General features: G+C 41.7%; 1 protein-coding gene across 8 annotated transcripts; it reads left to right on the plus strand.

The window, feature by feature from the left end:
• The first annotated feature begins 31,539 nt into the window (after nucleotides 1-31,539).
• Nucleotides 31,540-51,647, plus strand: slc14a2 (solute carrier family 14 member 2). Of its 8 annotated transcripts, none has more exons than XM_060906998.1 (10): nucleotides 31,540-31,625; nucleotides 31,730-31,786; nucleotides 32,860-33,046; nucleotides 46,353-46,542; nucleotides 46,630-46,758; nucleotides 47,171-47,363; nucleotides 47,719-47,866; nucleotides 50,812-50,946; nucleotides 51,063-51,112; nucleotides 51,222-51,647. In XM_060906998.1, the coding sequence occupies exons 1-10, from the start codon at nucleotides 31,602-31,604 to the stop codon at nucleotides 51,498-51,500; spliced, it is 1,392 nt and encodes a 463-aa protein (XP_060762981.1). In that variant the 5' UTR covers nucleotides 31,540-31,601; the 3' UTR covers nucleotides 51,501-51,647. The 8 variants fall into 8 exon arrangements, with proteins under 8 accessions (XP_060762981.1, XP_060762983.1, XP_060762982.1 ...); XM_060907000.1 differs by having other exon boundaries at nucleotides 46,630-46,706; nucleotides 47,269-47,363; XM_060906999.1 differs by having other exon boundaries at nucleotides 32,896-33,046.
• Nucleotides 51,648-60,948: the final 9,301 nt, after the last annotated feature.

Raw genomic sequence — 60,948 nt, forward strand, 5'->3', positions numbered from 1 at the left:
CACTTCACTTATCACTCATGAGATCCCTTTGTTAGACGATGCCCCTGTTCGCCAACCGTACTGACGCATTCCGCCCTCCCAGTACGAGATGGTGAAGGCACATATTCAACAGCTCCTGGACAGCCAAGTAATTAGGGGAAGCTCAAGCCCCTACTCTTCCCCCATTGTCCTTGTGACCAAGAAGGACGGGAGTCTTAGGCTTTGCGTTGCTTATCGCCAGTTAAACTCCAAGACTCGCCGTGATGCTTACCCCCTCCCGAGGATAGAGGAGTCGCTGGATGCATTGTCAGGGGCCAAGTGGTTTTCCACATTAGACCTTGCGAGTGGTTACCATCAGGTTCCAGTGGCAGAGAAGGACAAGTATAAAACTGCTTTCTGCACACCATTTGGCCTTTTTGAATTTAATAGAATGGCGTTTGGCCTCTGCAATGCACCCAGTACCTTCCAACGCCTCATGGAGCATATATTCGGAGATTGTCGCTACCAATCTGTTCTCCTGTATCTAGATGACGTTATCATTTTCTCCACCACTGTCGAACAACACCTCGAACGACTGGAGGAAGTGTTCCGGAGGCTGGAGAAGCAAGGATTGAAGGCTAAGCTGTCAAAATGCAAATTCTTTCAATGTGAGGTGAGCTATCTTGGGCACGTGGTCTCTGCTGAGGGGGTGTCCACTGATCCATCAAAAATTGAAGTTGTGAAGGAGTGGAGGCGTCCAGGCCAACTTGCCGAGCTCCGGTCCTTCCTGGGCTTTGCGAGTTATTATCGCCGTTTTGTGGAAGGCTTTTCCAAGGTTGCAGCCCCCCTACACCAACTGGTGGGAAAGCTCAGTGGGCCTCGGCGGAAAGGAAAGACTCCGCCCATCCCTCTAGGCGAGGCGTGGGATGAGTCTTGTGAGGATGCCTTTCAGTCCCTGAAGAGGAAACTTACCTCTGCCCCTGTGTTGGCCTATGCTGACTTCCAGAAGCCTTTCATCCTGGAGGTGGATGCTAGCCATGGGGGGCTTGGGGCCATCTTGTCGCAGGAGCATGGTGGAAAGGTCCGACCAGTGGCGTTTGCCAGCCATGGGCTTAAGCCGACAGAAAGGAACATGGAAAACTACAGCTCCATGAAGCTGGAGCTCCTGGCAGTAAAGTGGGCAGTTACAGAGAAGTTCCGAGAATACCTGCTCGGGAACCAGTTCACCATCTTAACTGATAACAACCTGCTTAGCCATCTGCAGACGGCGAAGCTGGGTGCACTCAAGCAACGATGGGCCTCACAGCTTGCCTCTTTTAATTTCGTCATCTAGTACCGCCCCGGCAGGAATAATCAGAATGCTGACGCCCTATCCAGGCAGTACTTGGAGCGGTTTGGTTTTGGCACTGCGGTGCCAGGACTGGTTGCCTTGGCTGCAAGATGTCAGCCTTCGGCTCTGGGGGGCCACTGTGAAGAGGTGACTGCCTTGCCAGGGCGTATGCCCCAAGATCTTCAGAACCTGCAGGAGGCTGATTCTGTTATTGGGCCTGTTCGTTGGCACCATCAACGGGGGCAGTGGCCGTGTGCGGAAGAGCGTGAGTCGCTGCCACAGGCCAGCCAGATTCTTCTCCGTCAGTGGGACCGGCTGGTGGAACGTGAGGGAGTGATGTACCGCCTTGTTCAAGCCTCGAGTGGTGGTCCTGAAGTGCTCCAACTGCTGCTGCCCCAATGCCTAAAGGAGGAAGTGCTGTGGGGTGTGCATGATGATCAGGGCCATCAAGGAGCCGAAAGGACCCTTCAACTCCTGCGAGCCTGCTGTTTTTGGCCAAACATGGCCTGAGATGTGGAGCAGTGGTGCCAGAGGTGTCAGAGGTGTGTGCTGGGAAAGGCGGTACTACCAAAGGTGCGGGCCTACTGGGGCACACTGCAAGTGAGTCGGCCAAATGAAACTCTGGCCATGGACTTCACATCCCTAGACCCTGCAAGCAATGGCAGAGAGAATGTGCTTGTCCTCACTGACATTTTCACAAAGTATGCCCAGGCCATCCCGACCCAAGATCAGAGAGCGACCACCGTAGCCCGTATCCTAGTGCAACAGTGGTTCCATAGATTTGGCCCACCAGCGCGGATACACTCTGACCAAGGGTGGAATTTTGAGAGCCTGGTGATCAAACAGCTCTGTCAGATGTACGGAATTCAGAAAAGCAGAACAACACCCTACCACCCACAGGGAAACGGTCAGTGCGAAAGGTTCAACAGGACATTACATGACCTGTTACGCACATTACCAGTAGCCGAGAAGCGCCGATGGCCCCATCACCTGCCCCAGCTCACCTACACCTACAACACCACCCCTCACCAGACAACGGGCCACTCACCGTATTTCTTAATGTTTGGGCAGCACCCCAGGCTGCCCGTGGACTTTCTCCTCGGCAACAATGGCACACCTCATGAGCTTGACAGCTTGGAGGAGTGGATTCAAAAGCACCAGCAGAGCATAAACATGACCCAAGAACATGTCAGGCAGCGGGCTGCTGACCAGGCATGGAGGCGGAATCAAGGGCACAACGACCAAGTGAAGGATGCCGGGTTTTGGGAGGGCCAGCTGGTACTGCTGCGTAATCATGCCCCGGGTCAGAACAAGATCCAAGACCATTGGCATGCCAACACATTCCAGGTACTACGTAGTGTAGGTACTGTCTATACAGTGGCTCCCTTGGGCAGGGGACCCTGCCGGCAAGTTCATCGGACTGAGCTAAGGGCAGTGCCAGAGGGGTGGCAGCCAGAGACAACTGGGGGCTTCCACCCTGCGATGCAGACAAATGGAGAATGTGTGGAAATAAACCCTACTCCCACAGACTTGGACCCAGCTGATGGCATGGTGGTGATGTATGGTGGGGGGAGGCCCCAAGAGGACCCAGTTCCGGTCAGACACCCGGCCCTGGGAGTGGGGGAACCCCTGTCTGAAGATCTGGCATCCCATGAGCCCATGCCTCGAACTGGAGCGGACCACGAAGAAACCTGACCATCTGAAACCCTGCTGCCACCTAGAGCCCCATCCGCAGATGAGATGCCTGGTCCACTGGAAGACGCGCCCTTGTCTTTGCGGCATACTACCCGAGCCACAGCAGGCTGCCATTCTAATCCCCACCATCTCCCACAAAGCACTGTCATAGCCAGTGGGGAGGGTGGCCCACAAGAGGAGGGCCACCATGAAGAAGTATAAGCTGCGATCGTCGGGCCACCGATTCAATTGGAGTGGGTGATTGTAGCATGTAGGAATGAGAACAGAATAGTTCTGTCATTCATTTCCCTTTTTCTATTTTTTCCCCTCCTCCTATGTATGTGCTGTCTTTAGGACGGACGTGATTGGTCCGTAATTAGGCATTGGCATCTGTATAGACACCCGGGGTCCTTGTCAGCTAGTTTTCCTCTTACATTAGCTCTGAGCTGTGTGGCTGGCAGCGTTTTAGCTCTGAGTTGTGTTGGCTCTGAGCTGAGTTAGCTGTGGCGTTTGGGTGGCGTTTTCACAAGTAAGGTATGCTTGTAGTTTTCTTTTCTTTTATCGGGGGTAGCCTGTGTTGGGTACATTTATTGAGCACTAAATTTACACTGTTTGGTCAGTCTAGGGAGGAGTATCCGGGAGCCTTCTCCCCACGCTTGCGGCATTATCCACTACCTGGTGCAGGAATGTTGTTTGTGCTCAATAAGGTATGCTAACGTTGTATGCCGCAGTATAGATCTGTTTTACATTTACCTTTTGTGTGGTAATATTCAGTATCTCTCTACATAGTCAACGTTTGCCTGAGTAGTGCGATTGTCGAGGGAGGCACGACTGCCTACGCGTGTTTATGGTGTGCAACAAGGTAAGCTACCGTTTTGGTTGCTGCAATACCTCTTTTGTATGTGTGTACATTCAGTGATGTAGTGTCCTGTCTCTCTCTCTCTTTCTCTCTCTCTCTGCGTAACCAGTGGCGGCCTGAGTAGTGGGGTTGTCTCCGGAGCCTTTTAGACTGTGTGTGTGTGTAACGTAATATAGTCACAGGTATGTTGCAAATCACGTGAGAAACAGTGTCGTTTTAATACAGCCTCTTTTATGCATTGTCTATGACTACCTCTGGGGGGGTATTAGTAGTTATTTACATGGGGCATGAACCAACTTTATGGCGAAGTTGCACTAACACTTGGCATGGATGTTTTAAATGGGTGTTTCAAACACTGACTATGTGCAATAACTGACTGTGTACAATAACTGTTAATGTTTGGTTTGGTATTTTTTTTTTCTTTTTGCTTTTCTGTTCAGATTCCTTTGCTGCACTGCTCAGCTGCTGTTCTCTTTTAAGTTATTTTTTACTGAATGTATGAAGGGTGTGTGAGTGTATGGTGCTAGCTGCTGCTGCTGCTGCATTTTGATTTTCTGTCTCTGTAGTGGTCCCCCCCTCTGTCCTGGTGGCCAGAGGGATGAGTAACTGATTTGAACAGTGATCCACAGGCTGAGGGGGGGTATTTCTTTTCTTGTTTGTTTTTGTTTGTTTGTTCTCTTTATTTGTCTGTTTCCCCCTTACCATATCTCCTTAGCACCCGGTTCTGGCCCAGCCCTGTTAATCAAATCAAATCAAATCAAGTTTATTTGTATAGCGCTTTTAACAATAAACATTGTCGCAAAGCAGCTTTACAGAATTTGAACGACTTAAAACATGAGCTAATTTTATCCCTAATCTATCCCCAATGAGCAAGCCTGTGGCGACAGTGGCAAGGAAAAACTCCCTCAGACGACATGAGGAAGAAACCTCGAGAGGAACCAGACTCAAAAGGGAACCCATCCTTATTTGGGCAACAACAGACAGCCTGACTATAATATTAACAGTTTTAACAGGTATAGCCCTCAACTGTCCTCATGGGGCTGTCCTTCACAGGAGCGGTGCGATAAAACTCCGACCAGACACAGGGCACCAGGATGGATCAAGCAGGTCCGAGGGGCAGAAGAGGCCAGCATCTCAATCCCAGGATCAACATGTAACTCAGAGGGACAGATTGGGGGGGAGAGAGAGAGAGAGAAAGAAAACAGGTTGTTAGGTATGCCCTAAAAATGACAAGTATTAAATCTGTGTGGTAGGCTCGCAGAGACAAGAGTCTTTACATCAGGCATAACACACAACAATGGCATGTTAATATGGTAAAAAATATATCATGACCTGCTCTGGCTGGATGCTTGATTGGGTGATGGGAGCACACTCCTCAGCAATGATGAGATGCAGATGGGACCCTTAGGGCTGGCCAAGACAATTCAGTTACATTTCACCGGGTCTGGGACATGCGACAGAATGTCTGACGGCCGATTCCCTGCAGGCTACGATAGCCAGTCAAGGTCTCCACCCTCTCCACCAAAAGATTTCCTGTTGACTCCATGTAACTCAGAGGGACAGATTTGGGGTGGGGGGAGGGAAAGAAAACACAGGTTGTTAGGTATGCCCAATGTCACCTGAATAAGTAGGAGCAGTATACATATTGCACCGAGTACAAGCAGGGACTCCGGCAACTAACTATGACAGCATAACTAAAAGGAGAGAGCCAGAAGGTAACACAGGCATGAGGGAGCCCCGGGACATAAAGCAGCAGCCACTACACCGTCAACAAACTCGAGCGAGCAAGCAAGTGGGGACTGACAGCATCCATACATCCCAGTTTACCAAAACACTCTATGTCTGAGGACCCTCCAGATCTACTCCTTTACCTCATAAACACCATTAACAAAAGGTTTGACTAAACAGATATGTTTTCAGCCTAGACTTAAATGCTGAGACTGTGTGCTATTAGCATTTGTATATGGGCATGCAGTCTCCTCTTGCTACCAGTCACTTGAGTGTTACAGTGTGAGTGTGTGAGCTCTATCTGATTAAGTGTGCTTAACTCTTCACTGTGTGCTACCTTAAGGGTTTGTTTCCCCCTCTCGTGTGTAACAGGGGTTGTAGTGTGTGAATACTCTGGACTATTTGTGTGCTGCTCTAGGGGTTTGTTTCCCTTCACGTGTGTATATGGAGACTGGCCCTTAGTATGGCCACCGTTCTGTTAAGTAGGCTGGTAACCTGGCCGGGTAGTGTAGGAGTTCTCCCCCCCCCCAGCATATTTGTTTATTTGTTTTTTAACCTCTTGCAACACTTCACATGAGTTTTAATGTATATTTAATAAAAATTGTATTTTTTATACTTTTTCTAAACTTATTGTCTTGTGGATTCTTGGGACAGAGTTCCCCTTGCTCTAAGGGTGTAAAGTCAAGGGGTGGCGTAGTCTACTGTGGGGGGGGGGGGGGGGGGGGCGCTACATATAGATTTAGGCACTGCCTAAAAGCGGAGCTCCCATCTGTTTCTGGGTTGTAGAATTTTCTTATATCCTAGCCAGTCTCTTTTGTTTTATTTCTTTACTGGCTAGCACTGGCCACTAGGCGGTGTGTATGACTGGTAATAACACTGGCCACTAGGCGGTGTGTCTCATCTCATTATCTCTAGCCGCTTTATCCTGTTCTACAGGGTCGCAGGCAAGCTGGAGCCTATCCCAGCGAAAGGTGGGGTACACCCTGGACAAGTCGCCAGGTCATCACAGGACTGACACATAGACAACCATTCACACTCACATTCACACCTACGGTCAATTTAGAGTCACCAGTTAACCTAAACTGCATGTCTTTGGACTGTGGGGGAAACCGGAGCACCCGGAGGAAACCCACACGGACACGGGGAGAACATGCAAACTCCGCACAGAAAGGCCCTCGTCGGCCACGGGGCTCGAACCCGGACCTTCTTGCTGTGAGGCAACAGCGCTAACCACTACACCACCGTGCTGCCCTAGGCAGTGTGTAGGACTGGTAATTACTAACACTGGCCACTAGGCGATGTGTATGACTGGTAATTACTAACACTGGCCACTAGGCGGTGTGTATGACTGGTAATTACTAACACTGGCCACTAGGCGGTGTGTATGACTGGTAATTACTAACACTGGCCACTAGGCGGTGTGTATGACTGGTAATTACTAACACTGGCCACTAGGCAGTGTGCATGACTGGTAATTACTAACACTGGCCACTAGGCGGTGTGTATGACTGGTAATTACTAACACTGGCCACTAGGCAGTGTGCATGACTGGTAATTACTAACACTGACCACTAGGTGGTGTGTATGACTGGTGGTACACGTACACGGACAAACCACAAAAAATCGACTCGATGGGTTTACCATTTTTTCTTAGGTATGGTGCTCCGCTGGAGCTCCACTATTAGTGTGTGTGTGTGTGTGTGTGTGTGTGTGTGTGTGTGTTGTCAGAGGGAGAGAGAGAGAAAGTGTGTGTGTGAAAGAGAGTGTGCTCATAGATGTTGCGTGTGCATATGAGTGCATACTTGTGAGAGAGTGTATGTGTGTATGCATAAATATGCATATGACTGTGTGTGTATGAGTGTGCACAGAATTATATATGTTACTCGTATATCATCAGACTCATGATATCCAATATTTTGTAAAGTTTTAGATCAATCCATCAATGAATTGAACATTTTTCCCCATTTCCTGCTTGGCCAGATGGTGGCGCTGTGCTAGGCATCTGAATTACACATGTGAATATCATCACAATCATAATACACAATATTTTGTAAAGTGTCAGATCAATCAGTTAAGGCATTGCCAATTTCTGGCACATTTCCTGCTTGGCCAGGTGGTGGTGCTATAACAGGCAGGCCCATTGGGTGTCAGGTTATCATAATAATCATAATATCTATTGAAGTAAGAAGTGTCCGACTATACAGTCAATGCACTGTGGCTTTCTGACACATTTCCTGTTTATGTGGCAAGATATTAAAATCATAAGGCCATTTCAACATATTACAAGATATCAAAAATCCCTTCGCAATTTAATATCAGTGACATTTTGGCATCATGTATAACAAATTTCACATGAATCTCATGAACCGTCTAGGAGGAGCATGTTAAAATTCATCATGTGTCAACACACATATTCAAAACCCTATTCTTTCCTTGGCCAGTTGGTGGCGCTATACCAGACAGGCCCATAATGGATAAAGAGTATCAGAATCATATTACAAGATATCAAGTTCAACATTCAGCAATATCTTGGCATATTATCTCATCTCATTATCTCTAGCCGCTTTATCCTTCTACAGGGTCGCAGGCAAGCTGGAGCCTATCCCAGCTGACTACGGGCGAAAGGCGGGGTACACCCTGGACAAGTCGCCAGGTCATCACAGGGCTGACACATAGACACAGACAACCATTCACACTCACACCTACGGTCAATTTAGAGTCACCAGTTAACCTAACCTGCATGTCTTTGGACTGTGGGGGAAACTGGAGCACCCGGAGGAAACCCACGCGGACACGGGGAGAACATGCAAACTCCACACAGAAGGGCCCTCGCCGGCCCCGGGGCTCGAACCCAGGACCTTCTTGCTGTGAGGCGACAGCGCTAACCACTACACCACCGTGCCGCCTCTTGGCATATTATATGTTATAATATTTCAACATACAGTATTACAACATATCAAAAATCCCTTAGCAATTCAACATCAGCAATATCTTGGCATCATGTTTGTCAAGTTTGACATGAATTTGATGAACCATCTAGGAGGAGTACGTTAAAAATGACCATGTGTAATTTCACTCCAAATGGCCTTATGACATCATCATTCCAAAGTTCTACCCATTAATTTCAATGGGAAATGGAAAAAGGGGTGCTATAAAGTCCCTGGGCCATGCCTGGGGCCAAATGTCTGTGGCTGAGTAGTGATGACAATGACAGATGTGTGTATCAAATTTCATGAGTTTTCGTGCATGGGAAATGCCTCAAATAAGGCCAAACATGGCAGAAGAAGAAGAAGAGGAATCCTTTGAAAACAATAGGGTCTTCGCACCGAACGGTGCTCGGGCCCTAATAATAATAATAATAATAATAATAATAATAATCCTTCGAAAAACAATAGGGTCTCGCAATGAATGGTGCTCGGGCCCTAATAATAATAATGACAATAATAATAATCCTTCGAAAAACAATAGGGTCTTCACACCGAACGGTGCTCGGGCCCTAATAATAATAATAATAATAATAATAATAATAATAATCCTTCGAAAAACAATAGGGTCTCGCAATGAATGGTGCTCGGGCCCTAATAATAATAATAACAATAATAATAATCCTTCGAAAAACAATAGGGTCTCGCACCGAACGGTGTGTGGGCCCTAATAATCCTTCGAAAAACAATAGGGTCTCGCAATGAACGGTGCTCGGGCCCTAATAATAATAATAACAACAATAATCCTTTGAAAAACAATAGGGTCTCGCACCGAACGGTGCTCAGGCCCTAATAATAATAATATTAATAATAATAATAATCCTTCGAAAAACAATAGGGTCTCTTCGAAAAAAAATAGGGTTTAAAAATGTATTTTTACTTTACCCGGAAGTGAAGTGTGTGTTGTGTCCTGTGTTGCGGAGGGAGTTTTGAAAAACGGTTTTAATTTTCTTTACATCAGATTTCATCTTGAATAAACTGCGCGTAGTGTTTTATATCGCAGTAGCGAAGCAAAAGAGAAAGAGTTACAGTACTGAAATGGCCAAGCAAGAAGCACCCACAGCGGCTAGGAGACGGCGCAGAAGACTGAATTGGACTGATGACATGAATAGCACGCTTCTACAGTGTAAAAGGAATGCTCAGGAGTTAGTTGCTTCAAGTGATCCGCCGCGACATTCAAACGGTCGAAAGAAGGGCTACATGAGAATCATGAAGGAGTTGTTTGATGAAACCGACTACACGGATCTAGATCTCACGGCTCAAAACCTTAGAGATCAAACCGCTCATTTGGAAGAGACACTGGAAGATGCTACAGTCACGATTAATAATAGCATGGGAAGAACAGATGACAGGGAGTCGCGGGAACAGAATTTATTCTCGGAAACGCAAGAATCCGAGCTTGAAAATCAAAGTTCAAATACTGATTTTGAGTTGATGGAATCGCATTATGCTAATACATCAATTACAAGTATTCAAGATTTGCATACAATCATTGCTGTGCAGCAAATCCCAGGAGATAGTCCCGAACAGACGATACAACAACAGAGCCAAACAATACAGCAAAGCGAGGATAATTGTCCAGCATATGGCTGCATTCCTGAATTCATTGGCGCCTATAAACCAACAACAATCAGATGGGGGAAACGGAGTAATGGAAGCGAGATTGTTTTACAAACCTCAGTCATAACTGATGCTTATAATGAAATTGTGACCTGGAGGAAAAATGTGTTTCTTGTCCCCTACGGTAGAATAGGGAGAGACTTTATAGATCAAATTACGTCGCATATTAATGACTGGAATAATGGTTCTGATTGTCAGCATATCTCGTTAAAAACCGCATTTGTACTCCTTTCTGTAGGCCTTCAAAAGCCTAGCCCTAAATCGAAAGCCAAAGAACATCAAGATCTGTTGTCAAAGCGTCTCATGCAGTGGAAGGACGGTGAAATTAACAAATTGGTGCGAGAAGGTCGAATTATTCAAGGTCGAATAGGAAAGCTAAAATCCTCAGATCCTCCTGATAAATCTAAAGTGTTCGCCAAACTCGTGCTCAAGGGTCAAATTAACTCAGCACTGCGCTTCTTGAGCGGAAGTAGCAGTGGTGGTGTACTACCGCTGACCGATGAAGTAATGGCGCAATTACAGACAAAACACCCTAGTCCTCAACCAGCTAAATTGGGCTCACTCATGTTTGGGCCGATTGATGATGAGCTTCCTGAATCATTGTACTCAGGAATTAATGGCGAAATGGTCAGACAAGCAGCGCTAAGAACGAAGGGTTCAGGGGGTCCCTGTGGTGTGGATGCAAATGGATTCAGACGAATGCTCGCCTGCAAATCATTCAAACAATCATCGACAAAGTTATGTGAGGCGATCGCTACAATGATTAAGACTCTATGCACTCAATATATCGATCCTGTGACAATAGAGCCCTTAATGGCAAGTCGACTCATCCCTCTGGATAAAGGGGAGGGTGCTGTACGACCGATAGGAGTGGGTGAGGTGATAAGGAGGATATGCGGGAAGTGTGTCATGAATATAGCCAAGAAGGACGTTGTCGAGGCAAGTGGTTCATTACAGTTATGTGCTGGACAGAAATCAGGGAGCGAAGCTGCAATACACGCCATGCATAGGATTTTTGAAGCAGACGACACCGATGCAGTTCTATTGATAGATGCGTCCAATGCATTTAATTCCCTCAATAGGGCTGCAGCTCTACACAACATTCGTGTTCTCTGCCCTATCATTGCAGTGTACTCTATCAACACCTATCGGCAGTCGGCCAGGCTATTTGTCACTGGCGGCAAAGAGATCATATCAGCTGAAGGAACTACTCAAGGCAACCCCCTTTCCATGGCGTTATACGCTCTCAGCATCCAACCATTGATCACAAGTCTACAAGCCATGTCTGGTGCAAAACAATGCTGGTTTGCAGACGATGCAGGCGGAGCTGGCACTACCTCTGAGATCAAACAATGGTGGGATGCTTTGAACTCACTTGGTCCCGATTTCGGATATTTTCCGAATGCCAAAAAGTGTTGGATTATAGTAAAACCAGAAAAGGAGGTACTCGTTAGGGAAGTTTTCAAAGACACAGTCATCAACGTGACAGTTGAAGGACAGAAGCATCTTGGAGTTGTGATAGGATCACGAGAATTTCTCGAGAGCTATGTATGCGAGAAAGTTGATAACTGGGTCAGTGAAGTGGCTCAGTTGGCTGAGTTTGCGCGAGCTCAACCGCAGGCCAGCTATGCCGCCTATACGTTCGGCTTGAAACATCGCTGGACTTATTTTCTCAGAACTCTTCCCGATATTCAAGACCTTCTTGAGCCACTTGAAGAGGCCATTGCTCACGTACTTATACCAGCAATCGTAGAGCACAAGTGTAGCCAACTGGATAGGGACATTATAGCATTACCAGTTCGATTAGGGGGCCTAGGCATGGCTAACCCTTGTTGCGAAGCAGCATGTGAACATGCCTTGTCTAACAAAGTGACCTCTCCTCTCGTAGAGCAGATCACGAATCAGTTGCACCAGCTGCCAGAGGAATCTCTTGTGAATTCACTCCATCATGCCGTTAAGAGCGAGAAAACAAAGGAACTTGCAGATACTGCAGAGAGCCTAAAACATAATGCGCCACGGAAGACCCAACGAGCTTTAGAACTTGCGCAAGAAAAAGGTTCCTCGTTATGGCTTACTGTCCTTCCTCTTCAAGAATTAGGCTTTGATCTCAACAAGAGAGAGTTTCGTGATGCCATTAAGCTGCGTTACGATTGGCCATTTGACGATATTCCATCAACCTGTGTGTGCAGCGAAACCTTTACAGTAGACCACGTGATGATCTGCAAACGGGGAGGCTTTGTCATTCAACGTCACAATGAGCTAAGAGATCTAGAAGCTGATCTTCTGAGCATGGTGTGTAGTGACGTTGAAATCAAACCAGTTCTTCAGGATATCTCTGGGGAACAGCTTAACAGAGGATCTAATAAAGCTCAAGATGCAAGGCTGGATATTCACGCGCGCGGTTTCTGGGGTCCCCAAAGCTCGGCATTTTTTGATGTGAGGGTTTGCCACCCTAATGCCGAGTCCTATAGAGACAAGGAAATATAGCAAGTCTATTGCATCCATGAAACCGACAAGAAGCGACTGTATTCAAGGAGAGTGTTAGATGTCGAGCACGGTTCATTTACGCCACTTATATTTGCAACGACAGGAGGAATGGGGGACGAATGCCATAGGTATCACTGTCGATTGGCTGAACTGATAGCAGCAAAGAAAGGGGAACAATATGCGCAGACAATTTCATGGATAAGGGCAAAAACATCTTTTGCACTCCTCCGATCAGCCTTGGTCTGTCTGAGAGGCACGAGAGTCAAATGACGAGCCCCACTCGATCTCATCAGCCATGAATTTGATGTTGCAGTCGCAGAGGGAGCTCTTTAGATAGACTTTTGATTTTTAGAGTATATATACCGAACTTTTATTCTTTTTGTAATACAAATCAATATTTATTATTTATGAGTATTTCTGTAAATTCAATAGGCAAAGTTTTACTATTATTATTCTTGTAAATAGGGTCTCGCACTGAATGGTGCTCGGGCCATAATAATAATAATAATAATAATCCTTCAAAAAACAATAGGGTCTCGCACCGAACGGTGCTCGGGCCATAATAATAATAATAATAATAATAATAATCCTTCGAAAAACAATAGGGTCTCGCACTGAATGGTGCTTGGGCCCTAATAATAATAATAATAATAATAATAATCCTTCAAAAAACAATAGGGTCTCGCACCGAACGGTGCTCGGGCCCTAATAATAATAATAATAATAATAATAATCCTTCGAAAAACAATAGGGTCTTGCACTGAACGGTGCTCGGGCCCTAATAATAATAATTTCAATTTATATAGCACCTTTCACATACCCAAGGACACTTTACACAGGAGTCTCTCACACACACACACACACACACACACACACACACACACACACACACACACACACACACAAAAAAAAAAAAACACTAGGAAGAGTAGTATGAGGTAAAGAGGAAAATTTTTAGGTTAGCTTTGAAGGAAGAGAGAGTGGAACAGTCACAAAGTGATTGTGGTAGTGAATTCCAGAGCTTAGGAGTGGCAACACTGAATGATCTGCCATCCAGAGATACCAGTTTAAAACGTGGGACAGTCAAAAGTCCAGAGACAGAAGATCTGAGGGATCAGGAGGGACAGTACAAATGAATTATCTTACAGAGATAGGAAGGGGCGAAACCATGAAGAGCTTTATAAGTTAGTAGCAGGATTTTGGATTTAATCCAACAGATAACTGGCAGCCAGTGCAGTTGCTGTAAAACAGGAGTGATGTGAGCAGTGCGCTTGGTGAGTATGAGGACTCTAGCTGCTGAGTTTTGGATGTACTGCAGGCGGTTGAGCAATGTGGCAGGGAGACCATAAAAGAGAGAATTGCAGTAGTCAAGACCAGAAAAGATAAGTGCATTGACCAACATTTTGGCATCAGTTTCAAAGAGAAGAGAGTGGAGACGTGCAATATTTGCAGAGGTGAAAGAATGCATTCTTAGTAATGAGTTTAAAATGGGGTTCAAACGTAAGGGTGGAGTCAAAGAGAACTCCAAGGTTTTTTATAACTTGGGAAGGACTTATAGACACGCCATCAATGTCAATAGTGAAATTGGAGAAGTTCAAAACCTGTGTTTTGGTACCTACTAAAAGAACTTCCATTTTACTAGCATTAAGTTTAAGGCAGTTCTTATGCAGCCATTGCTTGAGGTCAGTGATGCAAGTCCTTAGCAGCTGAACAGAGGCTATGGAAGGGGTGATAGTGATGTAGATTTGAATGTCATCAGCATAGCAATGAAAGTTAAGGCCATGGTTGCGAATAATCTGGCCTATAGGAGAAACATATAATATAAAAACAAGAGGACCAAGGATAGAACCCTGAGGCACACCTTGAGCTATGGTAACAGTGGATGATTTACGAACACCAGTAGAGATGAACTGTTGCCTGTTTGATGTTGTTTGGGTTTGGTGGTACAAACTTCAATATTAGGGAACTAGGAATAACTTTTTGACAAATGTCTTGCAATCAATCAATCAATCAATCAATCAATCAATCAATCAATCAATCAATCAATAAGAGGGTTCAAGAGCCAAACATTTTCATGTTTTTTTTTTCAGATTTATTTTTCAAATCCCAGGTGCACTTAATTTGTCTCATTTTTCTCCTGCTCACATTCTTTCAGTTATAGCCTCCACATTTGATGAATAGCCAATGTTTATAAAATGTCACATACACATTTCCTCTGTACCATTTCTTTATTAATTACATTGCTATCCATAGACTCACACTGCTTTTTTTTTTGGCCATTTCTCTTGATTTAGTTGTAACACAAGTTATTGAGAGCAACCATGGGTTTGTGGATGCAATGGCACCTCATCTGAAAGGATCTTCAAATGAGTTGAAGGATAAAGAGTCACAATAAACCCTCAGGCCTCACCTTCCTTATTTCTCACTTTGCATTTGTGCTCGCAGAGGAGGAGCTTGGATTTCACTAGCACAATATAAAGCCTGATCAGTGACTCTTTCACAGTTACTATGATTTTTGCAGGAAAAAAGCAACTGGCCTTATTTATGCCTGGAACAAAATATTTAGAGGTAAGTCTCTCCGTAGTTAAGAATAGACTTTCATATTAAACAAAATCTATTTCCTTTTTAATGACTAATTTAAACAACTGTCTTATTTTTGCCCCAGGTTATTTCAGAGAATATCATAAGTTTCTGTCGAACATCCTTTACTGAACACTCCAAGGTAAGACAATCAAATTAGAGTCACTTTTTAGTTCAGTTGTATTGACTGGGGTTCGTCTAACCTCAATAACTCAAGAACATGTCAGCCTATAAATAATGTCAGCTTGGGCTTAACATTCTCGGTTGTAAAGTTCAGGAATAAAAATCTGTATGGCTCCGATAAATAGCCATAATATTACTGTAGGTATCATGCCGCCATTCTGTGTCTAAGAACTACAACGCCCAGTCCTCTTCCGCGTGACCTACGTCATGCGTGGGAGGGATCATCTACGTCGGTCCGCCATGCGCGCATAAGTCCAGGCGGAAGCTCCGCTCTTTGTCTCTCGCGTCCGGATTCCAGGGAATCTAGACGCATAAAGAGATGCTCTCAAACCCGAAAACACCTCTTTCTTGCAAGATCCATCATTCAGCGCGATTTCTTACCCTTGGCCAAGGTAAACTCTAGAGTCGCGCGATCTTTAAACTCAACCTGAGTTACAACCGGTTTATTCATATTAGAAGTGACGTCACGACTGCAGCTCAAACGCAGTTTTAATTTGTAATTAGGAGCGACCAGAATTCCTCCTGATTGAAGTTCTGTGCACATTAATCAGAGACTTTCCTTTCATCATGAACGACGCGTCGGATCAAGAGAAGTTCTCTGTCCATGGAATCGACTCACGTGCTTCATGAACAGCGAAGCTCTGCAGTGGCGAACATCTTCTCAGAACTTTGCTAGAGGCAAGATATTGAGTAAAATATATTTGGGCATAATAATTAAGCTAGTCTTAGGAATTTAGCTTTATTGAAATAGTGTGAATTTAAACCCAGGTTTATCTGTTACACTGTTAAACACGCAGTGTGTTGAATTGTTCTGTTTTTGTTTTAATCTCAATTTGTTTTTAATAGACAGGCTGTGCATGCTTCTCTCTCTCTTATTCTTACTAACATTTTAATTTCATTATTATACATCTTGATCTCATCAAGATTTCAGTGGATTCAGTATGGTTATGAGCTAGTGGGTTAGCTACAGCTTCCCTTTGTCTGCTTAGCAACACAAAGCTAATCAAGGCCTACCATGTGCTCAGCAGGCCATCAGGCCTGAGAAACCACACCTCAGCTAGAAATCCACAAGCTAGCTTTTTGTTCAGGCCACGTGGCCACTCACAAACACACCCTAGTTAGCTACGGCTAATTCCTTTGTCTTTAGCAACACGTGCTCAGTAGGCCTCACCAGGCCTAACAAACACACTTTAGCTAGGCCATAGGGCCTTTCACAAACACACACTAGCAACACAAGGCTAATCTAGGCCTCCACCACATGTAGTTAGCTACACGAGGCTAAACACATGGTCAAGTCCTTCCCACACACACACACACAAGCACACATTAGCAACAGAGCTAATCCTTTGTTCTATTTAGATAACATTCCTTTGTTTTAGCTAGCAACAAGCTAGGCCATACACAAACACACACACACACACACACACACACACACACACACACCACACATAAATACACACATATATATATATATATATATATATATATATATATATATATATATATATATATATATATATATATATATATATATACACACCTCACTGCTTGTATATATTGATTATTCATTTTTATCTTTGTTATAATAAATCCATTTATTAAACAACCTGTGTATTCATTTGTTGTGCAAGAATATTTCTGAAGTCCCCAATCTCTCAAAGAATTCAAAAAGGTGCATATATGTAATATGGTGAGTGATCATAATAATTTGGAAATATACCATAATCTAGCTGTTTGGTAATTTATCCAGGATTAATGGTATGATTCACTAAATGATTCATTGAACGATTCATTAAATGATTCACTTCAAATGAGACTGATTCTATGGTATGATTCAATTCAAATGAGTCAAAGTAAACGATTCAATGGGATTGATTCATTTTAATTATTAACCTTCAAATTTAATGAGACTGATTTAATGAGATTGATCACTTAATTTCAATAATTAACTGATTGCACCTACATTACTGTACACATTTGAATTTTGTATCTAATATGTAAATACTTGGAAATGTTAATAAAATAAATATATGCTGAGGGAATCTGTGAAACAATTAAAAGGGTCCCTGGCTCCAAATGTTTTGCCAACCCCTGCTATATACAATGTAAATAATTGTGCAACAAATTTATGATAAAACATAATTGTTCCTTTTGTTCTTTTTCAATCTTTAGGGGTTTGCATGTTTTGTTTTATTTACAGGTTGTGCTTGTCATCCTTGTTCCTTTTTCTGTTATTTTATTGACATTCTGACATTTGATGAAGAAAGGGCAACAGAAGCAGTACTACTATTAGTAGGCTATGTCCATTACTCCTAGGCTATGTCCATGACTGCATGACATTTACTCTGGCATCTTAAACTTGAGCCAGAAACATCCTTATTGTTGCTTCAAAGTTCCATTGTTTAAAGGTTGTCCAAGAATTAGCAATTGAGTATGCATTCATTACAGCATGCCAACTGGAGATGTTCTCTCATACACACACCTCCTGATTCCTTTCTTCTTTCTCCCCTAGCTCTTAACTTTATTGTATGAGGATAATTATCCAATCTCAGTTTAAATACATAACAGAAATATTTTATAACCAGCAGAGCGAGGCAAGGTCATGCATGTGTAGTAGTCACTGAAGGATGAAGTCCTGCCGCTCTTGATGCACGAATGCCATTCAGAACACCTTGAGTATTTGCACGTGCACCAGGAATGAGCATGTAATTTCTATCTGCAACAGGAACAGTCCCAAGACTATATACAGCATATAACTAGTGCATCTCAAACAATTAGAATATCACAAAAAGGTTCATTTTTATTAGAAATATTAGAATATTTAATTTTGAGTTTGAGTAATCTAGCCTAATTAATATAAAATTAGATCATACTGATTGTATAGCTGCTGCCAACACCTTTGAGCTAAAGGCAGGAATATTAAACATTAGATCTCTTACGTCTAAAGCGCTAATTGTTAATGAACTTATAGTGATCAGGAGTTTAATGTACTGTGTTTAACAGAAACATGGATTAAACCAAATGAGTATGTAGCATTAAATGAAGCTAGTCTTCCTGGATACAATTATATACACCAGCCTCATCTACAGTGGTGCTTGAAAGTTTGTGAACCCTTTAGAATTTTCTATATTTCTGCATAAATATGACCTAAAACATCATCAGATTTTCACACAAGTCCTAAAAGTAGATAAAGAGAACCCAGTTAAACAAATGAGACAAAATATTATACTTGGTCATTTATTTATTGAGAAAAATGATCCAACATTACATTACTCACATATCTGTGAGTGGCAAAAGTATGTGAACCTTTGCTTTCAGTATCTGGTGTGACCCCCTTGTGCAGAAATAACTGCAACTAAATGTTTGCGGTAACAGTCCTGCACACTGGCTTGGAGGAATTTTAGCCCATTCCTCTGTACAGAACAGCTTCAACTCTGGGATGTTGGTGGGTTTCCTCACATGAACTGCTCGCTTCAGGTCCTTCCACAACATTTCGATTGGATTAAGGTCAGGACTTTGACTTGGACATTCCAAAACATTCACTTTATTCTTCTTTAACCATTCTTTGGTAGAACAACTTGTGTGCTTAGGGTCGTTGTCTTGCTGCATGACCCACCTTCTCTTGAGATTCAGTTCATGGACAGATGTCCTGACATTTTCCTTTAGAATTCGCTGGTATAATTCAGAATTCATTGTTTCATCAACGATGGCAAGCTGTCCTGGCCCAGATGCAACAAAACAGACCCAAACCATGATACTACCACTACCATGTTTCAAAAATGGGATAAGGTTCTTATGCTGGAATGCAGTGTTTTCCTTTCTCCAAACATAACGCTTCTCATTTAAACCAAAAGGTTCTATTTTGGTCTCATCTGTCCACAAAACACTTTTCCAATAGCCTTCTGGCTTGTCCACATGATCTTTAGCAAACTGCAGATGAGCAGCAATGTTCTTTTTAAAGAGAAGTGGCTTTCTCCTTGCAACCCTGCCATGCACACCGTTGTTGTTCAGTGTTCTCCTGATGGTGGACTCATGAACATTAACATTAGCCAATGTGAGAGAGGCCTTCAGTTGCTTAGAAGTTACCCTGGGTCTTTTGTGACCTCACTGACTATTACACCCCTTGCTCTTGGAGTGATCTTTGTTGGTCGACCACTCCTGGGGAGGGTAACAATGGTCTTGAATTTCCTCCATTTGTACACAATCTGTCTGACTATGGATTGGTGGAGTCCAAACTCTTTAGAGATGGTTTTGTAACCTTTTCCAGCCTGATGAGCATCAACAACGCTTTTTCTGAGCTCCTCAGAAATCTCCTTTGTTTGTGCCATGATACACTTCCACAAACATGTGTTGTGAAGATCAGACTTTGATAGATCCCTGTTCTTTAAATAAAACAGGGTGCCCACTCACACCTGATTGTCATCCCATTGATTGAAAACACCTGACTCTAATTTCACCTTCAAATTAACTGCTAATCCTAGAGGTTCACATACTTTTGCCACTCACAGATATGTACAGTAATATTGGATCATTTTCCTCAATAAATAAATGACCAAGTATAATATTTTTGTCTCATTTGTTTAACTGGGTTCTCTTGATCTACTTTTAGGACTTGTGTGAAAATCTGATGATGTTTTAGGTCATATTTACGCAGAAATATAGAAAATTCTAAAGGGTTCACAAACTTTCAAGCACCACTGTAGCTGGCAGAGGAAGAGCTGTTGTGGTTATTTATAATGATTATGTAGGCGTCACACTTTTGTGACCTGGACATTAATTCAATATGTTTGAAGTTCTTCATACCAACATAACGTATGTAGTCACAAAAAATAAGTCTACCCAGTCAATTCCGTTACTTATTATTTACAGGCCCCCGGGTCCATATTCTGAGTTTCTTTGTGAATTTGCAGATTTCATCTCAGACCTGCTTATTTCCTTAGACTAGTGCTTCTCAAACTTTTTCTATCATTCCCCACCTCAGAAGAAGGGGATTTTTCTGCGCCCCACTTGTCCCATATCACACCAACAAAATGGTAAAAAAAAATACACAAGTCCATATTTTTCAATTTATTGAGGTAACATCAATTTGTAGCAATTTCTATTGTATAACATCAGATACATTCAATATGTTCAAAATAAAAATGTAAAAAATAACTCAAGTTCACAATTTTTCAAAATTTATTTAAGTAACATAAATTTCTATCTAGTTCTCTCAACACCAGCAACATTAAGAACAATGTTTAAAAATAAAAAATTATATAGAAAATGGGCAAATTAAATAAATTGTGCTTAAGTTTGTCACTTTTTAAACTTTACAAAGAGGCAGGGCGGTGGCAGGTGAACAAATGACTGCCTTCACAGCATTAGTGACTGCAATGGGCCTGTTTTGTGCTACAGATTTTTTCAAAACGGGGTTGAATGCTTGAAACTGCCACTCTCAAGTCATGCTCAATGTCAAGCTGAGATCTGTACTTTGTTTTTAGTGAAGCAACTGCTGAAAAACCAATCTCACAGAGATAAGATGTGGCAAAGGGAAGAAGAATGCCCACAGCTCTCTGCCCAATGAGTGGGTACTGGCTTTCAACTTCCAGCCAAAATTGACTGAGTGCCTGAGATGTAAATCTTAACCTCAGGGTGGAGTCAGAGGTCATTTCAATCAGTTGTTCCTCTTCAGCAGAGCTAAAATCAGCTGGTGCTGCAGAAAGAAATGAAAAACTTTATTTGCCTTTGCACATTAACAAGACAGACAGACAGACAGATACCTGCAGCATGAAATGGGTCCACTATCCAGTCATATTGTGTAGCACTGTTGGGAAAGTATTTTTTAAAGACTCCTCCCAATGCCGTGATGTGCTGCTGTATACATGGGATCACTGCGGTGGCACCAGAATCGATGCGCTCTGCGACTTCAGTGAGATTTTCGAAGACTTCGGTATGTCCTTGATCGACGCGCTTCCCCCATACCTCCAGCTTTCGGATGAAAGCAGTGATCTTGTCAGCCAGGTGAGGTAGGTGCTTGTCTTTTCCCTGAAGCTGGAAATTTAATTCATTCAGCTTTGCAAATACATCGCTGAGGTAAGCCAGTTTCATCAGAAACAGTTCATCGCCAAATTTGGCCGCTGCCTCATACATGCGCTCTTCTTCTAAAAACACCTGGATCTCCGTTCGAAGCTCAAAGATGCGCGACAAGACTTTGCCTCGGGAGAGCCACCTCGCTTTGCTGTGAAACAGCACAGCGGTATGGTCTGCTCCCATCTCCTCACAAATAGCGGAGGAGTCGCGCTTTCAGGGGTCTTGTTTTGATAAAATTGACCACATCCACAACTGCTGTCAACATCTCGTTTAATTTGGGGCTGAGGTGTCTGGAGGCCAGCGCTTCACTGTATAGAATGCAGTGCGTCCACTGTGCATCTGGCGCGGCCCTTTTGATCAATGCCTGGAGTCCCTTCCTTTTTCCTGCCATTGTCTGCACTCCATCAGAACAGAACCCCAAGCAATTTTCCCACCTCAGCCCACCTCTTTGAGGTAGTTGTCCATAATCTTGAACAGCTCCTCTGCCTTGGCTCTTGATGGTACAGGTTTGCAAAAGAGCAAATCTTCATTTAGTGACAGCTCGTTTACGAAACAGACATAAGCAATGAAGAGGCATGTTTTACTGCTGTCTGTTGCTTCGTCCACTTGTAAAGCAAAGCGACTTTCTTGCAGTTGTTCAATGAGTTGGGATTCGATGTCATTAGAAATGTCGGAAATTTGTCTCGCAACAGTGACGTTTGACAGGGGGATTGATTTTAATTTGGAAGCGCTTTTCTCATCAATCATAAGGCAAGGCAAGGCAAGTTTATTTATATAGCACATTTCATACACAGTGGCAGTTCAATGTGCTTTACAGAAGTAAAAGCAAAACAGTAAACAATAGAAAATAAAATTACATAAAATAAATGGGGAAGAAAAATAATAAGAATTAAACAATAGTAGAAATAAAATAATAAAATGAAGTAAAAGTTCAGTAAAAGAAAAAAAACAGCAGAATAAAATAGAATAAAAGTTAAGTAAAGTTTAAAACATGCAGAGACTATAAAAGTTAAGAGTTTAAAACATGTAGAGATGACAATATTAATAATTTAGCAGAAAGCATCTGAAAACAGCTTGGTCTTTAACCTAGATTTGAAGCTGCCAACAGCAGGAGCATTTTTGATGTCCTCTGGCAGTTGGTTCCATAGCTGTACTGCATAGTAGCTAAAAGCTGCTTCACCACACTTTGTTTTAACAACAGGTTTTAACAGTAAATTTTTCTGCTGCGATCTGGTAGATCTGATTGGGTTAGGCTGCTGTAACATATCAGAGAGGTAATTGGGCCCTGTACCATTTAAAGATTTGTACACCAGCAGCAATGCTTTAAAGTCAATTCTGTAGCTTACTGGAAGCCAATGAAGGGACCTTAGAATTGGAGTAATGTGCTCTGTTCTTTTTGTTCATGTGAGAACCCTCGCCGCTGCATTTTTAACCAGCTGAAGTCGTTTGATGGTCTTTTTTGGCAGGCCTGTGAAAAGGCCATTGCAGTAATCAACCCTACTAGAGATGAAGGAATGCATAAGTTTTTCCAGATCATTTTTGACATAAGTCCTCTTAGTTTGGAAATGTTTTTTAGGTGATAAAATGCCATTTTAGTGATTGCTTTCATGTGACTGTCAAAATTTAGCTCGCTATCAATGAAAACACCAAGATTTTTAACCATTTCTTTTGTTTTAATCCCCTTTGTGTCAAGAATAGTGGTAATCCTGAGTCTTTCATCTTTTTTCCCAAATAGAATTACTTCTGTTTTATCTGTGTTCAGCTGAAGAAAATTTTGTGACATCCAGTTGTTGATTTGGTCGATACACTGGTAGAGACATTCAAGGGGGGTATAATCATTAGGTGACAGAGCAAAATAAATTTGGGTGTCATCTGCATAGCAGTGATACAAAATTGAGTTGTTCTTGATAATTTGCCCAAGTGGGAGCATATAAAGGTTGAATAGTAATGGTCCAAGAATTGACCCCTGGGGGACACCACAGGTCAAGGACATTGATGTTGAGGTACAATTTCCCATGGTAATAAAGAAGCTTCTATCTTTTAAGTATGATTTTAACCAATTGATAACTTTACCAGTCAACCCAACCCAGTGTTCAAGTCGATATAGCAGTATGTTGTGATCAACAGTATCAAAAGCTGCACTGAGGTCCAGTAACACCAGGACCGATGTTTTGCCTGCATCAGTATTAAGCTGTATGCCATTTATAACTTTAATCAGTGCTGTTTCAGTGCTATGATTGGCACGAAATCCTGACTGAAAGTTATCAAAACAGCTGTTTGACATCAAGAAGGCAGTTAATTGATTGAAGACAATTTTTTCAAGGATTTTCCCGATGAATGGTAGATTTGATATTGGCCTGTAGTTGTTTAATACTGAAGCATCCAGATTATTCTTTTTAAGTAGGGGCTTTACAATGGCTTTTTTCAGGGATATACAGTAGGAACAATGCCAGTCTCTAGGGATGTATTTATGATTTGAAGCACATCTGTAATTATAAGATGAAGAACAGACTTAAAAAAGTTGGTGGGCAGAATGTCCAATTCAGATGTTGAGGAACTGAGATTTTGTACAGTTTTTTCAAGAGTCTCATAATCAATTAAACAAAATTCTGACATTGTGTTGAAGTTATCTGTCTGTGTCACTGGTGATTGCAGTTTTTCAGTTATTTGCAACTGAGATATATTATGAGCAATATTCTGCCGTATTTTATCAATTTTACCTTTGAAGAAGGATGCAAACTCATTGCATTTATTAACTGAGGGAAGTTCAGGTGCTAATTGTGGTGGGGGATTAGTTAGCTTCTCCACTGTTGAAAATAGCACACGGGCATTGTTCATATTCCTGTTTATGATGTTGGAGAAGAAAGACTGTCTTGCTTTACGAATTTCATAATTATATTTACAAAGCATCTCTTTATGGATTTGATAATAGATGTGAAGTTTAGATTTGTGCCATTTTCTTTCAGTCTTTCTACATTCTCTCTTTAGCAGTTTAACAGCTGGGTATTGCTTCCATGGTGCTTTCTGCTTGTCATTGACTCTTTTGATTTTGAATGGAGCAATATCGTCCATAATTTGGGTCATATTTAAATAAAAAATTTCCAGTAAATCATCTACAGAGTCTGACATTTTGGTTGAGATCCGAGAGAGAGCTTGCTCAAAGAGAACACGTGTTGTCATTTATGACTCTCCTACCCATAGTCATTGAGCTGTTCTGAATGTGGTATCATAACTGATACCATATCAATAGCAGCAGGGAGAATGAGTTGCTCAGCTATTGTATGTGGCTTTTTGCACTGGGCAATATGGTATGCCACTTTGTATGAAGCCATCTGTGCCCTGCTATTAACTGACACAGTTTTCACCATTCCCTTTTCCTGCTGCCGGTATTCCGCAAGTTTTCGTTCGAAAAAAGCTACGGGTTTATCAATGTGAGTGGGGTGTGCAGTCTCCAAGTGTCTGCGCAATTTGTTAGTCCGCATACTGTCGGCTGCCAGTTGCCGCAGGCATAATACACATAAAGGTCGCTCCTCATCACCTACCTCATCTACCGTGAATCCTAAGCCAAGGTAGGACTCAACATATTTTCTTTTAGGTTGGCATTTGGTACTTGCCTTCCCCTTCATTATTGGTGCCGTAAAATCCCCGACTTTAGCGGCCCTTTTAACAAACTTATCCATTTTCGTGCCTAGTCCTGATGTCTCAGGCTCAGCTAGCATGAATGCAGGTTTGAAGATTCTAGCGTGCGTAGTGCCCTAGAATCTTTCTGAGGTACGTAAACAATGGTTAGTCGCATAGCAACGCATAGTCAGTGCGAATGAAAAAGGAAAGGTGGCCGGTGTCGAGTGTAGATGTTTCCTATGTAATGTTCTTTAACACGTTTAGCAAGGACAATAACTGAACACATTTTGAGCGAGTGTAACTTACAAGCAAAACAGAAAGGCATAAATAAAGAATGCAAAAGAAATAAATACATAAATAATAATAATAAATCTTCCGATTTCACGCGCCCCACCTGCAATGCCTCTGCGCCCCACTAGTGGGGCGCGCCCCACACTTTGAGAAACGCTGCCTTAGACAAAGCCTCAGTTGTTGGAGACTTTAATATTCACTTCGATAACCCAGAAGACCCTCTGAAAACAGTGCTCATGTCCATTCTAGATTCAGGTGGGGTTAATCAGAACGTCATAGGACCTACTCATAATGGTGGTCACACTCTTGATCTAATACTAACAGAGAAAATATAGTCACACTTCCACAGTCTGAAGATACCTCAGATCATCTCACCTCATTCAAAATATGTTTGAGCAACAACATATGCCCCTCGCCACGCTACTGTATCAATCGTACATTGACGTCAAAGACTTCACAAAGTTTTATAAATAGTCTCCCAGAGTTATCAACTTTGATTGGATCACCATCAGACCCCACAGAACTTGAACAGGCAACTAAATACTTAGAGCCAATATTCCGCTATACTTTAGATAATGTATCACCACTTAAAAGAAAAAATGATTAGAGAGAAAAGACTAGCACCCTGGTATAATAATTACTCTCACACCTTAAAACAGACCACCTGAAAATTAGAATGTAATTGGCATCAAGCAAAATCGGTAGTATTCCAATCAGCATGGAAGGAGAGCCTCATGAAGTATAGAAAAGCTCTTAGTGCTGCTAGATCAATGTATTTCTCCACCCTAATAGGGCATAACAAAAATAATCCTAGAGTCATATTTAATACTGTAGCAAAATTAACTAGGAAAAAGACCACCATAGACACATGCACACCTGCAATGTGTAGTAGCAACGACTTCATGAATTTTTTTCAATGACAAAATTGAAAATATCCAACAAAAATATCAAACTACTAATTTGAGGCCAGACAATTTAAGTAACACTTCAGATAACAACATAACTGTATCAGATCAGGAATGAGAATTTTTTACTCCCCTTAGAAATTGAACTAACTTCATTAATTTCCACATCAAAATCTTCAGCTTGTGTACTAGATCCCTTACCTACATGACACTTCAAACAGATAATACCAGAAGCAATTGAACCTCTTCTAAAAATAATCAATTTTTCCCTTAGAATTTGCTGTGTACCCAAATCCTTTAAATTAGCAGTTATCAAAACCCTGATTAAACACCTGACCTTGACCCCTGTCAGATGTCCAATTATAGGCCAATATCAAACCTCCCCTTTATCTCCAAGAGCCTAGAAAAAGCTGTAGCACAGCAGTTATGCTCATATCTGCATCGGAATAACATCCATGAAATGTATGAGTCAGGCTTTAGACTGCATCATAGCACAGACAGCACTGGTTAAAGTAGTAAATGACCTACTGTTGGCATCTGATCAGGGCTGTGTCTCCCTGATTGTATTGCTTGACCTTAGTGCAGCCTTTGACACCACTGATCATTCCATTCTCCTGGATAGACTAGAAAATGTTGTGGGAGTTAAGAGAACAGCCCTCTCCTACCTCAGGTCTTATTTAACTGATCGCTATGAAGTTGTTGATGTAAATGGTGATTTTTCCATGCATATAAAGGTAAAGTTTGGTGTTCTGTCTTAGGCCCACTGCTTTTTTCTTTATGGATGTTACCTCTGAGTAATATTATTCATAAGCATGGTATTAGCTTCCACTGTTATGCTGATGACACACAGTTGTATGTTTCTGCAAAGCCAGATGAAAGACACCAGCTTAATAAAATTGAGGAATGGGTAAAGGACATTAGACACTGGATACTTATTAACTTCCTTCTATTTAACTCTGACAAGACAGAAGTACCTGTACTAGGACCACATGCAGCTAGAAGTCTGGTTTTCTGATTACATAGTAACTCTGGATAAAAGACCTTGGGGTGATCATTGACTCCAGCCTTTTGTTTGAAGCTCATATTGATAACATTACACAACTAGCTTTCTTTCATCTCAGAAATATTGCTAAGGTAAGAAATATACTGTCACTACACAATGCAGAAAAACTAGTTCATGCTTTTGTTACCTCTAGGTTGGATTATCATAATGCCTTACTTTCTGGATGTTCCATTAAGTGAATAAACAAACTCCAGTTAGTTCAAAATGCAGCAGCAAGAGTCCTTACTAGAACTAGAATATATGACCACATCATCCCTATCTTATCCACATTCCACTGGCTCCCAATCAATTTTCTCATGGATTATAAAATGCTACTATTGACCTTTAAAGCACTGAATGGTCTTGCGCCACAGTACCCGAGCAAAATTCTGGTCCTTTATGACCTGCCATGCCTACTTAGATCAAAAGGTGCAGACTATCTGTTGGTACCTCATATAGTGAAGGCTACATCAGGGGCAGTCTTTTCTTACAAAGCCCCACAGTTACAGAATAGCCTTCTAAGTAGTGTTTGGGACTCAGACACAGTCTCAGTGTTTAAGTCTAGGCTGAAAACATAACTTTTTAGTCAAGTCTTTTGTTAATTGTTTTTTATTAGGTAAAGGAGCAGATCTGGAGGGTCATCAGGCATACCGGTAGAGTATTTTGGTAAACTGGGATGTATGGATGCTCTCTCTCTCTCTCTCTCTCTCTCTCTCACACACACACACACACACACACACACACACACACACACACACATGTTCACATGGGCTTGTTGATGGTAGAGTGGCTGGTTGCTTTATGCCCCAGGGCTCCCTCATGTCTGTGTAACCTTCTGGCTCTCCTTTTTAGTTATGCTGTCATAGTTAGTCTTGCCAGAGTCCCTGTTTGCACTCAGCATAAAATGTATCCTGTTCTTAACCATTATGTGGCACTGGACATACCTAACAACCTGTCCCCCCCCATCTTTCTCTCTGTCTCTCTCTGTTGAGTTACATGTCAATTCTGAGACACCAGTGATGCTGACCTCTTTTGCTCTTCAGACCTGCCTGACCCATCCTGATGCCCTACATCTGGCTGGAGTCTCATCACATTGCTCCTGTGGAGGACGGCCCCATATGGACAGTTGAACAATACACTTGGTCTCTGGACACTTACAGTTTTGCTATGATGGCTGAGGACTACAATTGCCATGATAATTTTAGGACTGCAGTTGTCATGAGCAGTTTTGCACTCAAGTCTCCATCAATGAATGGTTGATAACTTCAACAAAATAGACTTCATGCTAAAACTATATTGAATTTCCTGGTTACACAGTTGTACTTTGTGACTATATAGGACACAGTTATAGAAGCAAGTTATTTATCATCATGTTATCTGTTATCACCCAAATGAGGATGGGTTCCCTTTTGAGTCTGGTTCCTCTCAATGTTTCTTCCTCATGTCACCTGAGGGAGTTTTTCCTTGCCACCTTTGCCACAGGCTTGGTAATCAGGGATAAATACATTTATTAGGGATAGAATTAGCTCATGTTTAAAGTCTTTAATTTCCTGTAAAGCTGCTTTGCAACAATGTCTGTTGTTAAAAGCGCTATACAAATAAATTTGACTTAACTAAAACAGTATAAATACTGTGTATCTCTCAGTCGAGTTCAGTACACTCAACCACAATTATGGGGTAGACTGTTGACTTGACAGTTGTCCAGAAGACAATCATCGACACCTTCCACAAGGAGGGTAAGCTATACAAATAAATTTGACTTAACTAAAACAGTATAAATACTGTGTATCTCTCAGTCGAGTTCAGTACACTCAACCACAATTATGGGGTAGACTGTTGACTTGACAGTTGTCCAGAAGACAATCATCGACACCTTCCACAAGGAGGGTAAGCCACAGAAGGTCATTTCTGAAAAGGCTGGCTGGATAACCACAGCCTTGAAAGGATTGTCAAGAAAAGTCGATTCAAGAACTTGGGAGAGCTTCACAAGGAGTGGACTGAGGCTGATGTCAGTGCATCAAGAACCACCATGTACATAGGTTGTCAGGAAAGGGCTACAACTGTCACATTCCTAATATCAAGTCACTCCTGAACCAAGACAATGTCAGAAGTGTCTTACCTGGGCTAAGGAAAGAAAGAACTGGACTTTTGTTGCCTAGTAGTCCAAAGTCCTCTTTTCAGATGAAAGTAAAATTTGCATTTCATTTGGAAATCAAGGTCCCAGAGTCTGGATGAAGAGTGGAGAGGCACAGAATACATAGTGTTTGAAGTCCAGTGTGAAGTTTCCACAGTCTGTGATGATTTGGGGTGCCCTGTCAGCTGCTGGTGTTGGTCCACTGTGTTTTATCAAGTCCAAAGTCAACACAGTCGTCTACCAGGAGATTTTAGAGCACTTCATGCTTCAATCTGTTGACAAGCTTTGTGGAGTTACCAATTTCCTTTTCCAGCAGGACTTAGCACCTGCCCACAGTGCCAAAACTACTACCAAATGGTTTGCTGACCATGATATTACTGTGCTTGATTGGCCAGCCAACTTGCCTGACCTGGACCCCATAGAGAATCTATGGGGTATTGTCAATAGGAAGATAAGAAACACCCAACTCAAAAATACAGACATGCTGAAGGCTGCTATCAAAATAACCTGGGCTTCAATAACGCCTCAGCAGTGCCACAGGCTGATTGCCTCAATGCCACGCCACAGTGATGCAGTGATTTGTGGTAAAGGAGCCCTAACCAAGTATTGAGTGTATAAATGAACATACTTTTCAGAAGATGGACATTTCTGTATTGTAAATCCTTTATATATACATTATTTGATGTTTTACCTCATGAATTTTAATGTTTGTTTTTCAAAATAAATAAAATGATTTTGATTCTTGCAACACATTAAAAAAAAAAAAAAAAGGTGGGATGGTAAATCATTTCCCACATTGTAATGATGCCAGTCCTTTTCGCTACACTTAAAATATGTTTAGGGAATGAAGATACCTAATGATGAAGTGTTTCAGGTGTTATTTTGTCCCATTCTTCCTGTAAACAGGTCTAAATGTATGCAACAGTATGGGGTTGTCGTTGTCTTCTTCCACAGCTATTCCTTTGTAATGTGTGCAAAATGTGGTTTTGCATTGTCTTGTTGAAATCCCCCTGTAAAAGATGTCTTGTAGGCAGCATATGTTGCTCCAAAACTTCACTGTACATTGTAATGCAGTACATTGTAATGTATTGCATTAATGCTTCCATCACAGAAGTGTAAGTTACCTTTGCCAAGGGCACTGACACAACCCCATACCATGACAGACCCTGGCTTTTGGACTTGTTGCTGGTAACAGTCTGGATGATCCTTTTTGTCTTTGGGCCGGAGCACACAGTGTTAATTTTTTCCCAAAACGTTTGAAATACTGATTCATTTGACCACAATACACATTTCCACAGTGTGATGGTCCATCAGATGCTTCTGAGCCCACAGATGTCAGCAGAACTTCTGGACACAGTTAGCTGGAACTACCTAGAGATATCAAACTTGGCAACGCAACTACTAGGAATGATATGGAAATCCTTCACAAAAAGATGATCCCACTTGGCCTGATAGTGACACTATAATTAATTTCATGTGATATTGATTTCAAATTAGAGTCACATCTACAACTTATTTCAACAGCTCTGAAAAATGTTGTTGTTTGGGCTTGGTGGTACAAACTTGATTATTAGGGAACTAGGAATAACTTTGAGAAATATCCACTAAGTCCTGCATTCAATAGAAGGAAAAAATAAGAAGAGGGTTCAAGAGCCAAAAAGTTTTCTTTTTTTTTTTTTAGATTTCTTTTTCCAATCCCAAACGCACTTAATTTCTCAATTTTCTCCTGATTACAAAATTTTTCGGTTATACAGTAGCCTCCACATTTGATGAATAGCCAATGTTTATAGAATGTCACATACTCATTTCCTCTGTATCAGTTCTTCGTTAATTTTTTTGTTATCCATGGACTTACATTGCTTTTTTGCCATTTCTCTTGATTTAGTAGGAACAAAAGTGATTGAGAGCAACCACAGGTTTGTGGACACAATCACTGTCTCATCTTAAAGAATCTTCAAATGAGATAAAGGATGAAGATTCACAATAAACCCTCATGCCTCAGCTTCCTTGTTTCCTGTTTTGTATTTGTGCTTGCAGAGGAGGAGCCTGGATTTCACCAGCACAATATAAAGCCTGATCAGTGATTCTTTCACAGTACTATGATTTTTGCAGGAAACTAAACTGGCCATATTCATGCCTGGAACAAAAGATTCAGAGGTAAAGCACTGCATAGTGAAGAATAGACTTTCATACAAAACAAAATATTTTTTCTTTTTAATGACTGATTTAAATGACAAAGGACTGTCCCATTTTTGCCCCAGGGTATTTCAGGGAATATCATAAACTTCTGTAGGACATCCATTACTGAACACTCCAAGGTAAGACAATCAAATTCAAGTCACTTTTTAGTTCACTTGTATTGACTAATACTGTAAATAAGGTACATACATTGGATTCAATATCAAATACTGTATTAATATAAATACAGAGGTGATTATAGGAACTCGCACACACTGACTGGTCAAGAAATTCGGACTATTTCTGGATTATCATCTCGAGCAAGTCAGCAAAATAGCTGCTGATCACTTTGTCACCATAAGTGAGGAAGAATGACAAATTATGAAAGAAAACACTGTTCCTAAAAGCACTAAAGATGCTGCAAAGTTTTGTCTAAAATGATTCAAAGGTAAGGTAGAATTGTGGTTTATTTTATCCATTTCAAAATAAAGTATTTTATGTGAGTCAGCATAGATAAGTGATACAAGTCTGCGCCGTGCCTTTATTACATTTGCATGTCGCTTTTGAAGTTTGAAAGGATTTTTTAAATATGATTTTTTTTTAAAAATAATCACCTGTGTATCTATACTGATTCAATTATCCACTTCAGGCTCAGTGAATATTGGTGAATAATAACCTCAACTTCACCTCGTTTATGATTCCCCAGTATTCGCTTCGCCTTCAGTGAATAATTGCTAAATACTGTAAACAGGGTTTAATATGGCCTCTATATAAAATACTGTAGGTGTCTGAGATGGGCCAATATGTTCACAATTCAAAAAATAAAGTAAGAAAAAATTGCACCGAGTTGATGACCGCTAAATGTTTTATGTATGTCCTGATCATATTACACTGTCATAAAAAGTAATTGTGCATTTTTTTTTTCCTTTACGATACAAAGCAAAGTAAATCTACCCTCAAAGGCATAACAGTGGTGCATTTATGGACCATTTATTTATCTTAAATAGCTTTAAAGGCACACTATCTTCACTATCTTGGTACCATCTCAATGACATACATTTATTTCTGGGGGAAAAAAAACAACAGTTTACCTTTATTCTGATCATCTATCGCTATACAATTAGCTATGGCCTACAGTATACATTACAAAGCTGTAGAAAAACCTGTTATTATATTTTAGTGAGAAATTCCTAATATATGTTATGTTTGACAGGAGCTGCAACCCCTCATAACTAACACTGTTTCACAGACAGCAGCAATGAATAACTCACAGTTACAGCAGAATGAGCAGCAGCATGCACAGGGCGAGTCGTCTAATGCTCAGAAGATCAAAGTCAAACTCGCACGTTTTGTGTCTTACTTCTCCGGAGACATGGCTCCTGTTGGCAAATGGATGACGGGTAGGCTTAGACAAGTCATACGTGCTTTCACACAGTATCCAGCAAAATGCATGTAGTTACAAATGCTTATGTTCACAAATATCTAATTATAAAATGAAAATTGGGCTTACTTACTAACACACTTCCCATAAATATACATCTAGTTCTAAATAGTTCCTCAGTGATAAATGATGTGGGACATAATCTAAGACGACTAATAAACCATGTTGTTATTTTTACAAATCATTGATATAGCAAAGCTTTCTGTAAGAAAGTGTTTATTTAACATTTATGGAAGAAATTTCAGGAATTTAATTAACTCTAACAGTAAGTTTTCTGCCATGGGAATGTCTTCAGGGCAAAAGACTTTGCACTCTGGTTTCTCAGGAAGAAAACAAGCAGGGTTTCTTTTTTTTCTTGTTGTCTCATTGATGCCATGATACAGAAACATAAGAGGCTGGTAAAAGAACATCTGTTTACTGCTGCTATGTCCTAAGTGATAAGAGCTTGTTTGACTATAAACACCGATAAAAGCATTTTAGATTCAAGTTTCAAGAACTTTCTTTTCAAATAAGTTTCCTTGTACAATGAGATCTTTAGTGTGCATATTCTCATTGTCTCATCTCATCTCATTATCTCTAGCCGCTTTATCCTGTTCTACAGGGTCGCAGGCAAGCTGGAGCCTATCCCAGCTGACTACGGGTGAAAGGCGGGGTACACCCTGGACAAGTCGCCAGGTCATCACAGGGCTGACACATAGACACAGACAACCATTCACACTCACATTCACACCTACGGTCAATTTAGAGTCACCAGTTAACCTAACCTGCATGTCTTTGGACTGTGGGGGAAACCGGAGCACCCGGAGGAAACCCACGCGGACACGGGGAGAACATGCAAACTCCGCACAGAAAGGCCCTTGTCGGCCACGGGGCTCGAACCCGGACCTTCTTGCTGTGAGGCGACAGCGCTAACCACTACACCACCGTGCCGCCTGTGGAAGGAATCATTAAAATAATTTTTAAAAAATGTAGTTCTAATGCCTGCACTATTTTTATACACTCATCATCCACTTTAATAAGAACTCCTGCTCATTTATACAGTTATCCAATCAGCCAAGCATGTGGCAGCAGCACAGTGCATAAAATAATGCAGATACAGGACAAGAGTTTCAGTTAACGCTCACATAAAACATCAGAATGGCGAAAAAGTGTGATCACTGTGACTTTAACCATGGTATGGTTGTTGGTGCCAGATGATCAGTCTGGTCGTTCTCCTCTGATCTCTCTTTTCAACAAGGTGCTCCAGCCTGCAGACCTCCTGCTCACAGGATGTTTTTTTTTTTTGCACCATTCTGTGTAAACTCTGTGTGTGAAACTCCCAGGAGATCAGCAGTTTCTGAAATACTCAAACACATGGCATCAACACCCATCCATAGAAAGCACATAATATTTTTGTGAACTTTATATGCTGTCACATGTGTACTGATAACTCGCAGGCATGCTAACCCTAACAGATGTTTATAAAACCAGTCATGCACGTTTCTATATCTGTCTTAACCATCTCTTCTGTAGTTCAGCTGGAGCAGGCAGAATGTTCCAGCACATCTAAATGCAGCGATTTAAGGACTCCCTAAAGTGAATGACGCATGAAATGGAATGACGAATGACAGGTAGTAAATTTGAACAATAAATGGTCCCTTATTCAGATTCTTACAAATGGAATAACGATTGAAATCTTTAGTTTTAGACTTGTGGAACACCAAACTTTACCTCGGTACGTCTAGAAATATCACCATTTATATCAACATACTGATAACGATCAGTTAGATAAGACCTGAGCCAGGAGAGGGCCATTCCCTTAACTCCCACAACATTTTCTAGTCTATCCAGAAGAATGGAATGATCAGTGGTATCAAATGCTGCACTAAGGTCAAGCAACACAAGTAGCGAGACACAGCCCTGATCAGACGCCAACAGTAGGTCGTTTACTACTTTAACCAGTGCTGTCTCTGTGCTATGATGAGGTCTAAATCCTGACTGATACATTTCATGGATGTTATTCCTATGTAAATACGAGCATAACTGCTGTGCCACAGCTTTTTCAAGGATCTTGGAGATAAAGGGGAGGTTTGATATTGGCCGATAATTGGACAGCTGACAGGGATCAAGGTCAGGTTTTTTAATCAGGGGTTTGATAACTGCTAGTTTAAAGGATTTGGGTACATAGCCAATCATAAGAGAAGAATTTATTATTTTTAGAAGTGGTGAACACCTTGTGGTGTTCCACAAGGTTCTGTCTTGGGTCCACTGCTTTTTTCTCTATATATGTTACCTCTGGGCGATATTATTCGTAAACATTGTATTAGTTTCCACTGTTATGCTGATGACACACAGTTGTATGTCTCTGCAAAACCTGATGAGAGACACCAGCTTAATAGAATTGAGGAATGTGTTAAGGACATTAGACACTGGATGCTTATTAATTTCCTTCTGCTTAACTCTGACAAGACTGAAGTACTTGTGCTAGGACCACATACAGCTAGAAGTAAGTTTTCTGATTACACAGTAACTCTGGATGGCCTTTCTGTTTCTTCACGTGCAGCAGTAAAAGACCTCGGAGTGATTATTGACCCCAGTCTTTCATTCGAAACTCACATTGATAACATCACCCGGATAGCTTTCTTTCATCTCAGAAATATTGCAAAGATAAGAAATTTAATGTCATTGCATGATGCAGAAAAACTAGTCCATGCTTTCATTACCTCCAGGTTGGATTATTGTAATGCCTTATTGTCTGGATGTTTCAATAAGTGCATAAACAAGCTCCAGTTAGTTCAAAATGCAGCAGCAAGAGTCCTTACTAGAACTAGAAAATATGACCACATCACGCCTGTCTTATCCACACTGCATTGGCTCCCAATCAAATTTCGTATTGATTATAAAATACTACTATTGACCTTTAAAGCACTAAATGGTCTCGCACCACAGTACCTGAGTGAACTTCTGCTCCTCTATGACCCGCCACGCCTACTTAGATCAAAAGGTGCAGGCTATCTGCTGGTACCTCGTATAGTGAAGGCTACATCAGGGGGCAGAGCCTTTTCTTACAAAGCCCCACTGTTATGGAACAGCCTTCCAAGTAATGTTCGGGAATCAGACACAGTCTCAGCATTTAAGTCTAGGCTGAAAACATATCTGTTTAGTCAAGCCTTTTGTTAATGGTGTTTATGAGGTAAAGGAGTAGATCTGGAGGGTCCTCAGACATAGAGTGTTTTGGTAAACTGGGATGTATGGATGCTGTCAGTCCCCACTCGCTTGCTCACTCGAGTTTGTTGACGGTGTAGTGGCTGGCTGCTTTATGTCCCGGGGCTCCCTCATGCCTGTGTTACCTTCTGGCTCTCTCCTTTTAGTTATGCTGTCCTAGTTAGTTGCCGGAGTCCCTGCTTGTACTCGGTGCAATATGTATACTGTTCCTACTTATTCAGGTGACATTGGGCATACCTAACCACCTGTGTTTTCTTTCCCTCCCCCCCACCCCACATCTGTCCCTCTGAGTTACATGGAGTCAACAGGAAATCTTTTGGTGGAGACGGTGGGGACCTCGACTGGCTATCGTAGTCTGCAGGGAATCGGCCGTCAGACATTCTGTCGCATGTCCCAGACCCGGTGAAATGTAACTGAATTGTCTTGGCAAGCCCTAAGGGTCCCATCTGCATCTCATCATTGCTGAGGAGTGTGCTCCCATCACCCAATCAAGCATCCAGCCAGAGCAGGTCATGATATATTTTGCCATATTAACATGCCATTGTGTGTTATGCCTGATGTAAAGACTCTTGTCTCTGCGAGCTTACCACACAGATTTAATACTTGTCATTTTTAGGGCATACCTAACAACGTGTTTTCTTTCTCTCTCTCTCTCTCTCTCCCCCCCCCCAATCTGTCCCTCTGAGTTACATGTTGATCCTGGGATTGAGATGCTGGCCTCTTCTGCCCCTCGGACCTGCTTGATCCATCCTGGTCCCCTGTGTCTGGTCGGAGTTTTATCGCCCCACTCCTGTGAAGGACGGCCCCATGAGGACAGTTGAGGGTTATACCTGTTAAAACTGTTCATATTATAGTCAGGCTGTCTGTTGTTGCCCAAATGAGGATGGGTTCCCTTTTGAGTCTGGTTCCTCTCGAGGTTTCTTCCTCATGTTGTCTGAGGGAGTTTTTCCTTGCCACCGTCGCCACAGGCTTACTCATTGGGGATAGATTAGGGATAAAATTAGCTCATGTTTTAAGTCATTCAAATTCTGTAAAGCTGCTTTGCGACAATGTTTATTGTTAAAAGCGCTGTACAAATAAACTTGATTTGATTTAGTTTTAGACCTCCCTAGGATAAGATAAGTGGGTGCTTGGTGGGATATCAGCTTTTACAAATGGAATGACAGGGTTTCTATATGTATTGACTTACTTTGAGCTAATGTTGTCAGTGATATCACCTTTTACAAATGGAATGATAAGGTTTCTAGGTGGAATGACATACTTTGAGGCAATGTTATCAGTGATATCAAATTAACAAATAAACATCTGAAAAATGTGGTGTGCATTAGTATTCAGCCCCCTGTACTCTGATACCTCTAAATACAATCCAGTGCAATCAATTGCCTTCAGAAGTCATCTAATTAGTTAATAGAGTCCTACTGTGTGTAATTTACTCTCAGGATAAATACACTCATTCTGTGAAGGCCTCAGTGGTTTGTTAGAGAACACTGAAGAACAAACAGCATCATGAAGACCAAAGAACTCACCAGACAGGTCAAGGATAAAGTTCTGGAGAAGTTTAAAGCAGGGTTAGGTTATAAAAAAAAATCCCAAGCTCTGAACATCTCAAGAAGCACTGTTCAATCCATCATTCAAAAATGGAAAAAGTATGGCACAACTGCAAACCTACCAAGACATGGCTGTCCACCTAAACTGACAGAGCGAGCAAGGAGAGCACTGGTCAGAGAAGCAGCCAAGAGGCCCATGATCACTCTGGAGGAGCTGCAGAAATCCACAGCTCAGGTGGGAGAATCTGTGGACAGGACAGCTATAAGTCGTACACTCCACAAATCTGGCCTTTTTGGAAGAGTGGCAAGAAGAAAGCCATTGCTGAAAGACAGGCATAAGAAGTCCTGTTTGCAGTTTGCCAGAAGCCATGTAGGTGACACAGCAAACATGTGGAAGAAGGTGCTTTGGTCAGATGAGACCAAAGTTGAACTTTTTGGCCTAAATGCAAAGCGCTATGTGTGGCAGAAAACTAACACTGCCCATCACCCTGCACACACCATCCCCACTGTGAAACATGGTGGTGGCAGCATCATGCTATGGGGATGCTTTTCTTCAGCAGGGACAGGGAAGCTGGTCAGAGTTGATGGGAAGATGGATGGAGCTAAATACAGGGCAATCCTGGAAGAAAACCTGTTGGAGGCTGCAAAAGACTTGAGACTGGGAAGGAGATTCACCTTCCAGCAAGACAATGACCCTAAACATACAGCCAGAGCTACAATGGAATGGTTTAGATCAAAGAATCTTCATGTGTTAGAATGGCCCAGTCAAAGTCCAGACCTAAATACCATTGAGCATCTGTGGCAAGACTTGAAAATTGCTGTTCACAGACGCTCTCCATCCAATCTGGCTGAGCTTGAGCTATTTTGCAAAGGAGAATGGGCAAAAATTTCAGTGTCTAGATGTGCAAAGCTGGTAGAGACATACCACAAAAGACTTGCAGCTGTAATTGCAGCAAAAGGTGGCTCTACAAAGTATTGACGCAGGGGGGCTGAATACTAATGCACACCACATTTTTCAGATTTTTATTTGTTTAAAATTTTGAAGACCATTTATCATTTTCGTTTCACTTCACAATTATGTGCTACTCTGTGTTGGTCTATCACATAAAATCTCAATAAAAAACTTTAAAGTTCGTGGTTGTAAGGTGGAAAAATGTGAAAAAGTTCAAGGGGTATGAATACTTTTTCAAGGCACTGTATTTTTTAATTATTTCAAACTTCAAAAGAAGCATGCAAATGTAATAACGACGCAGCGCAGACTTGTGTCACTTATCTGTGCCGATTCATAAAATACTTTGTTTTGAAATCGATAAAATAAATCACAATTCCACCTTACCTTTGAATCATTTTAGACCAAACTTCGTAGTATCTTTAGTGCTTTTAGGACCAGCATTTTCTTTCATCATTTGTAATTCTTCTTCACTTACAGTAACAAAGCGACTGGCCATCACTTTACCGAGTTGCTCAAGTTGATTATCAAGAAATAGACCGAATCCCTCGACCAATCAGCATGCGCAATTTCCTATAATCGCCTCTGTATTTATACTGAGATTTATACTGAGATGTACTGTATTTATACTGAAAGCATATAGCATCAAGGAGGTTAGGTGCATTGTTATTGCATCAAGTATTGGCATTCGGGCCTTTTAAAACCTGAACAATATCATGTAAACCAGAAATTGTGAATGAATGAATAAATCAAAATGGGGACGTTTATATTTTTCTGTTATTCTGTAAAAAAGAAATGTTTCTCTAAAAGATATTTTTAGACAGTTATGTGCTCTAAGTTTACTAAAGTTTAATTTACAATGAAAATAGATTGTACATGAAACTATAATTGATCAAGGACTTGATGTACTTTGTTTAGCAGAAACCTGAGCATGTAACCCTCCTGGATACGGCTATATACACCATCCTCATCTAACTGGCACAGCAGCTGGCACTGCAATTATTTATACCCATACTATACATGTTACCAAGAAATCTGGATACAAATTTATATTATTTAGCCACACAAATGAAGTTTAGTTTGAGTGTGTGAATGAAACGTGAAAGACCTACTACAGTAACGGAAAGCAAGAAGAAAAGACGTTATGTTGCGAAGGAAAGGAAGCGCAGGACCAAACTAATAAATATTGACGGTCAGTGAGCACCTCGGTGTGATCAGCTGTTCGTTTACCAACAGAATGATGGAACTGTCAGAGCGCGGTCAAAGGTAAATCTGCGCATGCGCGCACGGACTTCCTCTGTCTGCTTGACTGCGCAAAGCGAGTGATTTCATGCACATTATTTGCTCAGGAATCCATCAAATAACTTCCCAGCCACAGAATGGCCTGATATTTTGTGAGATATTACAGAAATAAACATATATCACAATGACCACGTTTCAGAGGGAACTAAATTTCACCGATTTTATGAAATCGAAAGGCCGTCTAGCTTTAAGATCCACTGAGAGTAATGTTTGTGTCTATTTGATAATCAGTTGTGGTCAATCAGAATGTAATAGCGTTGATTTTTACAATGGACAGACCCTTGATTTAATACTGACATTTGGCAGAAATATAGAAAACTTAGTCACATTTGCTCAGTCTGAATTATCTTTGACTTTGAATTATCTTTGACCTCATTTCATTTCAAATATGCCTTCGTCAGTATTCCAGCTATTTTACCAGGTTGCCACACCTTGCCCTCAACAATATGCGCTCTGTCTTCAAAAATATGACTCAAGAACATGCGCCCTGCCCTGAAGAACATGAGCCCTGCGCTCAAGAACATATGCCCTGCGATCAAATACCAGTGCCATGCCCAATTTTATATGCACCCTACTCATTATTTTCCAAAACATTCTACGTGCCTGGCACATACGTTCCACCACAGAAAGAAAGCAGGCCCTAACGAATGTTGCCAACTTGCAATTAATGTAACACATGTTGACCAAATCACAACACACTATTAGCAAGGGGTCATAGCCCTGCTCTGTCGGCCATTTTGTCTTATTACAAAGAGTCAGTGCAGCCAGGTATGTTTGAAAAGCAGCGATGCTTACAAATGCGTGAAAGAAAAAAGAATTAGTAAAAGCAGTAAGCGGCTCACAGAACCAAGCATCTTTGTTTGCCAGAACGGAAGTAGAAGTTGAAGACAAAACAAAATCAATCAAAAATTAGGACCGATAGATCTAGACTCTAGATATAGATAGAAAATCTAGTCACTAACCTTAACCACGTGTTAGACTAGAGCTAATCTAACATTAATATCTCAGACTAATATTAATGATCAATTAATGCAATTAGTATTACTCTTATTAGTAGTATTAACATTAGACCATCATGTTAATGAGCAATAGACAGATGTAAGTGCTGAAAGAGTTTATTGAAAAGCACGCTGGTGAACAGTTCCAAAACGTCCTTGCGGCGCGTGCTGTTCGCGCCGAGTAAAAATGCGCGTGGATGTGAGTGACAGTTCGAGGCATGTGGATGTGACATTATGAAGCATTGTAACAAACTGGTTAACTAAGAAATTTCAGAATTACTTACTTCATTTTACAAAAAAGTAATCTACCTTGCATAGTTGCCCAGCATGGCTAATTTTGCATGATAGATTCTTTGTCTATAGTCATGCACGAAAAATTGCCCACAATAATCAATGGCACCCTGCCCTCTTGGAAAGCTAGCTGGAACACTGTTAGTTGTAATATACAGTTGTGGTCAGAAGTTTACATACAGTGACATGAATGTCATCTTGGATATGAATGTCATGGCAATATTTGGGCTTTCGGTAATTTCTTTGAACTGTTCTTTTTCTGTGGTACAGCATACATCTTTAATTAAAAAAATACTAGAATTTGGTGCACGAGTTAAAATCAACACAGGGTCAAAATGGGTCAATACAGGGTCAAAAACATACATACAGCACACTTAATATTTGGGTAAAATGTCTCTTCACAAGATTCACCTTGACCAAACATTTTTGTTTACCATGAACAAGCTTGTAGCAGAATTCTGGTTGGATATTTCATGACTCTTCATGGTAGAATTGGTAGAGTTCAATTAAATTTGTTTTTTTCCTTGGCACAGAGTCAACTTATAAGCACGGTCCATATATTTTCAGTCGGGTTGAAGTCAGGACTTGCTTTAAGCTTAATGTTAGCCTGCTTTATCCTCCACAACCAGCTCTGATGCGTGTTTGGATTCATTGTCCTGTTGTAACTCCCAAGTCCTCAGTCGTGTTCAAGTTTCTGATGGTTTATGCTGAAGAATTCTGAGGTAGTCCTCCTTCTTCATTATTCCATCCACTTTGTGCAATGAACCAGTTCCACTGGCAGCAAAACAGCCCCAGAGCATGATGATCCTACCACCACCACCAGTTGGTACAGTTCCTCTGTACAACCCCGATTCCAAAAAAGTTGGGACAAAGTACAAATTGTAAATAAAAATGGAATGCAATGATGTGGAAGTTTCAAAATTCCATATTTTATTCAGAATATAACATAGATGACATATGAAATGTTTAAACTGAGAAAATGTATCATTTAAAGAGAAAAATTAGGTGATTTTAAATTTCATGACAACAACACATCTCAAAAAAGTTGGGACAAGGCCATGTTTACCACTGTGAGACATCCCCTTTTCTCTTTACAACAGTCTGTAAACGTCTGGGGACTGAGGAGACAAGTTGCTCAAGTTTAGGGATAGGAATGTTAACCCATTCTTGTCTAATGTAGGATTCTAGTTGCTCAACTGTCTTAGGTCTTTCTTGTCGTATCTTCCGTTTTATGATGCGCCAAATGTTTTCTATGGGTGAAAGATCTGGACTGCAGGCTGTCCAGTTCAGTACCCGGACCCTTCTTCTACGCAGCCATGATGCTGTAATTGATGCAGTATGTGGTTTGGCATTGTCATGTTGGAAAATGCAAGGTCTTCCCTGAAAGAGACGTCGTCTGGATGGGAGCATATGTTGCTCTAGAACCTGGATATACCTTTCAGCATTGATGGTGTCTTTCCAGATGTGTAAGCTGCCCATGCCACACACACTAATGCAACCCCATACCATCAGAGATGCAGGCTTCTGAACTGAGCGCTGATGATAACTTGGGTCGTCCTTCTCCTCTTTAGTCTGAATGACACGGTGTCCCTGATTTCCATAAAGAACTTCAAATTTTGATTTGTCTGACCACAGAACAGTTTTCCACTTTGCCACAGTCCATTTTAAATGAGCCTTGGCCCAGAGAAGACATCTGCGCTTCTGGATCATGTTTAGATACGGCTTCTTCTTTGAACTATAGAGTTTTAGCTGGCAATGGCGGATGGCACGGTGAATTGTGTTCACAGATAATGTTCTCTGGAAATATTCCTGAGCCCATTTTGTGATTTCCAATACAGAAGCATGCCTGTATGTGATGCAGTGCCGAAGGCCCGAAGATCACGGGCACCCAGTATGGTTTTCCGGCCTTGACCCTTATGCACAGAGATTCTTCCAGATTCTCTGAATCTTTTGATGATATTATGCACTGTAGATGATGATATGTTCAAACTCTGCAATTTTACACTGTCGAACTCCTTTTTGATATTGCTCCACTATTTGTTGGCGCAGAATTAGGGGGATTGGTGATCCTCTTCCCATCTTTACTTCTGAGAGCCGCTGCCACTCCAAGATGCTCTTTTTATACCCAGTCATGTTAATGACCTATTGCCAATTGACCTAATGAGTTGCAATTTGGTCCTCCAGCTGTTCCTTTTTGTACCTTTAACTTTTCCAGCCTCTTATTGCCCCTGTCCCAACTTTTTTGAGATGTGTTGCTGTCATGAAATTTCAAATGAGCCAATATTTGGCATGAAATGTCAAAATGTCTCACTTTCGACATTTCATTTCAAATTATTGAATTCTGTTTTTATTTACAATTTGTACTTTGTCCCAACTTTTTTGGAATCGGGGTTGTACATAGTGGTCATTGTGGCCAAACTACTCAATCTTTGTCTCATCTGACCATACAGCTATCCTTCAGAAGGCTTTTTCTTTGTCTGTGTGGTCAGCTTCAAACTTTAGTTAAGCTTGAAGGTGTCAGTTTTGGAGCAGGGGGTTATTTCTTGAATAGCAGCCTCTTAGTCCATGGTGATCTGAAGTGTAGACAGTGATCCATCAGCTTCCAGTTCATGGCAGGGCTGTGCCATGGTGGTTCCCAGGTTGTTCCTGACCATCCAAACCAATTTCCTTTCAGCTGAGGGTGACATTTTTGGTTTTCTTGAAGCAAAGTGGCTTGGCAAAGTGACTGCACCTCACAATAACTTGGATACAATTGTTTGAACTGATCTTGGAATTTGCAGTTGTTTGGAAATGGCTCCAAGAGACATTCCGGAGTTGTGTATATCTGCAATCCTCTTTCTCAGATCTGCACTGAGTTCCTTGGACTTTTCCATTTTACTGTGTGTTGGTCAATCCAATGAGCGCTGTAAACAAACCCTTTTTATGAAGGCACAGAGAAGCTACCAGCTGTAGTCAATCATGATCATTAACAGGAAATTAAGAGACCTCGGCCTTGGCAAGATAAGTGACATTTTGGAAGTTTCAGCATCTCTGAATGAATAATGTAAGTGAGCGTATGTAAATTTTTGACCCTGTATGTACAATTTTGACCCTGTGTTGATTTCAGAAAACCCAAAGAAAATTAAAACTTGTGCACCAAATTCTAGTTTTTTTATTAAAGATGTATGCTGTACATTCTGCCACAGAAAAAGAACAGTTCAAAGAAATGACTGAAAGCCCAAATATTGCCATGACATTCATATCCAAGATGACGTTCATGTCACTGTATGTAACCTTCTGACCACAACTGTATGCCCTTCACCTCACTACTGCATCAAGCATATAGTCACATAAACTAATGTATCCAGCGTTATTGGAAACATTCCAGATTCCAGACTACGATTGGTCAGCATTCTATGAAAGTGCAACAAGTACACTATTACAGGCCAGATAGACTGTTCTTATTTGAGGTTTATATCAATGAATTGTGTATCAGCGTAGTGAAACATTTTGTGTTCATCTTTTCCCATACTGAAACTTCAAAAAATAATAGTATATACATTTTTAGAGAATAGGATTCCTCAAGGGTTGTTTGGATAGTTCTTAGTTGCTTAAAAGGTTCTTCTGATGAAGAAACACCCTGTTGACAGATTAATTTTAGATTAAACATTTGTAAGAATCTACAGTATATCAGTAGTTGTATTTTTTTCTTATTCTTTATTGACCTTATCTTTATGTATGTGCACTGCCTGGCCAAAAAAGTTGCCATTTGGATTTAAATAAGCAAATACTTAAGATCTTTTGATTGGATAATTACTGCAGTGATTGTGTTTCAGCTGATAACAATTCTTTTAACTCTGACTGATGCAGTGAGTGGTTTCTCATTTCTTAACCAACCATGTCGGAAGACATATCCTGTCATTGTGGAAAAGATGTTACTGTGTTTCAGAAAGGTCAAATTATTGGCCTGCATCAAGCAAAGAAAACACCTAAGGAGATTTCTGACACTACTGGAATTGGGTTAAGAACTGCTTGATGCATTATTGAAACCTGGAAGGATAGTGGTGGACCGTCAACTTCACAGAAAAAATGTTGTCAGAAAAAAAATCTTGACTGACTGGGATCAGAAATCACTTAAATGCTTGGTGAAGCTGAATCATAAATAATCAACAGTAGAACTCATGGCTATGTTTAATAGTGAAAGTAAGAACATTTCCACACTCACAATATGATGAGAAATCACAGGATTAGAATTAAACAGCTGTGTGGCCATAAGAAAATCAGTTGTTAGTGAGGATAATCAGACAATAAGGCTTCAATTTGCTAGGGAGCATAAAGATTGCACTCTGGAGCAGCGTAAAAAGGTCATGTAGTCCGATGAGTCCAGATTTACCCTATTCATGAGTGATGGGTGTGTCAGGGTAAGAAGGGAAGCACATGAAGTGATGCACCCTTCATGCATAGTGGCCATTATACAAGGCTCTGGAGGTAGTGTTATGATCTAGGGTTGCTTCAGTTGGACAGGTCGAGACTCAGCAACGTTATGGGGTAATAAAATAAAGTCAGCTGATGACCTGAATGTCCTGAATAACCAGGTTATACCATCAATGGATTTTTTTCTTCCCTGATGACATGAACAGAAAAATTAGGGCTCAAATTGTGAGAGAGTGGTTCAGAGAGCATGAGGCATCATTTTCACATATGAATTGGCCACCACAGACCCCCAACCTTAACTCCACTGAAAGTCTTTGGGAAGACTTTAGAGTAGTTCGACTTTCCTGTCAGCAAGACAAGAGCTTGGCACAAATTTAATGCAACTCTGGATGGAAATAAACGTTGTGATGTTGCATAAGGTTGTTGAAACAATGCCACAGAGAATGTGAACCATAATCAACGCTAAAGACTGTCCAATGAAATATTAATGTGTGGCTTTTTTGGCCAGGCAGTATGTATTACTGATTCTTACTGTATCTTTGTAAAATGTGTTTTGTCCAGAACAGTTCATCTTGCTTCAGATTTTTGATTGGGTGTTGAGAGGTGCAGCACAGGTCATGTTTGTAAATAACCCCCTGAGTGGACTGATCATCTTTGCTGGACTGATCCTCCAGAACAGATGGTGGGCTCTCAATGGCTTTGTGGGCACCTTGTTTGCCACACTCTCAGCCCTCATTCTCAAACAAAATAGGTATTTCCAGACTGCAATTCATACAATATCATAATTTGAGAATTGTTTATTATTTGGCTAGTGTTGTAATTTTTCGGTTTTTCTCAGAGGAGCAATCGCAGCAGGCCTGTATGGATACAATGGAATCCTAGTTGGTCTTCTAATGGCAGTCTTCTCCAATGCAGGTGACTGGTACTGGTGGCTTCTGTTGCCCAACATCTTTATGTCAATGGCATGGTGAGTTCCAGGAACTCAACTGTCTTCATTCTTGTCAGACAGGTTAGCCTTCAAACTGAGAAAGGCTAGATATGTAAGTAATGTTGATCAGCATGGATCTTCTGTAGATTCACATGCAGATATACCATTGGATTTTCTGTAAAGCATGTGGTGAAACTTACGTCTCTGTTCTCATGATTAATATGCACCTGACAGCATTTGTAATGTATGGTAAAGCACTGACATTTCATCAAGTTTGTCATTCAAGCATGACAGATACTGGAAAGTAGTCGTGCTGCCACAAAACAAACATTTTAGCCTTACAATAAAGAAAGGAGCTCTAGAGCTTGGTGTCCCTATACTAGACATTTAAATCTTGCATGAGCAGAGATTGTCCAAAAGCCAATTCCTAATAAGAAATCATGTCTTGCAGCCCGATTGTGTCCAGTGCCCTGGCCTCCATCAACAGTCGGTGGGATCTGCCAGTCTTTACCCTGCCTTTTAACATTCTAGTTTGTCTTCATATGGTAGCTACAGGGCACTACAACCTCCATTTCCCCCAGGTCCTCATCCAGCCAAGAACCTCCTTCCCCAACATCACATGGTCTGAGCTGGATTATGCTTTGGTAAGAGTCTTGCTGGAAGGGTACTACTTTTTTTTTTATGCTGAACAGAGATCTGTTTTGCAAGTTTTTGAACATTTGTCCAAAGTCAGAAATAGTTTAGAAGGTAAAGGAGTGGTTTCTAGAATCTTCTCATACTGAAGTCATGAGTGGAACTCTGTTCTTTCCATGTGGAATTTCAGTTATTTAGAAATGCCACATTTTCTCTGGAACCCCCCCCCCCCCCCCAAACCAAACCAAACCAAACATTGTTATTTTATGCAACATCAGATTAAGCTGTCACTTTAATTATTGATAGCAGCACTTACGCACTGCATTCTAAATTATGTTTCCTTGATATGAACTTCACTTTCCACAGCTCTTCCGCTCCATTCCTGTGGGCATTGGGCAGGTCTATGGTTGTGACAATCCATGGACAGGAGGCATATTCATCCTGGCCCTGTTTATTTCTTCACCTATAACTTGTGTACATGCTGTTATTGGCTCAACTATTGGGATGGTGTCAGGTAAGACCCAACAATGCATGTTTCATTCTCTATGCTGGATTCAATCACAATGCCACAAAAGAAAAGCTAAACAAAGGGGCTCCCAAATTGTGCAACAGAAAAGAGCTCACCCTGTCACTGGGAGATCACGAGTTTGACTCAGGACAGTGCCATTCATAATGAGGAGCCCTCCATCCATCCATTATCTGTAGCCGCTTATCCTATCCTACAGGGTAGAGGTCTGCGCGGGTCGGATTTTTCAGTCCCGCTCCCGCCCGCGCCCGCATTGTGCAGTCCCACTCCCGCCCGCGCCCGCAAAGAATTATGATTTTCAGTCCCGCTCCCGCTCGCGCCCATAAAAAAATTATGATTTTCAGTCCCGCTCCCGCCCGCGCCTGCCATATTTTGTCCCGCTCCCGCCCACAAATCCCACATGATGCAGATGTTCGCGTTATTTCTCAGGAAAGTTCTTGTCTTGACACAGCGTGATGGTGCCCCGCCCCCTACTTTGAGTGGATTTGAGCATAAATATCTACAGCTCACGTTTGTTATTGTTTACCTTGTTTCTGAATTCAGCATGTACTGTCTCTAATAATAATAATTACTGCTGTCAAACGATTAAAATATTTAATCACATATTTTTATCACATGAGAAACCATTGCAATTCTTTGATCAGAATAAAAAAAGTGAATGGGCTTGCTTTGTACCAGTGTGGTGTTTTTTTTTTTTAATTATTGCAAAGCAGAGCTAGTAAAAGAAGTGAATTGATTTACTGCTTGCGTTAGTCTACAACTTTAATCAGAGAGACATGTTACACAGTGACGGTAGGCTTGACTCAATGCTATCGCAGAAATCCTTCCTGTAATATGCAAATTTCGCCTCACAGCAAGAAGGTCCTGGGTTCGAGCCCCGGGGCCGGCGAGGGCCTTTCTGTGTGGAGTTTGCATGTTCTCCCCGTGTCCGCGTGGGTTTCCTCCGGGTGCTCCGGTTTCCCCCACAGTCCAAAGACATGCAGGTTAGGTTAACTGGTGACTCTAAATTGAGCGTAGGTGTGAATGTGAGTGTGAATGGTTGTCTGTGTCTATGTGTCAGCCCTGTGATGACCTGGCGACTTGTCCAGGGTGTACCCCGCCTTTCGCCCGTAGTCAGCTGGGATAGGCTCCAGCTTGCCTGCGACCCTGTAGAAGGATAAAGCGGCTAGAGATAATGAGATGAGATGAGATGAGAAACCATTGCAATTCTTTGATCAGCATAAAAAAAGTGAATGGGCTTGCTTTGTACCAGTGTGGTGTTTTTTTTTTTTTAATTATTGCAAAGCAGAGCTAGTAAAAGAAGTGAATTGATTTACTGCTTGCGTTAGTCTACAACTTTAATCAGAGAGACATGTTACACAGTGACGGTAGGCTTGACTCAATGCTATCGCAGAAATCCTTCCTGTAATATGCAAATTTCGCCTCACAGCAAGAAGGTCCTGGGTTCGAGCCCCGGGGCCGGCGAGGGCCTTTCTGTGTGGAGTTTGCATGTTCTCCCCGTGTCCGCGTGGGTTTCCTCCGGGTGCTCCGGTTTCCCCCACAGTCCAAAGACATGCAGGTTAGGTTAACTGGTGACTCTAAATTGACCGTAGGTGTGAATGTGAGTGTGAATGGTTGTCTGTGTCTATGTGTCAGCCCTGTGATGACCTGGCGACTTGTCCAGGGTGTACCCCGCCTTTCGCCCGTAGTCAGCTGGGATAGGCTCCAGCTTGCCTGCGACCCTGTAGAAGGATAAAGCGGCTAGAGATAATGAGATGAGATGAGATGAGATTTCTGGGATAGCATTGAGTCAAGCCTACCGTCACTGTGTAACCTGTCTCTCTGGTTAAAGTTGTAGACTAACGCAACAAGTAAATCAACTTACTCGTGGTTTTCTTGCTAGCTGGGTGTGAACTGCGAGTCATTAGAGTAATCAAAGAATTTCCCCTTAGGGAGATCAACGGTAAGCTTAAGATGCTATTTCTCACGCAATCTGACTTTCTCTGCAAATTTAGGCATCTTAAAATGTTTTTATTAATGCCAAATAAAATATCCAGCACAAATTATATATGATAGACATAAAAATTAATAATTTATAAATTTTATTTCAAGCACGTTTTTAGTTAGCGGGACTGCAGCTTATCACCGCTCCCACCCGCGCCGCATATGTGCACTTCCGGTCCCACCCGCGCCCGCAATGAGCTTTCAAAATTTGTCCCGCGCCGCACTGCTTTGCGGCGGGTCCCGCGAGTCCCGCGGGAGTGCAGGGCTCTACTACAGGGTCACAGGCAAGCTGGAGCCTATCCCAGCTGACTATGGGCGAGAGACGGGGTACACCCTGGACAAGTCGCCAGGTCATCGCAGGGCTGATACACAGAGACACAAACAACCATTCACACTCACACCTATGGTCAATTTAGAGCCACCGATTAGCCTAACCTACATGTCTTTGGACTGTGGGGGAAACTGGAGCACCCGGAGGAAACCCAGGTGGACACGGGGAGAACATGCAAACTCCACACAGAAAGCCCTCGCCGGCCACAGGGATCGAACCCAGGACCTTCTTGCTGTGAGGCGACAGTGCTAACCACTACACCACCGTGCCACCCCTGATGAGGAGCTAAGGGAGCAAAATTGGCTGTGCTCTCTAGGTGGGAGGGATAACATACTCTCTCTCCCCTAGCTAACTGTGGGCATCTGTGAGCGAATGTATGCAGAAGAATGTAGCTAGCACTTTCTTCTGAGTGTGTTCCATTTTGTAAGAGAGAGGAGGGCTGGCAGGTGGGTGGGAATTGGCAGGTGGCTAAATTGGGGAGAAAATGGGGTGAATGCCAGTAAAAGAGAAGCAAGTCTGTTCCTTCTCATAATTTAGGACCTTTTCTAATATTACCCAAAGGGATCTAAGAAGACCAAGTAATTTCATCAGTGAAATAATCTCTAATTTATTATTTTAGGTCTCGCTCTTGCAGCACCATTTCAGAACATCTACTTTGGACTGTGGGGATACAACTGTGTCTTGGCTTGCATTGCAATTGGTGGAATGTTCTATGCTCTCACATGGCAGGTTCATCTCTTGTCTATAGCATGTGGTATGATGCCTATCACAACTATTTCCTCTTTCCTGAGGGCTAAATGATTGTTTATATAAGAACCATTTCCAGTTTTATCAGCCATGGATGACTTTCCCCTCTTATATTCCCCTTAGGATTTTTCTGTGCTTATCTTGGATCTGCAATTGGCAACGTGATGGCTACTGTAAGTATCTTGTTATTCACAATGGCAGAACTTAAAATTAGATCCTATTCCAGCATGGACATTCCAAATGTCCCTTTTTGTAATGAGTTTTTAATGCTTCGTTCCTCAGTTCGGGCTTCCAGCATGCACTTGGCCCTTCTGCCTGTCTGCCCTCACTTTCCTCTTGATCACTACAGAGACAAAGACAATTTACAAACTGCCACTTGCTAAAGTGAACTACCCTGAGAAAAACCTTATGATCTACATGAAGATGAAGAAGGAGGAGAAGGCTGAAAAAGTCAAAACAGTGAAAGAGGAGGTAATAGTGATTAATGATCTGCAAATTTCCAATGATGTGGAAGTTCAGACGACGGTGGAGAGTCAAGATATGGAGTTGCAGGAAGTCTGAACTGAGACAAACAGCAGACAGGACAGTATTCAGCAGAAAGCCCATTACTCACCCATCTGGATGTTACTTCTACACTCTTTTATTTTGCTTCCTACCATCCTCACAATTGTAAATATGTATAAAATAAATGCACATAAAAGATTGCCATTTGCTGTTCATAGTTTGCAATTTTTTTTAATATAATTTTTGTACAAACATTTTTTAAAAATGACCTTTTCCTATTGCAACTTGTATTGTATGTAAATCATTTAGGGTATGGTTAAATTTTAATTTACAATTATTGAACATAATTAAGATTAATTATGGGACGGTGGTTAGCACTGTTGCCTCACAGCAAGATGGTTCTGGGTTCGAGCCCAGCAGCCGATGGGGGTCTTTCTGTGTGGAGTTTGCATGTTCTCCCCGTGTCTGCGTGGGGGTGCTCCAGTTTCCCCCACAGTCCAAAGACATGCAGGTTAGGCTAATTGGTGGCTCTAAATTGACCGTAGGTGTGAATGTGAGTGTGAATGGTTGTTTGTCTCTATGTGTCAGCCCTGTGATCATCTGGTGACTTGTCCAGGGTGTACCCCACCTCTCACCCATAGTCAGCTGGGATAGGCTCCAGCTTGCCTGCAACCCTGCACAGGATAAGCGGTTACAGATAATACAACCCCGATTCCAAAAAAGTTGGGACAAAGTACAAATTGTAAATAAAAACGGAATGCAATGATATGGAAGTTTCAAAATTCCATATTTTATTCAGAATAGAGCATAGATGACGTATCAAACGTTTAAACTGAGAAAATGTATCATTTAAAGAGAAAAATTAGGTGATTTTAAATTTCATGACAACACCACATCTCAAAAAAGTTGGGACAAGGCCATGTTTACCACTGTGAGACATCCCCTTTTCTCTTTACAACAGTCTGTAAATGTCTGGGGACTGAGGAGACAAGTTGCTCAAGTTTAGGGATAGGAATGTTAATCCATTATTGTCTAATGTAGGATTCTAGTTGCTCAACTGTCTTAGGTCTTTTTTGTCGTATCTTCCGTTTTATGATGCGCCAAATGTTTTCTATGGGTGAAAGATCTGGACTGCAGGCTGGCTAGGGTGACCATATTTTGATTTGGGAAAACCAGGACACCTTAGTGCGGGGGGGGAGTAGTAGTGTTAGTAACAATATCAAACTACAAACTTACCTCACCCTGTTGAGGTGTCCCATTCTGTGGTGTTAGTACTGACTGGAGTAATCACTTTGATTGGAAGAAGAAGGGTGGTGTGCAGACCAAATTAATTGAGGTGAAAGATACACCAAATGAGACAGCAACCACCATCGCAAACTACCTAATGGAAACATTGGTAAAAAACTATTTGTCTTCCAAATGCAGAACAAAACACTCATTGGTGCGGGTTGCCCAGTACACATACTGAACAATTGTGTCCATCACGGGGCAGACACACTTGATGTGGACCTTGAAAATATCATTTTTAAAATATACCAGTACTTCCACATTTACACCGTGCGTACTGAGTCCCTCAAAGAGTACTGTGATTTTGTTGACACTGAGTACAGGAGGATGCTTTTACACAGCAAGACAAGGTGGCTCTCTCTGTTCCCAGGCACAGAGAGGATGCTACAGATGTTCCCTGCTTTAAAAGCATTCTTTATGTCTCAGCAAAAGCCACCCATGGTGATCAAGGTGTTTTTTGAAAACCCATTTAGTGAGATATACTTATGGCACATGTACTCACTTAAACATACAAATAAAATAATATTTAAAGTTGGTTTATTAAAAATGCTTTTCATAAAAGTCAACAACAATAACTCCATTAACAAATGATATTTAAAATGTATTTATTCAAAAATGCTTTACAATTTCTGTAATGAATGAATGACACAATGAAAGAAATAATGTCTCATCTAAACCACACTCACTCATATTAACAATAAAAGTTAACAATAACTCTCAACTCCCAATAACAAACATACTGATACTCAGTTAGCCTCAATTTCAGTAATGAAAGAAATAGTGTCTGATCTGTAGGCTATTGGAAAAGATAAATTAACAAATTAGCTAATTAACAAAAATACCTCTTGTATATTTACTTTAAAAATAACTCAAAAATGTAAAAAAAAAAAAACCTAACAAAAAATATCAATAGTCTATCTTTAGTTTCCTGCTTAATCCTCATCTTCCTCTTCGTCTGGTTTTTCCTCCTCTTCGTCTGGTTTTTCTTCCTCATCCTCCTTGTTTGCCCATTGATATTTTGCTGTAGAGCTGATCTTTCTCACCAGTTTTTTGTTGCTCAACAAATAAGCATGAAAGTCTTTGCAAGACATATCTTTGAAATTGTATTGCACAAATAGAATCCCTTTCAATGATTCAACAGAGAGCTGGCTCCTTTGTCCACTGGCTCTGCATCAGTGAAAAAAACTCTCCACATTTGCATTGTGAGAAGGAAGTGCAAAGACAAACTGTGCAATCTTCAGCAGTTCTAAGTAGCATGCAATGTTTTTGGCCTTCTCAAAGTATTTGGTCCACTTCTGGTGCACCTGCAGGCCCATGAACTCATCGTCACTGCAGCTTTCAATGAATTTCTTCAGATTGGCAACCTGGTCAAAACATTTAACGTCATCAGTTGGCACCCCCTTCTCTCCAAGGTACTTGATGCAGGCCTCCACATCATTCCACTTTGGTGGCTCACTCATGTCCATCCACATGAATGGTGAGAACTCTTCCATGGGAGTCATCCACTTCTCCAGATACTCTAAACATGAACTGTACATGCCGAGCGCATCAGCCATGAACTTGTCACAGCCCCCTTCAAGTCCATCTCTGCGATTTTCGGCCAGCAGTCCCTTAACTTTGAGGGACATGAAATTGTTGTTCTTCCGTTCAAGAAGAATGTTGTGGATGCTGCTCAATATTTTCTTAACCTCCATGATAGAGTTATTCTCCCTTTCCATTTCTTGAATGTGATTGTGGAAGACGGACATGAGTGAGTGCATGTGCCACAAGTATATCTCACTAAATGGGTTTTCAAAAAACGCCTTGATCACCATGGGTGGCTTTTGCTGAGACAAAGAATGCTTTTAAAGCAGGGAACATCTGTAGCATCCTCTCTGTGCCTGGGAACAGAGAGAGCCACCTTGTCTTGCTGTGTGAAAGCATCCTCCTGTACTCAATGTCAGCAAAATCACAGTACTCTTTGAGGGACTCAGTACGCACGGTGTAAATGTGGAAGTACTGGTATATTTTAAAAATGATATTTTCAAGGTCCACATCAAGTGTGTCTGCCCCGTGATGGACACAATTGTTCAGTATATGCGCTGGGCAACCCACGCCAATCAGTGTTTTGTTTTGCAGAAATCTTTTCAAATTCGCAAATACATTGTTTCCCCCTTCGTCACGCCGGGTTCCACCAAAATTAGTGTTACAATTGTCCCCAGTAAATGCGATGCATTTGGAAGACAAATTGTTCTTTGCCAATGTTTCCATTAGGTAGTTTGCGATGGTGGTTGCTATCTCATTTGGTGTATCTTTCACTTCAATTAATTTGGTCTGCACACCACCCTCCTTCCAATCAAAGTATTGGATAATTATGGGGAAGATTTTTACTGCACCGTGATTACTCCCGTCAGTACTAACACCACAGAATGGGATATCTTTGAGTGCTTTGTGCGCCAATTCAACAGAGTGAGGTGCCCAGAACACCGTTAACAATTGCCTCCGTCTTAGTACAGGCACAACTTAACTTTTTGGCCGTGTCAGAATCGGGGAGGGTCTTTTTCAACAATGAACTTGTGCAGTCCATAGACCGATAACTGTTATGATGTTTCACTGTGTGAAATGACCAGGCACCCTCCGCTGCATTCACGGCATCCTCGTTCCCTGGTTTCACAAAGTACTCTGTTATCAACTTTGAGGTACTCTCGCCTCGAACAGCTTTTTTGTGTTTCTCGGTGTCCAGGTAGAATTTTAGATCCCTGGCACCTCCACTGGACACCGAGACATATGTACCTGCTTTGCACACTGTGCACAAAGCTTCCCACTTGTCTAGACCTGGTCTGAAAGCGGGGAACTTCTTTTGTAAGTCGTCTGTAAACGTGCATTTGTGCTTCGGCATGTTGCTGGCGTACTGACAGCCACGCTGTCTTCTGATTATAAAAAGCTGACCGCACTGACGCGGCTCAGGGATTACGTCGCACGCAGCGCCGTGCGCAGTGCCCTAGTGCCGGGCAATTTAATGGTCCAATGAAAGGTAATAAAAAACAGGACATTTCCCCACTTTCTAAAAAGAAACCCGGACGCCCCAGACAGGACGTGAAAAACGGACATGCCCGGGGAAAACCGGACGTTTGGTCACCCTAAGGCTGGCCAGTTCAGTACCCGGACCCTTCTTCTATGCAGCCATGATGCTGTAATTGATGCAGTGTGTGGTTTGGCATTGTCATGTTGGAAAATGCAAGGTCTTCCCTGAAAGAGACGTCGTCTGGATGGGAGCATATGTTGCTCTAGAACCTGGATATACCTTTCAGCATTGATGGTGTCTTTCCAGATGTGTAAGCTGCCCATGCCACACGCACTAATGCAACCCCATACCATCAGAGATGCAGGCTTCTGAACTGAGCACTGATAACAACTTGGGTCGTCCTTCTCCTCTTTAGTCCGAATGACATGGCGTCCCTGATTTCCATAAAGAACTTCAAATTTTGATTAGTCTGACCACAGAACAGTTTTCCACTTTGCCACAGTCCATTTTAAATGAGCCTTGGCCCAGAGAAGACATCTGCGCTTCTGGATCATGTTTAGATACGGCTTCTTCTTTGAACTATAGAGTTTTAGCTGGCAATGGCGGACGGCACGGTGAATTGTGTTCACAGATAATGTTCTCTGGAAATATTCCTGAGCCCATTTTGTGATTTCCAATACAGAAGCATGCCTGTATGTGATGCAGTGCTGTCTAAGGGCCCGAAGATCACGGGCACCCAGTATGGTTTTCCAGCCTTGACCCTTACGCACAGAAATTCTTCCAGATTCTCTGAATCTTTTGATGATATTATGCACTGTAGATGATGATACGTTGAAACTCTTTGCAATTTTACACTGTCAAACTCCTTTCTGATATTGCTCCACTATTTGTCGGCGCAGAATTAGGGGGATTGGTGATCTTCTTCCCATCTTTACTTCTGAGAGCCGCTGCCACTCCAAGATGCTCTTTTTATACCCAGTCATGTTAATGACCTATTGCCAATTGACCTAATGAGTTGCAATTTGGTCCTCCAGCTGTTCCTTTTTTGTACGTTTAACTTTTCCAGCCTCTTATTGCCCCTGTCCCAACTCTTTTGAGATGTGTTGCTGTCATGAAATTTCAAAATGTCTCACTTTCGACGTTTGATATGTTGTCTATGTTCTATTGTGAATACAATATCAGTTTTTGAGATTTGTAAATTATTGCATTCCGTTTTTAATTTACATTTTGTACTTTGTCCCAACTTTTTTGGAATCGGGGTTGTAGATGGATGGAAGATTAATTATGATCACTGTTTTTCTGGTGGTAAAGTACAAAACCTTGTGTGTGTACTCTGAGTTTTGTAAATAAAAGGAACAAGCACAGGAATATATGCCTGAATTGAAATGATGTTCACAACCTACACAATCGCACAACTATTGAAATTGAAAGATTTTATTGTAAACACAATAATGCACAGTTGTTCAGTTGACTATAAAGAGCACACCTTACCCAGTGCATGCAAAAGCAACCTTGACGCGAGTCATATATAGTCTACATCATGGGAGCCACCAGGGATTTTGGACTTCATGAAAAGATTTCACATTGGGCCCCACCACCAAAGGCCATACAAGGCCAATACAAAGGCTCTCTGGCTGTTTTCGTTTTGCCAAAGACAAGAACAGAAAAAGAAACCATTAGTTTTATCAGTACCTCATAAATAAAATATTCTATTAATTCTTCTTCTTGCTCCTGTTAGGGGTCATGACAGTGGATCATCAGTTTCCATCTCTTCCTGTTCTCAGCATCGTCCTCTGTCATGCTACCCACCATCTCTCATCACATCCATAAACCTCCTCTTTAGCCCTCTTCTTTTCCTCTTGCCTGGCAGCTTCATCTTCAGCATCCTTCTAACAATATACTCAGCATCTCTCCTCCGCACATGTCCACACTAAGTCAGTCTCAGCTCTCTTGCTTTGTCTCCAAACTGTCCAACCTCAGCTGTCCCTCTAATATACTCATTTCTAATCCTGTCCATCTTTGTTACTCTGAATGCAAATCTTAGTGTCTTTAACTCTGCTGCCTCCAGCTCCACTGCATGTCTTTAATTCAGTGCCACAGTCTCCAACCCATATACCAAGGCTGGTCTCACTAGAGTCATTCTATAATTTGGGGTATATTTCACATCAATAAAAAAGTACAAAAACAATGTTCTTTCTCAATAGAACTATCAGTGGCTCAAGTTAGTATATTCCCTCAGTGTATCATATCAGCTAGTTACAAAGGATGTTTTCACTACTCACTTTGACAACTGTTATGGACAAATGGATGTCATTACAGTCATTTGATTAAATCCTGCACTTCAAATAAAATACAATTTTAAGGGCTCTTGAGTCAATTTTAAGGGCTCTTGAGAAGTATATTAGAGTGGTGCACGACATGTAAGAGAACAGAGAAACAGCAGTGAGGTGTGCAGTTGGAACGACTGAATGGTTCAAGGTGAAGGTGGGACTTCATCAAGGATCTGCTTTGAGTCCTTTCTTGTTTGCCATAGTGATGGATAGCTTGACGGACAAAGTGAGGCTAGAGTCACCATGGAGCATGATGTTTGCCGATGATATTGTGATATGTGGTGAGAGTACAAAAGAGGTTGAGTTGGGTTTGGAGAGATGGAGGTAGGCATTGGAACGAAGAGGAATGAAGGTGAGCAGTAGCAAAACAGAATACATGTGCATCAATGAGAATGGGGATGAGAGTGTCGTGAAGATGCAAGGAGTAGACGTAAAGAAAGTTGGTGAATTCAAGTACCTGGGGTCAACTGTGCAGGAAAATGGGGGCTGTGATAGTGAGGTGAGAAAGAGAGTGCAGGCAGGGTGGAGCAGTTGGAGAAGGGTTTCAGGAGTCATTTGTGATAGGAAAGTCCCAGCTAAAGTGAAAGGTAAGATGTATAAGACAGTAGTGAGACCAGCTGTGATGTATGGATTGGAGACCGTACCCTTAACGAAGAGACAGGAGGCAAAGTTGGAGGTGGCGGAGTTGAGGATGTTAAGGTTTGCGATGGGAGTGACAAGGTTGGACAGGATAAGGAACGAGCACATCAGAGGGACAGCACATGTGGAGAGCTTGGGAATTAAGCTAAGAGAAATGAGACTGAGATGGTATGGGCACATCCTGAGAAGAGATGCAGAGCATATTGGAAGGAGAATGTTGAGGATGGAGCTGACAGGCAAACGAAAATGAGGAAGGCCAAAGAAGAGATACATGGATGTGGTGAGAGAGGACATGAAAGTGGCGGGTGTGGTGGAGAGGGATGCAGAAGACAGGGAGCAACGGAGATGGAGGTTCTGCTGTGGCGACCCTAATCGAGAATAGCCAAAAGAAGAAGGGCTCTTGAGTCTGTTCTGCCATATATACGATGATGTTTTAAAAATAATTTTAAGAATATTTTTTTCTAGATATACGTACATGTGACATGTTCAGCACTGTCATTAAGGAATAGCCAATTGTGTGCTCTGATTGGTTACTCTACTACTAGGCTATCAGCTCATATACTGTGAGTAGAGAAAAACAAAATGGCGGAGCGTTTTGCTGAACCAACTGAGGACAAAATAAAATCTCTACTCGAAAACAAAACCCCCCAAAATACAAAAAAGCAACAAAATATGGAATGAAAGTATTTGATGGTAAGAACGTATCTTTTATATTTTTCAAGAATTATTATTATATAATTTTTCATAAATTGCTACTGTCATTTTGCAGTGTTTGTTTACATTCTTTATCTTTAAGCATTAAAATTTGTTGATTTTTTTTTAGACTGGGTCAAAAGCTCAAAGATGTTTGAAAATTACATCACTGAAATGCCCAAGGGGGCGGCACAGTGGTGTAGTGGTTAGCACTGTCGCCTCACAGCAAGACAGTTCTGGGTTCGAGCCCAGTGACCGATGGGGGCCTTTCTGTGTGGAGTTTGCATGTTCTCCCCGTGTCTGCATGGGTTTCCTCTGGGTGCTCCGGTTTCCCCCACAGTCCAAAGCTGCCGGGTGCAGGTTAGGTTAATTGGTGGCTCTACATTGACCATGGGTGTGAATGTGAGTGTGAATAGTTGTTTGTCTCTATGTGTCAGCCCTGCAATGGCCTGGCAACTTGTCCAGGGTGTACCCTGCCTCTCACCCATAGTCAGCTGGGATAGGCTCCAGCTTGCCTGCAGCCCTGTACAGGATAAGCGGCTACAGATAATGGATGGATGGATGGATGGATGGAAATGTCCAATGAAGAATTAAATAAATGTCTAAAGCTATTCTATACCTCACCAAGATGGCATGGCTACACGCTTCGTCGGCTATCAACTCATGTACGACTTGATTTCATGGAATGATTGTTTTATAATTTATTATAAAACTACCATACAGGTAAATTTGATAGGTTTAAGAGAGGTCATGCAAAAACTCTAACCCGTGTAGATGTACAGTATACTTTAAAGGATATCAGTAGCCCAGTTTTAGTTATTTTAATGTGAAAAATCAGGTGTAACATAGTTGATATTCACGACGTTTACATGCACAAAATATTCCTTTTTTGCCCTTCTTCCGAAAAAGACAATATTCCTACTAAGCTGTTTACGTGACTAATGAAAATGAATATTCCACTAATTTCCTCATTTACATGCAGCCATCCATACTCCAATTGTCTAGTTGGTTTGTGTACAATACACAGAGCTATCCATAAACAGGCAAGATCCATCCTGATGCCCTGTGTCTGGCCGGAGTCTCATCTCATTGTTCCTGTGGAGGACGGTCCTATATGGACAGTCGAAAGTTGCACTTGGAGGACGCTCTGGACACTTACAGTAATGCTTTTATGTCTGAGGACTACAGTTAACTTGATAACTTTAGGACTGCTGTTGTCATGAACAGTTTTGCACTCAAGTTTCCATCAATGAACAGTTTATGACTTCAACAAAACTGACTTTGTGTTAAAACTATAATGAATTTCCTGGTTTCACAGTTATACTTTGTGACTCTATAGGACACAGTTATAGAAGCGAGTTATTTACAGTCACGTTGTCTGTTATCACCCAAATGAGGATGGGTTCCCTTTTGAGTCTGGTTCCTCTCGAGGTTTCTTCCTCATGTCGTCTGAGGGAGTTTTTCCTTGCCTCCGTCGCCACAGGCTTGCTCATTGGGGATAGGTTAGGGATAAAATTAGCTCATGTTTAAAGTCTTTAATTTTCTGTAAAGC

The sequence above is a fragment of the Neoarius graeffei genome, chromosome 24, assembly GCF_027579695.1.
Source record: "Neoarius graeffei isolate fNeoGra1 chromosome 24, fNeoGra1.pri, whole genome shotgun sequence".
Lineage (NCBI taxonomy): Eukaryota > Metazoa > Chordata > Actinopteri > Siluriformes > Ariidae > Neoarius > Neoarius graeffei.

What these genes read in the sequence shown, in the direction of transcription:
- slc14a2 (XM_060906998.1), top strand. Translation starts at nt 31,602, where the DNA reads ATGCCTGGAACAAAAGATTCAGAG. An exon ending in CTGGAACAAAAGATTCAGAG is followed by an intron (nt 31,626 to 31,729) that starts GTAAAGCACTGC and finishes TTTTTGCCCCAG; the next exon opens with GGTATTTCAGGGAATATCAT. An exon ending in ATCTTTATGTCAATGGCATG is followed by an intron (nt 46,759 to 47,170) that starts GTGAGTTCCAGG and finishes CATGTCTTGCAG; the next exon opens with CCCGATTGTGTCCAGTGCCC.